The 72,089-nt window shown below is 41.5% G+C and overlaps 5 protein-coding genes and 1 pseudogene across 6 annotated transcripts; all 6 read left to right on the forward strand.

The window, feature by feature from the left end:
* Positions 1-6,897: 6,897 nt before the first annotated feature.
* LOC306968307 (olfactory receptor 6E1-like) lies at positions 6,898-7,821 on the forward strand (the record flags this gene model as incomplete). The annotated part of the gene is made up of 1 exon (XM_079563650.1): positions 6,898-7,821. One exon carries the CDS (start codon positions 6,898-6,900, stop codon positions 7,819-7,821), a length of 924 nt encoding a protein of 307 aa, XP_079419776.1.
* A 6,380-nt stretch (positions 7,822-14,201) lies between these two features.
* On the forward strand, positions 14,202-15,092 carry LOC306968308 (olfactory receptor 6E1-like; the record flags this gene model as incomplete). The annotated part of the gene is made up of 1 exon (XM_079563651.1): positions 14,202-15,092. One exon carries the CDS (start codon positions 14,202-14,204, stop codon positions 15,090-15,092), a length of 891 nt encoding a protein of 296 aa, XP_079419777.1.
* Positions 15,093-40,850: 25,758 nt separating this feature from the next.
* LOC306968309 (olfactory receptor 4P4-like) lies at positions 40,851-41,741 on the forward strand (the record flags this gene model as incomplete). The annotated part of the gene is made up of 1 exon (XM_079563652.1): positions 40,851-41,741. One exon carries the CDS (start codon positions 40,851-40,853, stop codon positions 41,739-41,741), a length of 891 nt encoding a protein of 296 aa, XP_079419778.1.
* Positions 41,742-49,460: 7,719 nt separating this feature from the next.
* LOC306968310 (olfactory receptor 6E1-like) lies at positions 49,461-50,351 on the forward strand (the record flags this gene model as incomplete). The annotated part of the gene is made up of 1 exon (XM_079563653.1): positions 49,461-50,351. One exon carries the CDS (start codon positions 49,461-49,463, stop codon positions 50,349-50,351), a length of 891 nt encoding a protein of 296 aa, XP_079419779.1.
* Positions 50,352-52,703: 2,352 nt separating this feature from the next.
* On the forward strand, positions 52,704-53,594 carry LOC306968311 (olfactory receptor 6E1-like; the record flags this gene model as incomplete). Its single annotated transcript, XM_079563654.1, has 1 exon — positions 52,704-53,594. One exon carries the CDS (start codon positions 52,704-52,706, stop codon positions 53,592-53,594), a length of 891 nt encoding a protein of 296 aa, XP_079419780.1.
* A 2,587-nt stretch (positions 53,595-56,181) lies between these two features.
* Positions 56,182-57,073, forward strand: LOC306968312 (olfactory receptor 6E1-like; annotated as a pseudogene). The gene has a single exon. The product of its transcript is annotated as an olfactory receptor 6E1-like (transcript).
* The last annotated feature ends 15,016 nt before the right edge of the window (positions 57,074-72,089 follow it).

Here is a 72,089-nt window from a genome sequence, read left to right on the forward strand (position 1 = left end):
TGCAATAGAGATCAGTGCAATAAGGATCAGTGCAATAGAGATCAGTGCAATAAGGATCAGTGTAATAGAGATCAGTGCAATAATGATCAGTGCAATAAGGATCAGTGTAATAGAGATCAGTGCAATAAGGATCAGTGCAATAAGGATCAGTGCAATAATAATCAGTGCAATAAGGATCAGTGCAATAAGGATCAGTGCAATAAGGATCAGTGCAATAAGGATCAGTGCAATAAGGATCAGTGCAATAATGATCAGTGCAATAAGGATCAGTGTAATAGGGATCAGTGCAATAAGGATCAGTGCAATAGAGATCAGTGCAATAAGGATCAGTAAAATAAGGATCAGTGCAATAAGGATCAGTGCAATAAGGATCAGTGCAATAGAGATCAGTGCAATAAGGATCAGTGCAATAATAATCAGTGCAATAGAGATCAGTGCAATAAGGATCAGTGTAATAATGATCAGTGCAATAATAATCAGTGCAATAATAATCAGTGCAATAAGGATCAGTGCAATAGAGATCAGTGCAATAAGGATCAGTGCAATAATAATCAGTGCAATAGAGATCAGTGCAATAAGGATCAGTGCAATAAGGATCAGTGCAATAGAGATCAGTGCAATAATGATCAGTACAATAATGATCAGTGCAATAATGATCAATGCAATAATGATCAGTGCAATAATGATCAGTGCAATAATGATCAGTGCAATAAGGATCAGTGTAATAGAGATCCGTGCAATAAGGATCAGTGCAATAAGGATCAGTGCAATAGAGATCAGTGCAATAATAATCAGTGCAATAATAATCAGTGCAATAAGGATCAGTGTAATAATGATCAGTGCAATAATAATCAGTGCAATAAGGATCAGTGCAATAGAGATCCGTGCAATAAGGATCAGTGCAATAAGGATCAGTGCAATAGAGATCAGTGCAATAATAATCAGTGCAATAATAATCAGTGCAATAGAGATCAGTGCAATAATGATCAGTGCAATAGGGATCAGTGCAATAGAGATCAGTGCAATAATGATCAGTGCAATAATGATCAGTGCAATAATGATCAGTGCAATAATGATCAGTGCAATCAATAATGATCAGTGCAATAGGGATCAGTGCAATAGGGATCAGTGCAATAGAGATCAGTGCAATAATGATCAGTGCAATAATGATCAGTGCAATAATGATCAGTGCAATAATGATCAGTGCAATCAATAATGATCAGTGCAATAATGATCAGTGCAATAATAATCAGTGCAATAATAATCAGTGCAATAGAGATCAGTGCAATAATGATCAGTGCAATAGGGATCAGTGCAATAGAGATCAGTGCAATAATGATCAGTGCAATAATGATCAGTGCAATAATGATCAGTGCAATAATGATCAGTGCAATCAATAATGATCAGTGCAATAGAGATCAGTGCAATAATAATCAGTGCAATAGAGATCAGTGCAATAATAATCAGTGCAATAGGGATCAGTGCAATAATTATCAGTGCAATAATGATCAGTGCAATAATGATCAGTGCAATAATGATCAGTGCAATAATGATCAGTGCAATAATGATCAGTGCAATAATAATCAGTGCAATAGGGATCAGTGCAATAATGATCAGTGCAATAATGATCAGTGCAATAATAATCAGTGAAATAATGATCAGTGCGATAATGATCAGTGCAATAGAGATCAGTGCAATAAGGATCAGTGTAATAATGATCAGTGCAATAATGATCAGTGCGATAATGATCAGTGCAATAGAGATCAGTGCAATAAGGATCAGTGCAATAATAATCAGTGCAATAAGGATCAGTGCAATAGAGATCAGTGCAATAAGGATCAGTGCAATAAGGATCAGTGCAATAAGGATCAGTAAAATAATTATCAGTGCAATAGGGATCAGTGCAATAAGGATCAGTGTAATAGGGATCAGTAAAATAATGATCAGTGCAATAGAGATCAGTGCAATAAGGATCAGTGTAATAATGATCAGTGCAATAATAATCAGTGCAATAATAATCAGTGCAATAAGGATCAGTGCAATAGAGATCAGTGCAATAAGGATCAGTAAAATAATGATCAGTGCAATAAGGATCAGTGCAATAAGGATCAGTGCAATAGAGATCAGTGCAATAAGGATCAGTGTAATAGGGATCAGTGCAATAATAATCAGTGCAATAGAGATCAGTGCAATAAGGATCAGTAAAATAATGATCAGTGCAATAAGGATCAGTGCAATAAGGATCAGTGCAATAAGGATCAGTGTAATAGGGATCAGTGCAATAATGATCAGTGCAATAAGGATCAGTAAAATAATGATCAGTGCAATAGAGATCAGTGCAATAAGGATCAGTGTAATAGAGATCAGTGCAATAAGGATCAGTGTAATAGAGATCAGTGCAATAAGGATCAGTGCAATAGAGATCAGTGCAATAATAATCAGTGCAATAAGGATCAGTGCAATAGAGATCAGTGCAATAAGGATCAGTGTAATGGGGATCAGTGCAATAAGGATCAGTGCAATAGAGATCAGTGCAATAATAATCAGTGCAATAAGGATCAGTGCAATAGAGATCAGTGCAATAAGGATCAGTGCAATAAGGATCAGTGTAATAGGGATCAGTGCGATAAGGATCACTGCAATAAGGATCAGTGTAATAGAGATCAGTGCAATAAGGATCAGTGTAATAGAGATCAGTGCAATAAGGATCAGTGCAATAGAGATCAGTGCAATAATAATCAGTGCAATAGAGATCAGTGCAATAAGGATCAGTGCAATAGAGATCAGTGCAATAATAATCAGTGCAATAGAGATCAGTGCAATAAGGATCAGTGCAATAGAGATCAGTGCAATAAGGATCAGTGTAATAGAGATCAGTGCAATAATGATCAGTGCAATAAGGATCAGTGTAATAGAGATCAGTGCAATAAGGATCAGTGCAATAAGGATCAGTGCAATAATAATCAGTGCAATAAGGATCAGTGCAATAAGGATCAGTGCAATAAGGATCAGTGCAATAAGGATCAGTGCAATAAGGATCAGTGCAATAATGATCAGTGCAATAAGGATCAGTGTAATAGGGATCAGTGCAATAAGGATCAGTGCAATAGAGATCAGTGCAATAAGGATCAGTAAAATAAGGATCAGTGCAATAAGGATCAGTGCAATAAGGATCAGTGCAATAGAGATCAGTGCAATAAGGATCAGTGCAATAATAATCAGTGCAATAGAGATCAGTGCAATAAGGATCAGTGTAATAATGATCAGTGCAATAATAATCAGTGCAATAATAATCAGTGCAATAAGGATCAGTGCAATAGAGATCAGTGCAATAAGGATCAGTGCAATAATAATCAGTGCAATAGAGATCAGTGCAATAAGGATCAGTGCAATAAGGATCAGTGCAATAGAGATCAGTGCAATAATGATCAGTACAATAATGATCAGTGCAATAATGATCAATGCAATAATGATCAGTGCAATAATGATCAGTGCAATAATGATCAGTGCAATAAGGATCAGTGCAATAGAGATCCGTGCAATAAGGATCAGTGCAATAAGGATCAGTGCAATAGAGATCAGTGCAATAATAATCAGTGCAATAATAATCAGTGCAATAAGGATCAGTGTAATAATGATCAGTGCAATAATAATCAGTGCAATAAGGATCAGTGCAATAGAGATCCGTGCAATAAGGATCAGTGCAATAAGGATCAGTGCAATAGAGATCAGTGCAATAATAATCAGTGCAATAATAATCAGTGCAATAGAGATCAGTGCAATAATGATCAGTGCAATAGGGATCAGTGCAATAGAGATCAGTGCAATAATGATCAGTGCAATAATGATCAGTGCAATAATGATCAGTGCAATAATGATCAGTGCAATCAATAATGATCAGTGCAATAGGGATCAGTGCAATAGGGATCAGTGCAATAGAGATCAGTGCAATAATGATCAGTGCAATAATGATCAGTGCAATAATGATCAGTGCAATAATGATCAGTGCAATCAATAATGATCAGTGCAATAATGATCAGTGCAATAATAATCAGTGCAATAATAATCAGTGCAATAGAGATCAGTGCAATAATGATCAGTGCAATAGGGATCAGTGCAATAGAGATCAGTGCAATAATGATCAGTGCAATAATGATCAGTGCAATAATGATCAGTGCAATAATGATCAGTGCAATCAATAATGATCAGTGCAATAGAGATCAGTGCAATAATAATCAGTGCAATAGAGATCAGTGCAATAATAATCAGTGCAATAGGGATCAGTGCAATAATTATCAGTGCAATAATGATCAGTGCAATAATGATCAGTGCAATAATGATCAGTGCAATAATGATCAGTGCAATAATGATCAGTGCAATAATAATCAGTGCAATAGGGATCAGTGCAATAATGATCAGTGCAATAATGATCAGTGCAATAATAATCAGTGAAATAATGATCAGTGCGATAATGATCAGTGCAATAGAGATCAGTGCAATAATGATCAGTGCGATAATGATCAGTGCAATAGAGATCAGTGCAATAAGGATCAGTGTAATAATGATCAGTGCAATAATGATCAGTGCGATAATGATCAGTGCAATAGAGATCAGTGCAATAAGGATCAGTGCAATAATAATCAGTGCAATAAGGATCAGTGCAATAGAGATCAGTGCAATAAGGATCAGTGCAATAAGGATCAGTGCAATAAGGATCAGTAAAATAATTATCAGTGCAATAGGGATCAGTGCAATAAGGATCAGTGTAATAGGGATCAGTAAAATAATGATCAGTGCAATAGAGATCAGTGCAATAAGGATCAGTGTAATAATGATCAGTGCAATAATAATCAGTGCAATAATAATCAGTGCAATAAGGATCAGTGCAATAGAGATCAGTGCAATAAGGATCAGTAAAATAATGATCAGTGCAATAAGGATCAGTGCAATAAGGATCAGTGCAATAGAGATCAGTGCAATAAGGATCAGTGTAATAGGGATCAGTGCAATAATAATCAGTGCAATAGAGATCAGTGCAATAAGGATCAGTAAAATAATGATCAGTGCAATAAGGATCAGTGCAATAAGGATCAGTGCAATAATAATCAGTGCGATAATGATCAGTGCGATAATGATTAGTGCAATAAGGATCAGTGTAATAGGGATCAGTGCAATAAAGAACAACGGAGACTAGTCCAACTGGGATTAGTACAAAATGGATCAGTGCTCTCAGATAAAAAGTGAGACTCTGCAATAGGAGGTTGTGCAATACATTGTATCAAGTTCTTTTCCGCTGGTTGTCAAATTCTGTCACATATGTGTATTGTCTGTGTTCAGCTGACTTTGAACATGTCCAGTGTGTACGGTCTTTGTCTATAGTGTCTTTGTAAAGTCTCTTTTTATGTTTTCTGTAAACAACCTGCCAGAGGGTCTGATGGAAATTAGCCCAAAGCTCTAATCTGGCATATTTACTTTTGTTTAATGCATCATTAATATGTACTGTCCCCCCTTTATCTTAAAATAAATAAAGTTAATTATAATGTGAAACTCGCCACATTTACTACATTATCAGCTGTTATTACGTTATCGGTTCCTTCAAACCTTAACTATGATCTTACAATAAGGCCTTAACCAGATTCCTACAGTGAGGCCCTAATCATAAACACTGATCTGTTTTATGTGGCCATACCGCCTTTGCTCTGCCCAATCCCGTCAGACCTTGGAAGCTAAGCAGGGAAGGGCCTGGTCGGTACTTGGATGGGAGACCGTTTGGTAACACCAGGAAGCCTAGCAAATGTAGTGAGTGAGTGAGTGGTTGGTGGTGGTCGGAGGGGCCGATGGCGCAGACTGGTTGCCTCGCTTCCGTCAGTCTACCCCAGGGCAGCTGTGGCTACAATAGTAGCTTACCACCACCGAGTATGGAGTGAACGAATAGTGCAATGTAAAGCGTCTTTGAGTGTCCAGAAAAGCGCTATATAAAACCAATGCATTATGTGGAGATGTTGCAAACTTCATGAACCTTTACAAAGTTTGAAAGTGTATGTGCTCAGGGGCAATTTTAGAGTTTCAACTTTAGGGGTGCTTAGCACCTGAGGGTTCAGGTCCGGGGGTTCTCCCTCAGCATATGTAATTTCCTGTAATTTGATGCATTTTAGATGCACTAATCACATTGCAACATAAAAATACATATACATTAAAAATGAGACATTATTTTTATAACAATTTATAAGATGCTAATCAGATTGTTTCAAAAGCATATGGCAGTTATCACTATTTATTTTGCTTTCCTATTGTGCAGAAGTGTCATGAGTGAGTTAAAGCTGTATGAATTTCTCCTTCTTCTTGTGTTACCGATGAAACAAATGAAATCAACTTTATTTTCATACAAATATAAAATGATCAAATCAATCATTAGGAATAATAGAAATAAAAACCTGTAATATGCACTTAAGGCTGTGTTAGACACATATCCAGTGTAGGTTCTCAGTGGAGGCCCAGCCCCTGGTCCTCTGCTTGAGCACCCCTAAAATAGGCCTCACCCTTGTATGTGCTCTGTTAGGGCTAGGCACTAAAATGTTTGTCTTTTAGAACCATAAAACAGAACAATAATGTTCAGTTATTCCATAAAAAACTATGTATTCTCTACTTGGACCCAACAGGCTTCAAACTTGAGTTTTTTAGAAACCATTAGTACCTAAACTTACTTTTCCAATACCATACTGGTATTGTTTATGGGACCCAACTCTATGCTTCATGGACACCCGCCTCCAAATAATCATGTGGGAATGGGCCATGGACATCCTCATACCAACTACAAGAGTATAAAAGTCCTGCCGGTGCTTGGCGGAGGGAGAGAGGCTCTGAGTCATCTGTCACAGACACAGTATTTCAGAGGCGATGGACAACACCTCATCTATCACTGTCTTTACTATGTCTGGGTTAAGTGGAATTGGAAAGTACGGGATTCCTCTGTTTGTTGCAACTTTATTGTGTTATTGTTTGATCTGGGTGGCAAATGTGACAATTATTGTGACTATTATTATGGATAGGAACCTCCATGAGCCCATGTATATTTTCATCTGTAATCTTTGCATCAATGCACTGTTTGTTACTGCTGGTTTTTACCCAAAGTTTCTCATTGACCTCCTCTCCTCTGCTCATGTTATTTCAAAGGTTGGATGTTTGTTGCAGGGATTTGTGATCCATGGCTTCTTGGGCGCTGATTACTCTATTCTTTTACTCATGGCTTTTGACCGATATGTGGCGATTTGTCGACCTCTGGTGTATCACTCTATAATGACAAGACAGAGAGTTTCTGTATTAATCTTTTTTGCTTGGTTTATTCCTCTAAAGCTAATCGCCATTGGCTCAATAACAACATCCAATGAAAGGCTGTGTGGCTCACATATTCCCAAGATCTACTGCATTAATTATTTAGTGAACAGGATTGCTTGTGCTCCATCTATAGCAGCTTTAGTAGTCCCAGCTGTTAATTACACATTTTTTGTGTGCCAACTTCTTGCTATTGTTTGGTCATATATTCATATCATAAAAACATGTGTACATTCAAAGGAGAATCGTGTAAAATTCATGAAGACATGTTTACCGCACTTAATTTGCCTCATAATCTTTTTTGCTTCAGTGTGCTTTGACTTGATGTACGTCAGATTTGGCTCAGATTCAGTGTCAGACAGTGTGAAGAATTTTATGGCAATTGAATTTCTTATTGTTCCTCCGCTCAGCAATCCTTTCATATATGGCCTAAAAATGACCAAAATTAGGAACAGACTTCTGCAAAGTTTTCGGCTTAATCTAAAATGAATTATTCTCACTGAACCCTTTGTGATTCAGTGATTTGTTGTCTGTAAGCAAGTGTGTTGTATAATGCTAAAGTTTAACAGCTTTGATTTCTCACACAAAGTGGATCATCTGTTTGTAAAAATCTAAGGTTTGTTTTTCTACTCAACTATAATTAAACTATCCATGAATAACGTCTCTTTGAAATTGTTGTGACTGTAGTGAGAATTCTGTGTTGTGCATGTGCGCAAACACGGGAGAAAGATTGCACGTTTGGACATAAGCATGAATTTTCCGGCATTTTAAGCACCACAGCAAGCGGCAGTATGTGTAGTATTGTACTTCATGTAACCACACATCAGGCTAAAATGTTGCTTAAAACTAACAAAGCTATGCCAGGTGGTGAAATAAAATGTTTTATTTCATTATACTATGTTGTCTTTAAATCCTTCACTGAGATCAGAACAAGCTGTCAACTCCATCACCTTACAATGTCAACAGATATCTTCTGAAATCAACAAACAAATGTATGATTTTTGTCTTATGTCTATTTTTTGTCTATGATGCCCTGAAAAGACTACTTAATACTTTCCAATCCTTGCAAAAATATTAACACAATTAGAGGTTTGATGGTCTTATAGCCTCACTAAATGCCTTATTGTAATTTAAACAAAAAATCTGCACATTAAACACCACTAACCATTCACTCGCTCATGCATCACATTCATACAAATGCACCGTGTGTGGCAGCCCCGGATCCAGGATCTGAATCCAAATTCCTACAGTAATAGCTCCTACAGTCAATTCTTATGTTTTTGGCTCTATAAACCACCACAATGGATTTGAAATGAAACAACAGATTTGAAATGAAACAATGGTGTTGGAAGTATAACCGTTTTTAGTTGAGCCTCCCACTTTTCATGGGACCAAAAGTAATGGGACAAAGCAACAATTATAAATCAAACTTTTTCCATTTAAATATTTGGTTGCAAATCCTTTGCAGTCAATTACAACCTGAAGTCTAGAAGGCAAAGACGTCACCAGGTGCTGGGTTTCATCCCTGGTGATGCTCTGCCAGGCCTCCACTGCAAATGCCTTCAGTTCCTGCTTGTTCTTGGGGCATTTTCCCTTCAAGCCTCCATGGGACTTCAGCGGGCTGCGAATATATTTTTCGTAGGTATGTTCTGCCACCAACCAATCACAAGTCATGAATGTGAAATGTCATGCATATATCAACCAATCAGCTGACCCTGCCCTAACCACTAACCTTAAGGATAGTGGGCTGGTGCCTAATCTTCATACATCTCTGATTGGATGAGAAATGTACTCAGTGGCAGAACATACCTATAAAAACAAACTTCACCAGCGCGTGATCATGTGACGATGTGATGTTGACAATTTGCACGAGCTCGGCACATGGATCTTTTATAAAAGTCTCGGTAGTATCGTAGTTAGCTGTGCGCCATCATGGCCAATTGGCTGTTGTGGACCTGCCGTCTCCCCCTGAAGATTCGACAGGAACAGGGAAGGGTTGCTATTAAAGTTGTGTGTGATGTTCATGATACTGTACTGACTTGAGATAAAAGGTAATAAAAGCTTCAGTCTTGCCATATGAGTGCATTGGCATCTTTTACATTACACACAAAGAATAATAAAAGAAAAATCACTTCCCCAACCAGTCTCGAACTCACTTTTTGAAAACGGTGTGATTCTGGACAACTGCGCTGACCCCTACACTACAAAGCCACACCAATTACTGTTCAGATATTCTGTACTCATCACAGTAAGCCATGCCATTCCAACGGCCATGTCAAAATGTGACAGTCACCAATGACATTGGGATGTTATTAATTGCATGACAAGGCTGCGTCCTTTCCTCATCCTGTTTATGCATATATGTTCACCTGACATCGCAGATAACACTGATTGCAGCACTTGGCCGTCAATAGAGATCTTACGATCTAAAAGTCACAAATTAGCATAAACTCCAATCAACACCGTGAGCTATGCACACATTTGACCACAGCGTATCGCTGTTGTACTATAAACTTTTGCCAATGGAATTTATTTGTGCAGATGACCTTTAAACTAGAGACCAATCATCTCTTCATCATTGACATCAAACCTATTTAGAAGATTCCTGATTAGGCGTAAAGTTCACCTTCATTTGTTTCTCCATGAGGTGGAGCCAGGCTGGTGGTCAGGTATTTCTGACCACTGCAATCACTTTTGTCTTCTCCACATTTAGAGAGACATTGTTCTGTGTGCACCACATGGTCAGACTGCTCACCTCACTCCTGTAGTTCGACTTGTCTCTGTTGCTGATGAGACCCATCACTGTTGTGTCGTCTGCAAACTTGATGAAGAGGCTTGAGTCGTACCTTGGAGTGCAGTCATGGGTCAGCACAGTGAACAGGAGGGGGCTCAGCACTAGGGTTGGGCGATGTTCCCTTAATTGGCCGTTGACGATGTTTACAGTGAACCATCGTGATGGACGATGATATCGTCCATTTCTCATTATAAGCATTTTTTTTAAAGACATTTACATAGCCTATATATAAGCTGCATATTACTATGTATGCTAGGAAAATATGAGATTGCAGGATAAATGGATCTAAACTAAACATGATCTGAACAGAGTCATGGAACACGACTTTTGCAAAAGAAATGTGTTGAAGAAGAAGAAGAAGAAGATCTTTATTTATATAGCGCCTTTCACAGACATATAGTCACAAAGCGCTTTACATGAGACAGTTGTACATTCACTCCATACTCGGTGGTGGAAAGCTACGCTTGTAGCTTCAGTTCCCCTGGGGGAGACTGTCAGAAGCGCTTTCGCGACTACACACGTCTGCGCCAAGAATATTTCGATAAGAAATTTCAATTAAATATAGTATATATAGTAAAGTTTCTCAAGCTCTCCCAAGGTTGGCAAAACATGCATCTCAATAATCTCTTTAAGATATGGATGTTTTTTTTTTTTTTTGTTTCTTTGGGGGGAGCAAGAGGGGGTACTTCTCTTTTTCACCCCGTTTCATGCCTGTGTGTGGCCAGTGCAGGGACTGGGAATCTTTTTAAAGTTGAGGGTCACATGGATTCCACTCAATATCAGCAGATTCTGGAGAACAATGTCCAGGAATCAGGGACAAAGTTGAAGTTGAGCCGGGGCTGGATCTTTCAACAAGACAACGACCCTAAACACTGCTCAAAATTTACAGCGTGCCCAAACTTTTGCATACCACTGTATTTGTGTGTTTGGGTTCCAGTGCGTCTGACGCGGGCCTCGGCTCCGCTGCTAATCTCCACAAAGTCCTGCGTCTCTTTCAGAGAACGTGGTGCCAAATTTCCGTGATGAAATGGATCACGGTCATTTGAGGATAAAAAAAATATAAAACATTACAGCTGTGTTTAGCTCGCAGGTTTTTTTTTAAACTAGATTTGACGGACACGCGCTCTGTCCAATGAAAATACGTGTATCAGACAGAGGGCGTTTGGGCAGGTGAGCCTGCGCTCTGACTGGCTGAAGGGTCTGCTACGTCATATCCATTTGTTATTAATTATCATTATTATATTATAAACAATCTGAAATAAACTGCTGTAAAGCATTTCACCTGATGCATGTGATTTATATGGATGCACATGGTGGATCAGCACCTCCAAATCTGAGGCCATGGTTCTCCACCGGAAAAAGGTGGCTTCCCCTCTACAGGTCGGTGGGGAGTCCTTACCTCAAGTGGAGGAGTTCAAGTATCTCGGGGTCTTGTTCACGAGTGAGGGGCGGATGGAGCGTGAGATGGACAGACGGATCGGTGCGGCGTCAGCAGTGATGCGGTCGCTGTATCGGTCTGTCGTGGTGAAGAAGGAGCTGAGTCGGGGCAAAGCTCTCGATTTACCGATCGATCTACGTTCCCACTCTCACCTATGGTCATGTGATTTGGGTCATGACCGAAAGGACAAGATCGCGAATACAAGCGGCCGAAATGAGTTTCCTTCGCAGGGTGTCTGGGCGCACCCTCCGAGATCGGGTGAGGAGCTCAGTTACCCGGGAGGAGCTCGGAGTAGAGTCGCTGCTCCTTCACGTCGAAAGGAGCCAGCTGAGGTGGCTCGGGCATCTGTTCCGGATGCCTCCTGGTCGCGTCCCGCGGGAGGGAGTGTGTCCTAGTGGGACAAGGCCTTGTGGAAGGCCCAGGACACGCTGGTGGGACTATGTCTCCGAGCTGGCCTGGTGTCGCCTCGGGGTCCCCCCAGAACAGCTGGAGGAGGTGTGTGTGGATCGGGAAGTTTGGGCATCTCTGCTGAGACTGCTGCCCCCGCGACCCGGCCCCGGATAAAGCGGAAGAAAATGGATGGATGGATGGTCCCCCCTTTATCTTAAAATAAATAAAGTAAATTATAATGTGAAACTCGCTACATTTATTAGATTATCAGCTGTTTTTACGTTATCGGTTCCTTCAAACCTTAACTATGATCTTACAATAGAGCTTTAACCAGATTCCTACAGTGAGGCCCTAATCATAAACACTGATCTGTTTTATGTGGGGATGTTGAGCATTTGTTGCAAACTTCATGAACCTTTACAAAGTTTGAAAGTGTATGTGCTCAGGGGCGATTTTAGAGTTTCAACTTTAGGGGTGCTGAACACCTGAGGGTTCGGGTCCGGGGGATCTCCCTCAGCATATGTAATTTCCTGTAATTTGATGCATTTTAGATGTACTAATCGCATTGCAACATAAAAATACATATATATTAAAAATGAGACATTATTTTTATAACTATTTATTATTTATTATTGTTTCAAAAGCATATGACAGAATGAATCACTATTTATTTTGCTTTCCTATTGTGCAGAAGTGTCATGAGTGAGTTAGAGCTGCATGAATTTCTCCCTCTTCTTGTGTTACTGATGAAACAAATGAAATCAACTTTATTTTCATACAAATATAAAATGATCAAATCAATCATTAGGAATAATAGAAATAAAAACCTGTAATATGCACTTAAGGCTGTGTTAGACACATATCCAGTGTAGGTTCTCAGTGGAGGCCCAGCCCCTGGTCCTCTGCTTGAGCACCCCTAAAATAGGCCTCGCCCCTGTATGTGCTCTGTTGGGGCTAGGCACTAAAATATTTGTCTTTTAGAACCATAAAACAGAACAATAATGTTCAGTTATTCCATAAAAGACTATTTTTTTCTGGCCTTGGACCCAACAGGCTTCAAACTTGAGTTTTTTAGAAAACAATAGTACCTAAACTTACTTTTCCAATACCATACTGGTATTGTTTATGGGACCCAGCTCTATGCTTCATGGACACCCGCCTCCAAATATTCATGTGGGAATGGGTCATTAGATTAGATTAGATGGTACTTTATTGATCTCACAGATGGAGAAATTGCATTCGATGAGAGAGCATCCGGCAGCAGCACCCATTCAGTGCGCACCACTCTTTTTCCACTCTTTTTTTTTCTTTGGTGAAAGATCGTTGTGTCGCGGCCGCCATCTTCACTGTTTTGGTCACAGGAGGAGCACTGGTTGATGGGAAATCCGTAGACGATGACCGCGGCGGTGGAGCTCTTGCACTTGGCCAAGATGTTCTTGGCCACACAGGTGTAGTTGGCCGTGTCGGACAGACGCGCCTGCTTGATGATCAGGTTGTGGTCCACGGTGATGTAGAAGTTCCTGTCCTCGGCCGGGTCGATGATCTCGTTGTCCTTCAGCCACTCCACCCGCATGACCTTGGAGGATGGAGAAACTGTAGCTGCCCTCTGTCTCCTCTGATCATCTGAAACGGTGCACCGCCTCCTGGGCTTGTCCCGTCTCAGAGCGTAGTGTCCTGCACTGGTCAGCTCCACCTCGTCCTTCCTCTTCCTCCTGCACAGCTCCCTCCACAGTCTATCACCATCTCCTCGTTGGTCCCTTTTGTTGTTTCCTGTAGCTCCTCTTGTGACGCCTCGTCCGTGCTGCAGGTGTGGGGGCTCTTGGTGCCTCTTCACTGTTCAGTGTCTCAGAAGAAGATGTTTGTAGATCTCAAATGGGTTTAGCTGATAAGCTAGCAGTTTGTTTACCTTCAAAAAGCTGCTTTCTTCAGGACCATTTTGGACTCTCAAAGTAAACAAATCCACCAAACCTCCACAAAAACACGACAAAGATGTACAAAAGTATCCAGAAAAGCAACGTGGTTCGCTGAAAAAGGCACACAATTCACTGAAAAAGGCAAACAATTCAGCTGCACCAGGAGAGAGGGAGGTCACTTCCTGTTTTCACGTCGCCATGGACATCCTCATACCAACTACAAGAGTATAAAAGTCCTGCTGGTGCTTGGAGGAGGGAGAGAGGCCTTGAGTCATCTGTCACAGACACAATATTAGATGTGATGGATAATGTCTCATCTATCACTGTCTTTACTATGTCTGGGTTAAGTGGAATTGGAAAGTACAGGATTCCTCTGTTTGTTGCAACTTTATTGTGTTATTGTTTGATCTGGGTGGCAAATGTGACAATTATTGTGACTATTATTATGGATAGGAACCTCCATGAGCCCATGTATATTTTCATCTGTAATCTTTGCATCAATTCACTGTTTGTTACTGCTGGTTTTTACCCTACGTTTCTCATTGACCTCCTCTCCTCTGCTCATGTTATTTCAAAGGCTGGATGTTTGTTGCAGGGATTTGTGATCCATGGCTTCATGTGCACTGATTACTCTATTCTTTTACTCATGGCTTTTGACCGATATGTGGCGATTTGTCGACCTCTGGTTTATCACTCTATAATGACAAGACAAAGAGTTTCTGTATTAATCTTTTTTGCTTGGTTTATTCCTCTAAAGCTAATCGCCATTGGCTCAATAACAACATCCAATGAAAGGCTGTGTGGCTCACATATTCCCAAGATCTACTGTATTAACTATTTAGTGAACAGGATTGCTTGTGCTCAATCTTTAGCAGCTTTAGTAGTCCCAGCTTTTAATTACACAGTTTTTATATGTCATCTTATTGCTATTGTTTGGTCATATATTCATATCATAAAAACATGTGTACATTCAAAAGAGAATCGTGTAAAATTCATGAAGACATGTTTACCGCACTTAATTTGCCTCATAATCTTTTTTGGTTCAGTGGGCTTTGACCTGATGTACGTCAGATTTGGCTCAGATTCAGTATCAGACAGTGTGAAGAATTTTATGGCAATTGAATTTCTTATTGTTCCTCCGCTCAGCAATCCTTTCATATATGGCCTAAAACTGACAAAAATTAGGAACAGACTTCTGCAAAGTTTTCGGCTTAATCTAAAATGAATTATTCTCACTGAACCCTTTGTGATTCAGTGATTTGTTGTCTGTAAGCAAGTGTGTTGTATAATGTTAAAGTTTAACAGCTTTGATTTCTCACACAAAGTGGATCATTTGTTTGTAAAAATCTAAGGTTTGTTTTTCTACTCAACTATAATTAAACTATCCACATTAACGTCTCTTTGAAATTGTTGTGACTATAGTAAGAAATTCTGTGTTGTGCATGTGCGCAAACACGGGAGAAAGATTGCACGTTTGGACATAAGCATGAATTTTCCGGCATTTTAAGCACCACAGCAAGCGGCAGTATGTGTAGTATTGTACTTCATGTAACCACACATCAGGCTAAAATGTTGCTTAAAACTAACAAAGCTATGCCAGGTGGTGAAATAAAATGTTTTATTTCATTATACTATGTTGTTTTTAAATCCTTTACTGAGATCAGAACAAGCTGTCAACTCCATCACCTTACAATGTCAACAGTCAGATATCTTCTGAAATCAACAAACAAATGTATGATTTTTGTCTTATGTTTATTTTTTGTCTATGATGCCCTGAAAAGACTACTTTTTTTTTTTTTTTATTGTTTTTTGTGCTCATGTCAGGAAGAAATATTTATGTTACAAGTCATATGGTCTACACACAACATGTCTTTTTTTGTCCCCTTTTTGGTCGGTTTAAGATTTTATAATTGATTAATTGAGATTGAACCTCACGTGATACTTTGAAACAGTTAAAGATAATTCTTTGCCATTTCTCCAGTTCGATATCTTCTCCTATGTCCTTCTCCCAGGCCGTTTTTAGGCCGTGGAGGTTAGGGGCATTAGCTTTCCTTATTAGGTTATAGAAAGCTGATGGACCACCTTTTATCAGACAAGATGTTTTCAATAGTTTTTGAATATCTGTAACATTTTGGGGACTGGATTTAAAAGCAGAATAGAGACAGTGCCTTAGTTGTAAGTATTTCCAGAAGTCTTGTTTTGGTATTTTATAGTGCTCTTTCAAGTGCTCAAATTCAACCTTGCATCCATCCTTAACCAGATCCCCTATGTGGAGAATTCCTGCCTCAGCCCATTGTAGCCATAGAATTGGTTTCTTGCCTATTTTAATTTTGGAATTCAGCCACACAGAAGAACCCGCTGTTAATGTTGGGTCAGTTTTCACAAGGCTGTGAGCTGTGAGCCAGCTTTGTTTAGTAAAATCTAGAATGGGATTATAAGTGAGTGAGAGCCTACCAGATTGTGATACAAATGTGTCTGTCCGAAAAGGTTTTAATATTTCTTTTTCAATATTAACCCATGATGGTAATTTAGTTACAGGTAAGTTGCACTTAGATAGTTGTTCTTTGGCAGAATATAACTTGACCCGGCCAACTAGAGGTTTTTTTCCTTGCCAAATGAAAGATTCTACACTTTGATTATATTCTTTTAACAGCGTCTTGGGAAAAGAAAGAGGAAGCATATACAGCAAATAGTTTATCTTGGGAATAAAAATCATTTTAATCAAGTTTATTCTGCCAATTACGGAGATAAAAAACTTTTCCCAGTTACTTAGAAGTAGTTTAATATTTTGAATTATAGGCTCTAGGTTAAGATACATCATTTCATCTATGTTTCTTGTAAGTTTTATTCCTAAATACATCATATTGTTGGGAGTCCTTTTAAATGGCCATTGAGTAGTGGACATAACGAAGGCCATGGTTGCCAAGATGAAAGCGTCTGGTTCTCCTGATGATCCGCTTCCCCCTCGCCTTTTTAAGAAGGTTTTTGAGACACTCGCACCTGCAGTTTTGTCCATTTTAAACTGCAGTTTATCAACTGGTGTTGTTCCTGCTTATTTTAAACATGCTGTAGTTCACCCTTTACTCAAAAAACCTGGCCTCGACTCATCTGCGCTGTCTAGTTACAGGCCCATTTCTAAACTTCCCTTTCTCTCCAAAATACTGGAGAAAGTGTTTTTTGTTCAGCTGAAGTCATTTTTAGATGAACACAGCATTTTTGAAACTTTTCAGTCTGGTTTTAAAAATCTTCACAGCACTGAGTCGGCACTTCTTCGTGTTTTTAATGATATTTTTGTCTCAACTGATGCTGGCTCCTCAGTTGTCCTGGTGCTGTTAGATCTGACGGCTGCATTTGATACAGTGGACCACGCGATTCTCCTCTCACGGCTTGAACACTGGGTGGGAATTCGTGGCTCAGCCTTGCAGTGGTTCCAGTCATATTTGACTGACAGATGCCTCCGTGTAAATTTTGGTGCATGCGTTTCCTCTCAGGCCCCTTTGTCATGTGGGGTACCACAAGGATCAATACTTGGCCCTTTATTGTTTTCCTTGTACATGCTCCCACTTGGTTCCATTCTGAGAAAACATGGCATGACTTTTCACTGTTATGCCGATGACAGTCAAATCTACCTGCCTTTAAAGAAAGGTGACCCACATGCTGCTAGGCCCCTTTTCGATTGCATCAGCGATATCAAAGCATGGATGGCCCTTAACTTTTTATGCCTAAATCAGGACAAAACTGAAGTCATGGTTTTTGACCCTAGTGGCCCTAATTGCACCCCTCCTGACCTTGGCTTTTTGTCTGATTTTGTCAAGCCGGTTGTTTTCCAATTTGGGCGTAAGAGTGGATCCCGAACTCAAATTTGAGAAACAAATCAACGCAGTCGTTAAGTCCAGTTTTTTCCACTTGAGAAAACTGGCGAAATTGAAGTCTATTTTATCAAGGCAGCATTTTGAAACTGTAATACATGCCTTTGTAACGACCAGGTTGGATTACTGTAACGGCCTTTATGCTGGTGTGAGCCAGAGGGCGCTCTCTCGACTGCAGCTCGTTCAGAACGCTGCAGCTCGGCTTTTAACAGGGACACGGAATAATGACCATATCTCACCGGTTTTAGCTTCTCTCCATTGGCTCCCAGTCAGATTTAGAGTTGATTTCAAAATTCTTCTCTTTACTTTTAAAAGTCTGAATGGCCTCGCCCCCACCTATCTGTCTGACCTGATTCAGCCTTACTCGTGCTCTCAGGTCAGCGGATCAGCTGCAACTGGTTGTCCCAAAAACCAAGCGCAAACTTCGGGGAGATCGGGCCTTCTCTGTTGCCGGCCCGCGGCTGTGGAACCAGCTGCCATTAGAGATTAGACAGGCCCAGTCCCTTCCTGTTTTTAAATCTCTCCTAAAAACGCACCTTTTTTCTCTGGCGTTTAATGCAAATTGAGATTGCTGCTGTTGTTGTACTTCTTACCTCATATTTTTTTTACTGTAAATATTTGTATCTGTTTCTGTGTGCGGCACTTTGGCCAACTGTACAGTTTTTAAAGTGCTTTATAAATAAAGTTGGTATGGTAAAGTTGGTATGGTATATTTAATGATATTTCTGAAATAGGAATGACCTCTGATTTAGCCCAGTTAATCCTATACCCAGAAATTTTGGAAAAGTTATCGATTAGCGATGTTATAGGAGGAATTGTAGTTGTGGGGTTTTGTGTAACCCGGAGTAGGTCATCCGCGTATAGGAGTGTCTTATGTTCCTCCTGACCAGCCCATATCCCCTGGATTTGGGAGTTGCCCCTGATAGCGATAGCCAGTGGTTCCAAGGCGAGAGCGAAAGTGAGGGGAGAGAGCGGGCAGCCCTGTTTTGTGCCTCTAAAAAGGGAGAAGGAAGGAGATATTATTCTGTTACATGATACAGAAGCTGTGATATTTTGATACAGCAAGGTAATCCATTTTAGGAAGGAGGGTCCGAATCCAAACTTTTTCAGGGTAAACCGTAGATAGGCCCATTCCACCCTGTCGAACGCCTTCTCTGCATCTAGGGAGAAGGCCATGACAGGGTTGGAATTATTTTTGGCGTTATGTATAATGTGCAGTAGCCTTCTTAGGTTGTCTGCAGAGGACCGTCCCTTCACAAAACCCACTTGATCCGTATGTATAATGGAAGGAAGTACCTTCTCCAATCTATTTGAAAGGATTTTTGTTAATATTTTGCCATCAACATTACCAAGTGAAATAGGTCTATAGCTACTACATTGTTGAGGATCTTTCCCTTTTTTTGTGTATTATTGTAATCAAGTTATTATTCATTGATGGTGGTAATGATTCCTTTTGGGTGGCATAGCGATAGACTGTTAGAAGTCTTGGAGCAAGGTTTTCATGAATTCATGAAGACATGTTTACCGCACTTAATTTGCCTCATAATCTTTTTTGGTTCAGTGTGCTTTGACCTGATGTACGATTTGGCTCAGATTCAGTATCAGACAGTGTGAAGAATTTTATGGCAATTGAATTTCTTATTGTTCCTCCGCTCAGCAATCCTCTTATATATGGCCTAAAACTGACAAAAATTAGGAACAGACTTCTGCAAAGTTTTCGGCTTAATCTAAAATGAATTATTCTCACTGAACCCTTTGTGATTTAGTGATTTGTTGTCTGTAAGCAAGTGTGTTGTATAATGCTAAAGTTTAACAGCTTTGATTTCTCACACAAAGTGGATCATTTGTTTGTAAAAATCTAAGGTTTGTTTTTCTACTCAACTATAATTAAACTATCCATGAATAACGTCTCTTTGAAATTGTTGTGACTATAGTGAGAATTCTGTTTTGTGCATGTGCGCAAACACGGGAGAAAGATTGCACGTTTGGTCATAAGCATGAAATTTCCGGCATTTTAAGCACCACAGCAAGCAGCAGTATGTGTAGTATTGTACTTCATGTAACCACACATCAGGCTAAAATGTTGCTTAAAACTAACAAAGCTATGCCAGGTGGTGAAATAAAATGTTTTATTTCATTACACTAAGTTGTCTTTAAATCCTTCACTGAGATCAGAACAAGCTGTCAACTCCATCACCTTACAATGTCAACAGATATCTTCTGAAATCAACAAACAAATGTATGATTTTTGTCTTATGTCTATTTTTTGTCTATGATGCCCTGAAAAGACTACTTAATACTTTCCCATCCTTCAAAATATTAACACAATTAGAGGTTTAGGGGGTTTTGTCCACTCCGTCAGACACTGAACCTACCATGCACTAAGCTTGTTGTTATTTCCTCATATATTTGATGGTCTTATAGCCTCACTAAATGCCTTATTGTAATTTAAACAAAAAATCTGCACATTAAACACCACTAACCACTCACTCGCTCATGCATCACATTCATACAAATTCACCGTGTGTGGCAGCCCCGGATCCAGGATCTGAATCCAAATTCCTACAGTAATAGCTCCTACAGTCAATTCTTATGTTTTTGGCTCTATGAACCACCACAATGGATTTGAAATGAAACAACAGCTTTGAAATGAAACAATGGTGTTGGAAGTATAACCGTTATTAGTTGAGCCTCACACTTTTCATGGGACCAAAAGTAATGGGACAAAGCAACAATTATAAATCAAACTTTTTCCATTTAAATATTTGGTTGCAAATCCTTTGCAGTCAATTACAACCTGAAGTCTAGAAGGCAAAGACGTCACCAGGTGCTGGGTTTCATCCCTGGTGATGCTCTGCCAGGCCTCCACTGCAAATGCCTTCAGTTCCTGCTTGTTCTTGGGGCATTTTCCCTTCAAGCCTCCATGGGACTTCAGCGGGCTGCGAATATATTTTTCGTAGGTATGTTCTGCCACCAACCAATCACAAGTCATGAATGTGAAATGTCATGCATATATCAACCAATCAGCTGACCCTGCCCTAACCACTAACCTTAAAGATAGTGGGCTGGTGCCTAATCTTCATACATCTCTGATTGGATGAGAAATGTACTCAGTGGCAGAACATACCTATAAAAACAAAACACCAGCGTGTGATCATGTGACGATGTGATGTTGACAATTTGCACGAGCTCGGCACATGGATCTTTTATAAAAGTCTCGGTAGTATCGTAGTTAGCTGTGCGCCATCATGGCCAATTGGCTGTTGTGGACCTGCCGTCTCCCCCTGAAGATTCGACAGGAACAGGGAAGGGTTGCTATTAAAGTTGTGTGTGATGTTCATGATACTGTACTGACTTGAGATAAAAGGTAATAAAGGCTTCAGTCTTGCCATATGAGTGCATTGGCATCTTTTACATTACACACAAAGAATAATAAAAGAAAAATCACTTCCCCAACCAGTCTCGAACTCACTTTTTGAAAACGGTGTGATTCAGGACAACTGCGCTAACCCCTACACTACAATTACACTTACAATTACTGTTCATATATTCTGTACTCATCACAGTAAGCCATGCCATTCCAACGGCCATGTCAAAATGTGAATCACCAATGACATTGGGATGTTATTAATTGCATGACAAGGCTGCGTCCTTTCCTCATCCTGTTTATGCATATATGTTCACCTGACATCGCAGATAACACTGATTGCGGCACTTGGCCGTCAATAGAGATCTTACGATCTAAAAGTCACAAATTAGCATAAACTCCAATCAACACCGTGAGCTATGCACACATTTGACCACAGCGTATCGCTGTTGTACTATAAACTTTTGCCAATGGAATTTATTTGTGCAGATGACCTTTAAACTAGAGACCAATCATCTCTTCATCATTGACATCAAACCTATTTAGAAGATTCCTGATTAGACGTAAAGTTCACCTTCATTTGTTTCTCCATGAGGTGGAGCCAGGCTGGTGGTCAGGTATTTCTGACCACTGCAATCACTTTTGTCTTCTCCACATTTAGAGAGACATTGTTCTGTGTGCACCACATGGTCAGACTGCTCACCTCACTCCTGTAGTTCGACTTGTCTCTGTTGCTGATGAGACCCATCACTGTTGTGTCGTCTGCAAACTTGATGAAGAGGCTTGAGTCGTACCTTGGAGTGCAGTCATGGGTCAGCACAGTGAACAGGAGGGGGCTCAGCACTAGGGTTGGGCGATGTTCCCTTAATTGGCCGTTGACGATGTTTACAGTGAACCATCGTGATGGACGATGATATCGTCCATTTCTCATAATAAGCATTTTTTTTAAAGACATTTACATAGTCTATATATAAGCTGCATATTACTATGTATGCTAGGAAAATATGAGATTGCAGGATAAATGGATCTAAACTAAACATGATCTGAACAGAGTCATGGAACACGACTTTTGCAACAGCAATGTGTTAAAACTCGTGCGTAAAATCTGAGAGGAGAACGACTTATTCAGAGCATGAACTCCTCAATACCAGTGCTCTTCTCACACTAACACGAATGTAAATCGGAGCTTATTATTTGCATTTGCTCAGTTTTAACGTAATGTTTAAGAAACAGTGGGTGAACGGGGAAATATTTACAAGTTTGCGTCGTAGCCTACGTTTTTGAAGCCGCTCCACGCGCCGCCCGGTCCGTGTGCTCGTAACCTCATAACTCCTGCACCGCGCCTTTCTCTCTCCTCTCTCTTTCCTCTCTCAGTCCTTCGTGAGAATAATCCGCTATGAGAGCCATATCGTCATTTTAAAACGGTTTAAGATTCCGTACGCAGCAAAGCAAAGCAAAACCACGCGCTGTTAAACTCCAAGCTGCAGAGAGAGAGAGAGAGAGAGATAGAGATAGAGAGCCCAGAAATAGAGCAGCGCTGCGTCTTTACGTTAATAATTACGTCTAACACATCGTGGCTTCTGGCAGGCTACAGAAACTAGCGCGCATATTAGTACATCTGTGATTTAATTTACAGTGCAATCCCTGCAAAGTTTATAGGTTTACAAGGCCTACAGAAGACCAGTGCGTGTTTCTGACAGGAGGGGGCGTGGCATCACAATGGTGGCTCTCCATCGTGATGTTGCTCATCCATTACGATGGACGATGATATCGTCCATCGATGGACGATGATATCGTCCATCGGCACAACCCTACTCAGCACATAGCCTTGGGGAGCCCCCGTGTTCAGTGTGATGGTTCTGGAGGACTAGCCGACCACACGTACGGCCTATGGTCTCCCCGTCAGAAAGTCCAGCAGCCAGGTGCACAGTGATGTGTTAATCCCCAGGTGGAGCAGTTTGTGTATTACCTGCTGTGGGATTATAGTGTTGAATGCTGAGCTGAAAGGAATAGGCCACCGTTTTTACATACTAAAACATGTTCTTACCTTCTGTGGCAGTATGAATGATGTGTGGTTCCCTGCGGGGTATAAATAGGGCAGCATTCCCCTTTGTTCGTCCCACCTGACTTCTCCCCTCCGTGACGTCACCCGCCGACCAGGAGCTAGCATGGCTGTGAGAGCTTCGTAGTGTAACATGTATGAAGATTGTCGCTAAGAACGAGGAAATGTCACTGTCTCAAGGCGTCAAGCCCAGTGTTCGGGGCATGCGGTGTAGCATGTGCTCTCGGTGAGTGGCAACGAGATCATTATTGTTCGTAACTATCAGTTGTGCGCTGAGCTAACACTAGCATTGTTTGTAGCTTAGTAGTTAGACGAATTATACTGCAACCTTCTAGGCTGCTGGTCGGCGGGAGAGCCTCCCTTTCTCTGTCTCGTGTCTGTCACCTGGTCCTTCCTCCATCACACAGCGTTGGACTGGTAACATGGACACTATGCATTGGACAATTGACTGACAACTATGCGAAATGACGTTTATAAATCAATGAACTGTGAACCTGTCAATGTGGACTGTGAGAAAGGAACGTAACCGACGTGTCTAAACCAAAAGACAAACTATATTTTAAAGTCAAAGCAACGAGAACTTGTTAATAAATTAACCAACTGTATTACTGTCTCTGTCCATACTGCGTTCCAAATTATTATGCAAATGACATTTTTCTAAGATTTTCTAAATTGTCAACTCAAATGAGAGTCAGCATAATTTTCAAGTCTTTAACTGGAAGAGGATCATTTAAATGTGGTGGAAAAAATCTCCCAGTGATAACAGTATTTTTTTCAAAAATAAATATAGTAAAAACCTCAAAATCCACTGTTCCAAATTATTATGCAACTTATAGTTTCAATACATTTTAAAGCTTGTAATTAACTGAAAATGGTCATTTGTTGAATTTGTAGCATTAGGAGGTCATATTTACTGAAATCAAAAGCTATTTCAATCAAAAAATATTAACAGGTCAAGTTATATTTTACCAAAGGAGCCCTTGTGTGATAGCAGCTTCAAAATTCTTAAATCCATTAAAATTGTGAGTTTTGGACAGTTTCTACTTGGATTTCTTTGCAGGATGTTAGAATAGCCTCCCAGAGCTGCCGTTTGGATGAAAACTGCCTCCCACCCTCACAGAAGTTTTTTTTGTTGAGGCTCCAAAGGTTCGCAACAGGGTTGAGGTCAGGGGAGGTGGGGGTCCACATCATGAGTTTCTCTCCTTTTTTGCCCATAGCAGCCAGTGATACAGAGGTATTCTTTACAGCAGGACATGGTGCGTTGTCATGCATGAAGAGGATCTTGTTAGGGAAAGCATGGCTCTTCATTTTGTAGCATAGAAGACAGTGGTCAGTCAGAAACTCCACATATTTTTCAAAGGTCATTTTCACACCTTCAGGGAGCCTAAAAAGGCCTAAAGGGGCCGACCAGCACTCTCCCCATGACTCTGGCCCAAAACATGACTCCGCCACCTCCTTACTGACGTCACAGCCTTGTTGGGACATTGTGGCCATTCACCAACTATCCACTACTCCATTGATTTGACCATCCAGGGCTACACGGCGCTCATCAGTGAACAAAACTGTTTGAAAATGAGTCTTCATGTCTTTCTGAGCCACTGCAGCCGTTTCTGTTCATCAGCATTCAATTAGCAGTTTAGGGGAGGCCCGGATAGAAGGTTTATGCACAACTGCAGCCTCTGGAGGGTCCTACACCTTGATGTTCGAGAGACTCCAGAGGCACCAGTAGCTTCAAATACCTGTATGCTGCTTTGTAGCATCTGTTCTAATAATCTGATGTGTTTGTCTGGCAGAAACCGTCCATATTGTGCCATTATCTGCACAAACCCGATTGTGTTCTGAATCAATACCATCCATGAGTTTCATTATTATTATTATTATTTTTACCTTTTTGACACAAAAGTACAATTTGCATAATAATTTGGAACGCAGTGTAGTTAATACGAACCTGTGGTGCCTTAAGCGTGGGGATACTTTCATTTGCCCTGTATAACGCTGGGCTGGCGTTGTTGGTTTAAATGGTAACATATTTTAGTACCAGTCTGGTCTTCACGCGTGCCTTCTATCACGTAAACACAACGCAGACGGTGTTAGCATTTAGCCTCTCCTCCTCTCCACTATAGCTCCAAACGAGGTCAAGATAGAAGCTACCAAGCTCTTCCACGTTTTCCCTTTTTAAATATAGTTACGTGAAGTGTTACACTACAAAGTATAATCACACAAAATTAAACAATGTGGATTTTCAAAGCGGATAAAAGGGGGAAGTATATTATGAGGCGTAATAATACCAGGAGTAGTTCGGCCTCCGCACAGTAAAGTGAAGATACGTGAAGACTTCATAAGAATTGGACTGAGTGCTACTGGGACAAAAGCCTGCTGCAGAGATGTGGAAGGATCACACTAAAGCAGAAGGATATTTTGGAACAAATGTTTATATGTTGTGTCGACTTCAGTAACTCATTTTCAGATGTCTATTGTGTGCAACAAAAAACAATCTGAATGAAGAAAAGGTGTCTTTTTTATCACAATACATTTGTTTGAATGTATCTCTGTTCAATAATATAGAAGGAGGCTACAATCTAGAGGGAGCTTGAAATAATAAAAAAAAAAAATTAAACCAAAAAAAGCTTTTATATATCGGTATGTGGAGTTAAACTATGGAATAAACTGAAATGTGTCTTCTAGAACCATAAAACAGAACAATGATGATGACAATTTATTCCATAAAAGACCATTTGGACTTGGACCCAACAGGCATCAAACTTGATTTTTTTGATACCATTAGTATCTATTACTTTTTTCTTTCCGATACCATACTTGTATTGTTTACGGGACCCAGCTCTATGCTTCATGGACACCCGCCTTCTCCAAATATTCAGGTGGGAATGGGCCATGGAAATCTTCATACCAACAACAAGAATATAAAAGTCCTACTGGTGCTTGGCAGAGGCAGGCTCTGAGTCATCTGTCACAGACACAATATTAGATGTGATGGATAATGCCTCATCTATCACTGTCTTTACTATGTCTGGGTTAAGTGGAATTGGAAAGTACAGGATTCCTCTGTTTGTTGCAACTTTATTGTGTTATTGTTTGATCTGGGTGACAAATGTGACAATTATTGTAACTATTATTATGGATAGGAACCTCCATGAGCCCATGTATATTTTCATCTGTAGTCTTTGCATCAATGCACTGTTTGTCACTGCTGGTTTTTACCCTAAGTTTCTCATTGACCTCCTCTCCTCTGCTCATGTTATTTCAAAGGCTGGATGTTTGTTGCAGGGATTTGTGATCCATGGCTTCTTGGCCTCTGATTACTCTCTTCTTTTACTCATGGCTTTTGACCGATATGTGGCGATTTGTCGCCCTCTGGTGTATCACTCTATAATGACAAGACAAATAGTTTCTGTATTAATCTTTTTTGCTTGGTTTATTCCTCTGAAGCTAATTGCTTTGAGCTCAATAACAACATTAAATCAAAGGCTGTGTGGCTCACATATTCCCAAGATCTACTGTATTAATTATTTAGTGAACAGGATTGCTTGTGCTCAATCTTTAGCAGCTTTAGTAGTCCCAACTTTTAATTCTGTATTTTATATTTGCCATATTTTTGCTATTGTTTGTTCATATATTCATATCATAAAAACATGTGTACATTCAAAAGAGAATCGTGTAAAATTCATGAAGACATGTTTACCGCACTTAATTTGCCTCATCATCTTTTTTGGTTCAGTGGGCATTGACTTGGCGTACACCAGATTGGGCTCAGATTCAGAATCGGACAGTCTGAAGAATTTTATGGCAACTGAATATCTTATTGTTCCTCCGCTTAGCAATCCTTTCATATATGGCCTAAAACTGACCAAAATTAGGAACAGACTTCTGCAAAGTTTTCGGCTTAATCTAAAATGAACTATTCTGAACCCTGATTCAGTGACGTGTTGTCTGTAAGCAAGTGTGTTGTTTTTCTGGGGAATATCTATTTTCAGTGAAAAGTCTCTTTGAAATTGTTGTGACTATGGGGAGAATTCCTCTCTTCCGAAACTCATGTTTGGTCATGCGCAATAGAGTCTACGTAGAGTCCACAATCTATAGGGAACTCAATGTTTAAAATTGAAATAATTTAATAATAATAAAACCGAAAAACGATTTTATGTATTGGTATGTGGAGTTAAACTATGGAATAACCTTAAAGAAGACCTCAAAGAATGTACAAAAATTCATCACTTTAAAATGCTTTACAAAAAGAAACTTTGAAATGAATACACTGCGTTCCAAATTGTTATGCAAATGATATTTCAGTGCCATCAAGGTAAAACATTTTTTTAATTAAACTCATGGATGGTGTTGTGTCTCAGGGCTCTTTGAGTCACTGACATCAATCTGAAACACCTGTGATGACTAGTTGTCAGTTAAAGGGACAATACAGAGTTTAAAAATGTTAAAATTAAGTATTTTCCTCCCCCTACATGTTCCAGTAATGTCCTAATGTGTAGAATGAGCCCAGACCTGTTCACCACAACTGCCTCTAAAATCCTGCACTGTCTCTCAAAAAGCTTTACTTTGGGTCCGAATTGCCGTCATGCATGAGCTTAAAGGGATATTTCAGGATTTTTGACATAGGGCCTCATTTCCTAGTTATCCAGAGTGTTGCTGGTACCTGGAGATATTTTTTTTGTAATTCATGCAGTTCTTATGATTGAAGAGTTTTGTGGCGATAGGCTCTAGATGTCAGCTAGCATGCATTAAAAATCACTTATAATGCCAGACTAACAATATAAATGTCTGGGGACTCTCAGGGGATGTGTTTGTTTTGGCCCCAGCTGACCTGGAAGCACCTCGGGCACATCCTTTTTTTTTCTTTCTCTTTGTTTCTCTCTTGCGACAGAAATAATGAAAAAGCTGTTTTACAAATTAAAATCAGGCCATATGGCATTACATAACAGACGCCGAGCACTTCAGGAGGATTGCTGAGAACTGGGTGTTTTTGATAAGGAAATAGCATAACAACATGGCTAAAAGCTCTAAAAAGTCGATTTTGCATGATATAGGAACTTTAAGGGAAAAACTACTGAAAAAGGACGTTCTACATTATTCCATTTTATAGCAGTACTAGCTGAGACCTCACTAGTCTCCACATTTGATATTCTGAGATTATGAGTTATTACAAAGAAATGTCCATCCTAGCCCCTATAACCCGTCACTCAGTATAGCTGTAGACCCGCACTATGTAGACCAGGGGTTCCCAACCGTTTGACTGGAAGCCCCCCTTGCACATTCCATTCCAAAAACTATGGCGACAACAAATGTTTAAAATAATGAATGATAAAAATAATTTCAAACAAACTGCAATTGGAGTGTTTTATGCACCCGTACTCCTTTCTTATATTTGATGATTTTTACTCATGACCTGACCCTTTGTCCCCACTGTAATGACTGTACAGTATAGTGTAGTGCGAAGTTACCTAAAGGAGTGAGCCCGGTGTCCAGAGCACCAGCAGAATGAGGGACTACATCTACGATATGTTCGCTAAACTCAGGAAATAGAATTCAAGAGACAGTGGAATGTTTATGGATACATATTAGGGGTTCAGCTGTAACGGTTCGGTTCACGGTGCAGGACCCGCTGTCTGGAGCATCATGGTGCAAGTGCTATCTAAAAAATAATAAGTTGGTTTGGTTATAGCGGTGAGGATCGATGACACACATCGCTCCGTTTGGATGCGCGCACACGCACGGCAGTCAGATCTCGTGCACTCGTGTTGTTGTGACGCCGGGTTGTCCTCCATATGGATATGTATATATTTCTATGATATGGACCCGTGGCCAATGCCCGCGAGCGGAGGGACCGTCACGTGGGGGCCGCCCGCGGATTTCTGGGAAATAAACATGGCGGCTTAGCCCCGCCCTACTGGCGATTGCGTTTTATATTATAGATGGGAAAGTGAAAGGATCGCTCCGCTGATGAAAAGCGTGAAATAGTTAAATGCCTTGGTCTAGGTGTGAAAACCGATATTTCATGAAAGATTAAGCGTAATCATCATACTGTTAAGAGATTTGTGGCTGATTCAGAGCACACTCGGGTTTGTGCAGATAAAGGCACAATGAGGACGGTTTCTGCCAGACAAATACATCAGATTAATATGGGTTGTCCAAACTACGGCCTGCGGCCCACTTTTAGTTGGCCCGCGGCCATTTCTAAAAATATAATTGAATTTATTTATGTATTTATTTTTTGCCTTAGTTGAGTCTTTCTGTTCATTTATCATATATATATAATATAATAAATGAATCGGAAGCTGTGATGAAGCCTATTCAATTAAAAAGCATAGTTCACATTTTATTGAATTTGCTAGCTTTAATAAAATAGAGGTGAAATTACATATCTGACCTCTTCTGAGTACTATTGTTTGTATATTTTTCTGTATGTGGCCCTCACTGAATTAAGTTTGGATGGAATTGGATTAAGAGAACAGCTGCTACAAAGCCTCTGGAGTCTCCCGAACATCAAGGTGTAGGACCCTCCAGAGGCTGCAGTTGTGCGTAAACCGTCAATCCGGCCTCCCCTAAACTGTTAATTAAATGCTCAATACATGAAGACTCATTTTCAAACAGTCTTGTTCACTGCTGAGTGCCGTGTAACCCTGGATGGTCAGATGGCTGGAGTAGTGGATGGTTGGTGAATGGCCACCATGGCCAACAAGGCTGTGACGTCAGCATTGAAGTGGTGAACTCATGTTTTGGGGAGGAATCATGGAGAGAGAGCTGGTCAGCCCTTTTAGGCTCCCTGAAGGTGTGAAAATGACCTCTGAAAAATATGTGGAGTTTCTGACTGACCATTCCCCTGGTGTGGTGGTGGATGATGGCAGGGTGTCGACCAGTGGTGTGATGGTTGTGGCTGGTCCTAGGTGTGGTGGGGAGGTGGCGAGGCGGCATGCCGGTGATGTAGTGAGGTTGTTGTGCGGGGGGCTCTGTATCATTAAATTGATATGTTGCCATGTGAAGAAAAACCAAAGGAAAAAGTAAATGATGATACTTACAGGGGTGGGAACTTATAAGTTATATTTCCTCCCACTCCTTTTCGAGTTCATGTACAGTATTATGTATATATGAAAGCAAATTGATATGACATGCTATGGCGCCGGCCCCAACTGGCAGCTAGTTTACGTCGGCTCTGTTACCTCTTTTATAGTTTTTGCTTTTATCTTTTTTTATAGACATGTTTTTTTAAAAATGTCTTCAAGTAGACTAGACATTGTGCATTTGTGCACATGGGAAGCTGCTTTTGTTGCACTTTTCCCTTTTATTTGCGATGTCTTCGGCACTTTTGGCCTTCGCGTCTCCTTCTTGTTGTTCTTGTTGCCAAGGTGACACACGTGGTCCTCTTGTTTATTCACGGGAGCAGCTTCTTGGACTCAAGGACCCAGCTTTCATGCATGTGGAGAGGCCGGTGATCCCGCAGAGATACGCAGAAAACGCAGAGGCTGCAGAGGTGGACGCAAGAGGAGAAGATGGCTACCCTCTGTCATCCTGGGTAATGTGTGCTCCATCTCGAACAAGACCGAGGAGCTGGCCGCACTAACCCGACATCAGAGGGCTTATCGGGAGTGCGGACTGATGTGCTTTACGGAGACGTGGCTGAACGGGAATATACCAGACTCTGTGGTTTCCCTGGACGGATTTAAACTTGCGCGCGCAGACCGGTGTGTGGAGGGGAGCGGGAAGAAGAAAGGCGGGGGAGTAGCTGTGTTTGTGAATAAGAGATGGTGCCACCCCGGCCACGCGCACGTGAAAGAACAGATATGCACCCGGGACCTGGAGATGATCGTCGTCAGCATGAGGCCTAGGTATCTACCGAGGGAGTTTTCACACATGGTCGTGTTGTGCTTGTATATCCCTCCCTCGGCCGACACCGCCGCAGCCTGTGAGCGCATCCACAGTACCGTGACCCAGACCCAGATGCATCATCCCCGCGCCCTGCTGCTCATCACCGGTGACTTTAATCACTCCTCTCTTTCCGTCACTATCCCCACACTCACGCAGTATGTTAAGCGCCACACAAGGAACAATAAGACCCTGGACCTTCTGTATGCTAACGTGAAGGGCGCTTACATCTCTGCCCCCCTCCCCCCGCTTGGACGCTCAGACCACAATCTCGTCCTACTGCGGCCGGATTACACAACCAAGGTGCGAAGGGAGCCAGCACAGAAGAGGTCTGTGAAAGTGTGGAGTGAAGAGGCTGAAGAGAGACTTAGGGACTGTTTCCAGACCACAGACTGGAACATGATCTGCAGCTCTCATGGAGATGACATCGACGGCCTGACCCACTGCATCACAGACTACATCAACTTCTGTGTGGAAAACACTGTACCAACCCGGAAGGTACGGTGTTTCTCCAACAACCACCCCTGGGTGACCCCTGAACTTAAAGCCCTCCTGAACCGAAAGAAAAGGGCTTTCAACTCAGGGGACAGAGAGGAGCAGAGGAGAGTCCAGCATGAACTCCAGTGGAGGATCAGGAAGGCCAAGAAGGACTATGGCGAGAACCTGGAGCAGAAGCTGGCGCAGGGCAATGCACGGGACGCATGGAGGGGACTGAAGAACATCTCCGGTTTTGGACAGAGTGCCAGAGGGACAGCTGATGGAGACCAGCGCGGGGCGGATGAATTCAACGAACATTTCAACCGGTTTGATTCTCCCCCCACTCCCTCCTCTTCACACGTCTCCAGCCCAGTGGACACTGCCCCCCTTCCCCGACCACCTTCACCTGCCTCCAGCCCCCCTGCACCCACGTCTCCAGCCCCCACCATACGGACTTCCTCTAGCACCTGTGCTTGAACATCAGTAAGACGAAGGAGATGGTGATCGACTTCACGAGGAAGCCACTACCGCACACACCGCTGAACATCCAGGGGGAGGACATTGAGGAGGTGGACAGTTTCAAGTACCTGGGTGTTCACCTCAACAATAAACTGGACTGGTCCCACAACACCAACTCCCTGTACAAGAAGGGCCAAAGTCGCCTCCACCTTCTGAGGAGACTGAGGTCCTTCGGAGTGAGCAGACCTCTGCTCAGGACTTTTTATGACTCTGTGGTAGCCTCTGCTCTCCACTACGCTGCCGTGTGCTGGGCCCCGGGCAGCACAGAGCGGGACAAGAACAGACTGAACAAGCTGGTCAGGAGGGCCAGCTCCGTCCTGGGCTGCCCCCTGGACTCTGTGGAGGAGGTGAGGGACAGGAGGGTGTTAGCCAAGCTCACCTCCATCATGGACAACGCCTCCCACCCACTGCACGGGACTGTAGAAGAGCTGTGCAGCTCTCTCAGTGGCAGACTGAGACACCCTCAGTGCAGGACGGAGCGCTACCGCAAAGCCTTCATCCCCACTGCTGTCAGACTGTACAATAAGACTGCGAAGAAACATGTGCAATAATCTCAGCTGCACTTGATTCCCTGTACCAGCATCACTTATTGACATCCTGCACTAGGACTGTAACTTTCCCCCCTAGTTTTAATCCTATTTTTATTGTTGTTGCTCACCTATTGTTGTATTTCTGCTTGCTTGTTGTACATGGGATACCTCGTGTTTATTCTATTTAACTGGTTGCACATTTTCCTGTCTGTTTTTGCACAACTCTGAGTGATCTTCTTGAACGCCGACTGTAACAAGTGAATTTCTCCATTGTGAGATCAATAAAGGATTATCTTATCTTATCTTAAAGCAAAATGATACATGATTCTGTTATTTTTCAAAAAATAGAAAAGTGAAAAGTGGGGCGTGCATAAGTATTCATACAGCATGAATGAATACTTGGTGGAACCCCCTTTTGCTGCAATAACAGCAGAAAGTCTTTTGGGGTTTGACTATACAAGATTTGCACATGTAGAGACTGACATTTTAGCCCATTCCTCTTTACAAAACAACTCAAGCTCTGTCACATTAGAAGGAGAGCGTTTGTGAACAGCAGTTTTCAGATTATTCCACAGATTTTCAATAGGATTTAGGTCAGGACTTTGACTGGGCCATTCTAACACATTAATATGTTTTTATTGAACCATTCCATTGTAGATTTATCTTTTTGTTTCGGGTCATTGTCCTGCTGGAAGGTCAATCTCCGCCCCAGCCTCAGTTCTCTTGCTGACTCCAGCAGGTTTTCCTCCAAAATGTCCCCGTATTTGGCTCCATCCATCTTCCCAACTATTCTTACAATCTTCCCAGTCCCCGCTGAGGAAAAGCAGCCCCACAGTGCTCCGGGATATGTTTAAATCTTGGGAAATCTTTGTATAACTTAACGCTGCTTTAAACTTCTCCACAGCTTTATCCCTGACCTCTCTAGTGCTCCTTGACCTTCATGATGTTGTTTAGTGACCAATACACTCCGACCACAGCTCTGAGGGCCTAAAAGAACAGCTGAAATTATGCTGAGAGTAGATTACACACAGGTGGCCTCTATTTAATGGTTAGGCCAAGGTGTGAACATTCTTGAGTCATTAGGAATGTTATAAAGGCAATTTAATGCACTCAGAAAATGCTGTATGAATACTTATGCACGCCCCACTTTTCACTTTTCTATTTTTTGAAAAATAACAGAATCATGTATCATTCTGCTTTCACTTCACAGTTGTCTGTTACTTGTGTGTGAACGTTCAGTAAAAAAATCAAAATAAAATCTTTATGTTTAGGGTTGTAAACATGTGCAAAAGTCCAAGGTGTATGAATACTTTCGAGAGGCACTGTAACTTGACCTGTTAATATTTTTTGGATTGAAATAGCTTTGGATTTCAGTAAGTATGACCTCCTAATGCTACAAATTCAACAAATGACCATTTTCAGTGAATTACAAGCTTTAAAATGTATTGAAACGATGAGTTGCATAATAATTTGGAACAGTAGATTTTGAGTTTTTTACTATATTTATTTTTGAAAATAATACTGTTAACACTAGGACATTTTTTAAACCACATTTAAATGATCCTCTACCAGTTAAAGACTTAAAAATTATGCTGATTCTCATTGTAGTTGATAGGTTAGGATATCAGAGAAAAATGTCATTTGCATAATAATTTGGAATGCAGTGTACACATTTTTCTCTGTATAATGTATAAATTAAGAGCAGAGTTCTCAGCATTGTCAAAAAACTTTTTTTTTTTTTCTTCTGACAAAAAACCTTGACAGATACCGAGAGGGCACATTAGCGCATTCCAAAAATCCTAAAACTAACAACTTTAAAAACAAACAAACATAAAGGCAGTAGCAATACCGGAAATTTAGATTGAGGGAGACAAAAGGGCACAAAGCACCCCCTTGCTTTGGGCAGGGCGGTCGGCGAGGGCCGATAATCACCACTTGCGGCTGAGCAAAAGTTTACATACCCCTGTTCTTAAACTGTGTATTGCCACCATTAACATCAGTGACAGCTTGGATTTTTAGTGGTAGTTGTGGATGAGGCTCTTTATTTCCTCGGATGGTAAAACTGGCCATTCTTTTTGGCAAAAAGCCTCTAGTTCCTGTAAATTCCTGGGCTGTCTTTTTAAGATCTGACCAGAGTGGCTCAATGACATGGAGGTCAGGAGACTGAGATGATCACTCCAGAACCTTCACTTTATTCTGCTGTAGCCAATGAGAGGTCGATATGGCCTTTGGATCGTTGTCATGTTGGAACCTCCAAGTGCTTCCCATGTGCAGCTTCCAGGCTGAAGAGTGACACTTCCTCCAGTATCTATAATAGAAAACGCAATCTCAATGGCTGCCGCATGGGCGCCGCCATGTTTATTTCCCATACCGACTTTGAGGCTAAGCAGGGAAAGGCCTGGTTAGGACTGGGATGGGAGACCGTTTGGGAACACCAGGAAGCCTGGCGACAGTAGTGAGTGTGTGCGTGGTTGGTGGTGGGGGCTGATGTGCGCAGACTGGTTGCCTCGCTTATCATCACCGAGTATGGGGTGAATGAATCATGCACCAATTTGTTAAGCGACTTTGAGCGTCTGGAAAAGCGCTATATAATAAGACTAATGCATTATTAGTCTTATTATTATTATTATTACATCCGCGGCCGGCCCCCACGTGACGGTCCCACCGGCCGCAGGCATTGACCACGGGTCCATATGGACGGCGGTGCTGCTGTCAACCCGCTGTCACAACAACGTCACAACAACGCGAGTGCACAAGATCTGACTGCCGTGTGTGTGAGCGCATCCAAACAGGGCGATGTGTGCCATCTTCACTCACCCTAAACTGCAGCTGTAGACGCTCCGCACAGGGACAGTTACATCCTCCAAAACACATCTGCGCGTCTTTGTTTAAGTCTCTCCTGCAGTGACCGAGGCTGCGGTTCATTATAGATCCAGTGCTGCGTAATGTCAGAGGCGCAGACACATGCGTATAAGATCCAATCCTGGCCGTATTCCGTCTCCAAAGCTTTGTCTCCGAAAAAAGGACACGCAAAACATTGCCCAAACCCTGCTCAAACACGAGCCTCTAATCACACGCGCTGCTCCGACGGATTTATCCTCCGTGTGAGTAAAAGCAAAAATGAAACTACCGCTTAATGAGCGCATGGCCTGCACTGCGTAGTTTTTTTCTTTTTTTTTACTTTGCTGCTGTACCATTTGTTTTCTATTTTGCTTTCACGTATTGTGAGCCCAGAGGTACATTTCATTCTAAAGCAGCTTTGAACGCATTGCCAACTTTATTGTAAGGTTATAAATATTGTCTAACAACGATCATTAGGTTATTTCATTTCAACACCAACTTATTATTTTTTTGATTGTACACTACCGTGATGCACCAAACCACGGGTCCTGCACCGTGACCCAAACCGTTAGAGCGGAACCCCTAATATTTATCCATACTTATTCCACTGTCTCTTGAATTCTATTCCCTGAGTTTAGCGAACATTTTGTCGTTGTAGTATATAAGAAAGGAGTACATGTAAGGAGGGGTTTGAGTCTATGGCTTAAATGGGGTGATAATGGTCGAGTGGTAGAGGATGATATTGGTGGCGAGAGCGGTTGGTGTGACCAAAAAGAGGCAAACAGTTAAAAAAGTATACACTTTATTAATAGATTTAAATAAAAGTTGACAATAAAAATCTGCAGTACAAAGGTTAAAATGTCGAGTTTTAAAATGAGGCACGAGCACTATTAAAAACTAAGCTAAACGAAAGGGAGAGTCCGGGAGCGTCCTGTCCAGGCCAGATCCGCCTGCGAAGCCTGTGCACACAAGAACACAACACCCAGTACGGAGAGTCTCGGAAGGTGGTTACTTTACTCGGCCGTAGCGGCACTTACGCGCCAGGCAGGGCTTCTCCACCCTGCCGCTGAGTCTTCAGATCGTGCGTTATAGTCGCGCGCCTCTTCTCGACAGGCGCCACACCACTCCGAGACGGACACCTCCCTGGACCACAACACAAAAAAAGGGCCAGCACACAGCAGACAGGCTCGACGCCAACGCCAGAGGCGATCTTGAATTAAAAGGCCGCTGCAGGGTAGGATACTCACACGCCGGGCAGAGTTTCCTCTGCCGCTGCGTGTAGGAGATCGCACGACACTCCCCGGTCCGCCAGCCTGATCCCCCAGATCCAGCCGTTTCCCGTGCGCCTGCACCTGTCGGAACACGCAGAGGACAGCGCGAAGCCCACGCACAAACACCCCCCAAACCCGGGACCGAAGGCCCACAACGAGCACCACTACGGAATATGTATTCTACTCACGGGCAAGGCAGGGTTCCCCCTGCCGTTGCGTGTGATCAGCGTCGTGGTGCTCAACCCGGCTTGGTCACGGGATGTTGCCGTGCTCGCGCTGCTGCTCTTGCTGGTGCTGGTGCTGGTGCTGGTGCTCTCTCCCTCCGATGCTCGCCCCGTCTTTGACTGTCCTTGTGTAGCCCCAACCACTCCTTTTATCCTCCCTGGAGCGCCGTGGCACAGGTGCGTTAATTGCGGGCGCAGCGGATTGGACAACTATTCCACCCGGGGCAAGGTTGCCGTGGCGACAGGCCAGGTGCGCAAAACTAAAAACATGCATTTAAAGGTGCAGCAACAAAAACACAGCAAACGTAAAAACAAACAAGGCCATGTCCCAGGCACCAGGTTACAGGTGCATCAAACACTCCAATTGCAGTTTGTTATTGTGTATTTTTAGCATTCATTATTTTACACATTTGTAGTGGCCATAGTTTTTGGAATAGGTTGGGAACCACTGGTCTACAGCTGAACTGTGTGACGGGTAGGACATTTCTTTGTAATCACTCATAATCTCAGAATATCAAATGTGGAGACTAGCGAGGCCCGGCCGAAGGCCGGGTCTCAGCTAGTTCTTTAATAACATGCTGCATTCAACCTGAAATCAGTTGTTATCAAGTTCCCTGTAGCTCACACATCCCCAAAACATCAGTGATACACCTCGATGTTTCATTGTAGGAATGGTGCATCGTTTATCACAGGCCTTGTTGACTCCTCCAAATGTAACGTTTATGGTTATGGCCAAAAAGTCCCATTTTGGTTTCATAATTCCAATTGACATTGTTTCAGAAATGTTGAGGCTTGTCTCTGTGCTGTTTGGCAAATTGTAAGCAGATACTTTGTGGCATTTGCGAAGTAATGGCTTTCTTCTGGCAACTATACCATCCATCCATTTTCTTCCGCTTTATCCGGGGCCGGGTCGTGGGTGCAGCAGTCTTAGTAGAGATGCCCAAACTTCCCGATCCACGCACACCTCCTCCAGCTGTTCTGGGGGGACCCCGAGGCGACACCAGGCCAGCTCGGAGACATAGTCCCACCAGCGTGTCCTGGGCCTTCCACAAGGCCTTGTCCCACTAGGACATGCCTGGAACACCTCAGCTGGCTCCTTTCGACGTGAAGGAGCAGCGACTCTACTCCAAGCTCCTCCCGGGTAACTGAGCTCCTCATCCTATCTCGAAGGGTGCGCCCATCCACCCTGCGAAGGAAACTCATTTCGGACGCTTGTATTCGCGATCTTGTCCTTTCGGTCATGACCCAAATCTCATGACCATAGGTGAGAGTGGGAACGTAGATCGATCGGTAAATCGAGAGCTTTGCCCCCCGACTCAGCTCCCTCTTCACCACGACAGACCGATACAGCGACCGCATCACTGCTGACGCCGCACCGATCCGTCTGTCGATCTCACGCTCCATCCGTCCCTCACTCGTGAACAAGACCCCGAGATACTTGAACTCCTCCACTTGAGGTAAGGACTCCCCACCGACCTGTAGAGGGGAAACCACCTTTTTCCGGTGGAGAACCATGGCCTCAGATTTGGAGGTGCTGATCCTCATCCCGGCCGCTACACACTCGGCTGCAAACCGCCCCAGAGCGTGCTGAAGGTCCTGGTTTGTTGAAGCCAACAGAACAACATCGTTGCAAACAGCAGAGATGAGATCCTGAGGCTCCCAAACCGGACGCCCTCCGGCCCCTGGCTGCGCCTAGAAATTCTGTCCATAAAAGTGATGAACAGAACCGGTGACAAAGGACAGCCCTGGCGGAGCCCAACATGCACCGGGAACAGGTCTGACTTACTGCCGGCAATGCGAACCAAGCTCCTGCTGCGGTCAAACAGGGAACGGACAGCCCTTAGCAGAGGGCCCCGGACCCCATACTCCCGGAGCACCCCCCACAGGGCACCACGAGGGACGCGGTCGAACGCTTTCTCCAGATCCACAAAACACATGTGGACTGGTTGGGCGAACTCCCATGAACCCTCGAGCACCCGACGGAGGGTATAGAGCTGGTCCAGTGTGCCATGACCAGGACGAAAACCGCATAGTTCCTCCTGAATCCAAGGTTCGACTATCGGCCAGATCCTCCTCTCCAGCACCCTGGAGTAGACCTTACCGGGGAGGCTGAGGAGTGTGATCCCTCTGTAATTAGAGCACACCCTCCTATCCCCCTTTTTAAAGAGAGGGACCACCACCCCGCTCTGCCAATCCAGGGGCGCTGTCCCCGACCGCCACGCGATGTTGCAGAGACGTGTCAGCCACGACAGTCCTACAATATACAGAGACTTAAGGTACTCAGGGCAAATCTCATCCACCCCCGGAGCCTTGCCACGAGGAGCTTTCTCACCACCTCAGTGACTTCAGCCCCGGTGATGGGCGAGCCCACCTCCGAGTCCCCAGCCTCTGCTTCCTCATTGGAAGACATATGGACCGCGGTGCATTGCTGTACTGCTGTCCGAGGACAACCCGGCGTCACAACAACGCGAGTGCACGAGATCTGATCGCCGTGCCTGTGTGCGCGCATCCAAACAGGGCGATGTGTGTCATCGTCACTCACCGCTAAACTGCAGCTGTAGACGCTCCGCACAGGTACAGTGACATCCTTCAACACACATGACATCTGCGTGTTTAACGTTCTCCTGCAGGTGACCGTGGCTGTGGTTCATTATAGATCCAGTGCTGCGTAATGTCAGAGGCGCAGACAAATGCGTAAGATCCAATCCTGGCCATATTCCGTCTCCAAAGCTTTGTCTCCGAACAAAAAGTACACGCAGAAAGTTGTCCAACAACTGGCCAAACACGAGCTTCAAATCAAACTCGTTGCTCCGAGTGCTTTTGCCTCCGTGTTCGGAAAGCGAAAATGAAACTACCACTTAACGAGCGCATGGCTTGCACTGCGTTGCTTTTTTTTTTTTTTTTACTTTGCTGCTGTACCATTTGTTTTCTATTTTGCTTTCACGTATTGTGAGGTACATTTTATTATAAAGCAGCTTTGAAAGCATTGCCAATTTTATTCCAAGGTTGTAGATACTGTCAAATAACGATCATTAGGCTATTTCATTTCAAAACCAACTTATTATTTTTTAGATAGCACCTGCACCGTGAACCGAACCGTGAGAGCTGAACCCCTAATATTTATCCATAAATATTCCACTGTCTCTTGAATTCTATTCCCTGAGTTTAGCGAACATATTGTCGATGTAGTCGCTCATTCTGCTGGTGCTCTGGACAACGGGCTCACTCTTTTATGCACAATGCAGGAGTAGTTAACTTTGCAATACACTACACAGTCATTACAGTGGTTCTGGGATAGCAGAGGCTCAGAGCTTTGTCTGATCAAAGGGCCGAAGGCCGGGTCTCAGCTAGTAAATACAATAAATTACAATGTGAAACTTGACAAATTTATTACGTTATTGGTTCCTACAAACCTTAACTATGATCTTACAATAGAGCTTTAACCAGATTCCTACAGTGAGGCCCTAATCATAAACACTGATCTGTTTTATGTGGAGATGTTGAACATTTGTTTCAATATCTGTTTCAGACTTCATAAACCTTTACAGTTTTTGAAAGTGTATGCGCTCCATTAGGGCTAGGTACTAAAATATTTGTCTTTTAGAACCATAAAATAGAACAATAATGTTAATGTATTCCATAAAAGACTATTTATTCTCATCTAGGCTTCAAACTTAAGTTTTTTTTAGAAACCATTAGTACCTAAACTTACTTTTCCAATACCATACCTATCATTTACGGGACCCAGCCCAATCCTTCATGGACGCCCGCCTTCAAATAATCATGTGGGAATGGGTCATGGACATCCTCATACTAACTACAAGAGTATAAAAGTCCTGCTGGTGCTTGGCGGAGGAAGAGAGGCTCTGAGTCATCTGTCACAGACACAGTATTTCAGATGTGATGGATAACACCTCATCTATCACTGTCTTTACTATGTCTGGGTTAAGTGGAATTATAAAGTACAGGATTCCTCTGTTTGTTGCAACTTTATTGTGTTACTGTTTGATCTGGGTGGCAAATGTGACAATTATTGTGACTATTATTATGGATAGGAACCTCCATGAGCCCATGTATATTTTTGTCTGTAATCTTTGCATCAATGGACTGATTTACACTGCTGGTTTTTACCCTAAGTTTCTCATTGACCTCCTCTCCTCTGCTCATGTTGTTTCAAAGGCTGGATGTTTGTTGCAGGGATTTGTGATCCATGGCTTCTTGGGGGTTGACTGCTCTGTTCTTTTACTCATGGCTTTTGACCGATATGTGGCGATTTGTCGCCCTTTGGTGTATCACTCTATAATGACAAGACAGAGAGTTTCTGCATTCATATTTTTTGCTTGGTTTATTCCTCTAAAGCTAAATGCTATCGGCTCAATAACTACATCAACTGCAAGGCTGTGTGGCTCACATATTCCCAAGATCTACTGTATTAATTATTTAGTGAACAGGATTGCTTGTGCTCCATCTATAGCAGCTTTAGTAGTCCCAGCTTTTAATTACACATTTTTTCTGGGCCATCTTCTTGCTATTGTCTGGTCATATGTTCATATCATAAAAACATGTGTACATTCAAAAGAGAATCGTGTACAATTCATGAAGACATGTTTACCGCACTTAATTTGCCTCATAGTCTTTTTTGGTTCAATGTGCTTTGACTTGCTGTACGTCAGATTTGGCTCAGCTTTAGTGGCAGATAGTGTGAAGAATTTCATGGCTATCGAATTCATTATCGTTCCTCCGCTCAGCAATCCTCTCATATATGGCCTAAAACTGACCAAAATTAAGAACAGACTTCTACAAACTTTTAGGCTGAATCCAAAATGAACAAGGTTGACCCAGCATGCTTTAGTGATTTAATATCTGTAAGCAAGTGTGTTGTTAAAAATGAAACTTGAAAAACCCTGCATAGATTCCACACAAAGTGAATGATATGTTGGCAAATTTGTTTATTTTCCGTCTCTCGAAAACTATGGAATAATGTCTCTAAATGTTGTCTTTCTCTCTTTTTTTTCCATTGCTGCAGATTCATGGCAATGGCTATGAATTAAGTAACTGCTTCTGATGTAACATATCACTTGTTGAATACTGTACTGTGTTGCCATTTTCTGAACAAAATAAAGCAAAATTGTATCTCCAGCTCTCTGTCAGTGCAGTATTTTTTATTCTATATACATGTGAATGGTGCGTGGGTGAGTGGTTGTGGTTGTTGGCGCATGTGTGTTAGCCACTCTTTGGTTGGTCTACCCAAGGGAAAATGAGGCTACAAATGTATCTTACCACTGAATGTTGTGGAATAAATTAATTATAGTATCCCTTGTTAAGCACTTTGGGCGTCATGTGGAAAGCTATACAAATTAGATTCCTCCTACATGCTTTTGAATGGGGCCTATGTTTGAAAGATAGGTCGAATGTAGAGGACAAATTTGTATCAACAAAATCTACTTTGACCTTTGAACATCTTTCTCAAAAGTGTAAATCACAAGCCTCACAAGCCTCTTCAGTGAGCTGCCTTCAGGGTAAAGACTCCCGAGTATACAGGCCAACTCCAGCTGAATGAAGAACAGGCTGTCAGGAAGCTGAACTCTCTCCATTCCCTTCCTCTCTCCCCCTCCCTCAACCTCCACCTGCAGTCACAAACTGTGGTTTACATTTTTCTGTGATTTGTTAAATTATTGATATTATCTGAAAAAAATATTTGCTTCATTATAATTATGCTACTGCATTGCAGTATTCACCAATTAAGCTTTTAAAGTAAAGTAATAACACAATGAAAATACCCAGCCCATCCTGCATAGTTTCACGTAACAAAATGTCATTACATCCCCTGAATAATACTAATAATACTATTTCCATTACAAATACTACTCTTACGCTCTACACAGTGCATTCAATCATTCAATCAATCAATCTTTATTTCAGACTTGAAAAGGGCCATAAAAAACATGTAAAAGAGACAGACAGACAAATGAAACAGAGAATATCACTGTTAGTTGTAGTCCATATAAGCAGAACAATTATTGTTTCATTTTGTGAGCCCATGAGCCTCATCATATCTTTCAAATTTCAAATTTATTCATTTGAGAGGATAACCTCTTGAGATGCATCATCTCGTTTTCGAGAGGGTCCTCAAAAATCACCAAAGAAAGCAAAGCACAGAGACAGATACATGAGTACAGGCATAAAACCAAAACATACAAAACAAAACAAACATACAGGTAAATCTCAACACACACACACACACACACACGCACGCACGCACGCACGCACGCACACACACACACACACACACACACACACACACACACACAGAGCTCTCTACAGTAAACAATCAGTTACAACAGGATACTGTAGACTATAAATTTCAAAAGCAATTACAGGTTATTTGTAAATATTGCAAAAGTGCATTTTTATACATTTGAAAGCAAGTTATTGAGCGGATAGAGGCAGGTAGATTATTCCAGTCGAAAGGTGCTTTGTAATTAAATGAAAATTTTCCTATTTCTTTATGAATACGAGGAACAACAAAAAAGATTTGATTTGCGTGCCTTAAATTATAAGAAGTACCAAATGGTATTAAATATTGTCTTAAATAATCAGGATAACTCAGATTAATGCATTTGAATATAAATAATAACCAATGAAACTGGCGTCTGGAAGATGGAGTGAGCCAAGAGAGTTGCTCATACAACAAGCAATGATGAGTTCTGAAGGGACAACGGAGAATGAACCTACACAGACTATTATAGATTATATTAAGTGGTTGAAGATTATTGCCAGTGGTGTTTTGATAGACTACATCGCAGTAATCGAGAATAGGGAGCAGCAATTGAGTGACTATCCTTTTTCTCACTGAGAAACTAAAGCAATTAATTGACTGGTAAAGGACTTTCAAACGATATGCAATTTTATTAACAACAGAATGTATGTGAGTGTTAAAAGAAAGGTTTGAGTCAAGCCATAAACCCAAATATTTATACTTCTCAACTGGTAGGATTGGCGCTGCATCCAGAAAAACAAGATCAAGTGCACCAGCTTTTATACGTTTAGTTTTGTCCTGGAATACCATTGAGTGTGATTTGGATTTATTAAGAAGTAACTTGTTAGCCTGAAACCAAAGTTGTACTGTATCAAAGTCATGTTGAAGAGAGTGCTGAATATCATTAATATTGGGTTTCGAGCAGTAAATAATAGTATCATCGGCATAAAGTTGAATATTGCAGTCTGTGCAGGTGAGGGGGAGATCATTGATAAAAATTGAGAATAATAGAGGACCAAGTGATGAACCCTGAGGCACACCTCGATCTATAATTTGAAAATCAGAATAATTGCCTTTAAAAAAAACACATTGTTGGCGAAAATGAAGATACGAGTTAAACCAGAGAAGAGAGGACCTGTCAAGACCAATGGAATGTAGTTTGTCTAACAAAAGATAGTGATCAACCATATCAAATGCCTTGGAGAGGTCAAGAAATAGTGCACCAGTGAGCAAATTGTTGTCAAAGCCAGCGAAAATATCATTTGTGAACTTAAGTAGAGCCGAGGTTGTTGAAAAAAATGGTCTAAATCCAGATTGAAAACGAGATAAGAGATTGTAGTCAGGCAAATGATCAGATAATTGATTAAAAATTAGTTTCTCAAAGACTTTGACAATGCAATTAATAATAGATATAGGTCTGTAGTTGTTCATATTGCAGGGGTCGCCCCCTTTGTGAAGGGGAATAACTCTTGCACATTTCCAATCAGAAGGCACTTCACAGGTGGACAAAGATAAGTTAAAAAGATCTGCTAAGGGAAAAGAAAGAACATGAGATGCAAGCTTGATAAATTTGGCTTCAATACCATCTGGACCAGCACTTGAGTTGGAGGAGAGCCCATTGATAGCCTTCTGAACATCAGCTGGACTTATTTGTCTGAAGGAAAACAAACTCCTATGGGTCTGAGAATCAAAAGACATAATAGGTTGAGAAGGAGGCTTCATCTGAGGGAAAAACAGGAAAAATGATGACTGAAAGCATTAGCAATAATTGCAGAATCAGTTGTGTTTTGATTATTAATAGTCATATTGACAGAAGTACAATCAGATTTACCAAGTAAACTATTAAGTTGCTTCCAGAATTGCCTAGGGTTTTTAAAGTTATCAGTTAAACAATTTTTGTAATAATTGGATTTGGCATTTCTGGTTTGTGTTGTACAAAAGTTTCTAAGCTGTTTATAAGCTTTCCAGTCATCAGAATCATGTGTAAGATGATACTTTTTCCATGCCTTATCTCTTTGTTTGAAAAGATGCAGCAACTCACCACTCACCCATGGAAGATGATGCCCTTTGACTTTAATCACTTTAAAGGGAGCATGAGTGTTAATAACATTCTGAATTTCATCGTGGAAAAATTTCCAGGCCTCATTAATAAAAGGTATTAATTCCATTCTATTCCAATTGATATTAAGCAAGTCATCTATAAAGCGATCGCAATTAAATAATTTCGTTTGACGAACTGTAATACATTTTGGAGGCAGGCGAGGCAATTTAATTTTCCAGCGGCAAAATATGATGCAGTGATCGCTGAAACAGTCAGATAGGACACCAGATTCCAAAAATCTTTCAGGGTGAGTTACTAAGATCCAGTCGAGAAGAAATTTTGTCTGAAGACTGATTCTAGTTGGTTTGTTGATAAGTTGAGTAAAATTTGCACTATTGAAGGTATTACGCTCACTAGCTGAAGACGCAGCAAGCCAGTTAATATTGAAGTCACCCATCAGGATAGTCTCCCCAGTTTGGCCCACAGAAGTAACAGTAGATAGAATATTTTTTACAGAATCAGAAGGAGAATTTGGGGGTCTATAAATATTTCCAATTAATAAATGTTTATTTTCATGTAGAATTACTTTGACAAGCAGACATTCAAAATTAACTGGTGTCACCTTTGGAGAGACAGCTTGTGAGTATAGATTTGAAGACACATAAGTGGCCACTCCACCCCCCCTAGAACCTCTATCCGCTCTGTACAAAGTATAATTGTCCAAACCAATATCATTATCAGAGATATGAGTAGAGAGCCATGTTTCAGAAATAGTAATAATGCTAGGTTTATTGTAAACAAGCCAGGCCCTGAGCTGGTCAATTTTAGGTAGCAGACTCCTAATATTCACATGAATAATAAAAAGACCATCAACCATAATCTGAGAGTAAAAAGTAAAGTATACATGTAATACAGTAAACAAGGAAAACTAAGAGAGAGCAAACAAGCACACATACACATATTCCAGCACCCACACACAATCGTTCATACATACCAACACGAACAAACACCATGCAAAACACAAGACAACGCTGAAACATTTAACAACGAAAATAAAAAATATCAAATATCAAAAACAAAATTCAGTCTGCAAGAATAGCAAACAGGAAATCAATTGATAACAGATGTGCCCTGGAACTGTATGTCAGTCAACAAATATGTATTTATAGAAGCAAAACAAAGCACAGGACTCATCGAAGGGAAAATAAATAAATAAATAAAAATAGATAATAATAGTAATAATAATAATTCAAAAAATAATAATAATAATAAAAAATAAAAAATAAAAAAATCATTCTATTCCTTTAAATATATTAAAGCTCAACAAACAATAGGCCTGTAGACTACTGTAAATAAGTCAAGAGGTCAAACTGCGACACTGCGTCATAACGTCATGCAGGTTTACGGCAAACAAAAGTTCAGCAAGTCAGCCATGGGAGAACACGTAAATACAGACCGCAATCAAGAGGACTTCATGGCAACTTTATGGATAAACACCTCAGCTTCGTCTGGCGACCGAAACAAGAGTGTGATATCATCATCAGCTTGGACTCGTAGGGTGGCAGGATAAAGTAAAGCGTACTTTATGTCAAATTCACGAAGCCGCTTTTTAATGGGGTTGAACAGCCGACGCTTCTCCATCACACCCGCGCTGAAGTCAGGGTAGATATGGACTCGAGTTCCCTTGAATAGAAGCTCCTTCTTTTCACGGGCGAGGTGGAGGATCCTTAGCTTGTCCTGGAAATGTAAAAACTTCACCAGGATTGGTCGTGGTCCCAGTCTGGAGTCACCACGTTTGGAAACCGCCGGAGTGCGATGCGCCCTTTCGATCACAGGCGGCGTGGGAAAATGCTCTCGGCCGAAGAATTCGACGAATTCGGCTGCGCAGCTGTGAGTCTGAGGTGGTCATCTGCAGAACCGGGGTCCCTCAGGGCACCGTCCTCTCACCGTTTCTCTTCACCATCTACACATCGGACTTCACATACAACACGGACAGCTGTCATCTCCAGAAGTTCTCCGACGACTCCGCCATCGTGGGCTGTGTGTCTAAGGGGAACGACCTGGAGTACCGGTCAGTCATCATAGACTTTGTGGACTGGTGTGAGCGCAACCACCTGTGCTTGAACATCAGTAAGACGAAGGAGATGGTGATCGACTTCACGAGGAAGCCACTACCGCACACACCGCTGAACATCCAGGGGGAGGACATTGAGGAGGTGGACAGTTTCAAGTACCTGGGTGTTCAACTCAACAATAAACTGGACTGGTCCCACAACACCAACTCCCTGTACAAGAAGGGCCAAAGTCGCCTCCACCTTCTGAGGAGACTGAGGTCGTTCGGAGTGAGCAGACCTCTGCTCAGGACTTTTTATGACTCTGTGGTCGCCTCTGCTCTCCACTACGCTGCCGTGTGCTGGGCCCCGGGCAGCACAGAGCAGGACAAGAACAGACTGAACAAGCTGGTCAGGAGGGCCAGCTCCGTCCTGGGCTGCCCCCTGGACTCTGTGGAGGAGGTGAGGGACAGGAGGGTGTTAGCCAAGCTCACCTCCATCATGGACAACACCTCCCACCCACTGCACGGGACTGTAAAAGAGCTGTGCAGCTCTCTCAGTGGAAAACTGAGACACCCTCAGTGCAGGACGGAGCGCTACCGCAAAGCCTTCATCCCCACTGCTGTCAGACTGTACAATAAGACTGTAAAGTAACATGTGCAATAATCTCTGTATCAGCTGCACTTTAGTAACTCTGAGTGATCTTCTTGAACGCCGACTGTAACAAGTGAATTTCTCCTTTGTGAGATCAATAAAGGATTATCTTATCTTAAGAGCTGATCCATATTCAACACTAGGAAACAGACAACAAACTCCCTCAGTCTCCCTCTTCCAAGTTATTTTTTAATATATTGTTCCTGTGATTTTGTGCTTTTGTGGCTTCACTTTTTATGTTATTAAAAACAAAATACATATATGTATTGTATATATATATTATATACAAAATACATCACAACATGAACGCAGAGGAGCAACGGAGACGTTCGAACGATTTTGCCTTGCGTGAGGAGGAAGATGGCTGAACGGTAGGCGGAGCTGGCCACTCGACTTCAGTTAAACCACTCACTCTCTTTGCTAGTTTGCCATAGTGTTTTTTGAAGGCGCCTGAATCTGACCAATGAGGAGCCTCAGCGTGACTTCAGCGTGGCTTTGCGTGCTTCGGGAGTGATCGCAAACCAGTCCCAATGTGTGTGTATGTGCTGGGACCACGTGACTGCCATCTACTCTACTCTGTTCTTTGTGACTCACCATTAGATTTCCTCTTACTTTTTCAAACTAGAAAAAAGTGGTTACCAAAAATAATGCATCTCGAGTATTTTAGTAAATGGACAGAAATGGATTCTAAAATTATAGAAAAATAAGTCTACATAGTTTTTAGTCTAAATTATATTCTCACTTTTTGAGAGAAGCCACAACAACAACAACAACAAAAAAACGAGTAGGGAACATCTGTGCTAAACATCATGCCTGGACACCAACTGAAGGATATTTGTACTTTTCCTAAACTATAATCTAACAACAGCATCAACAACCTGGCCCCTGTCATAGGTGGGGACACTGAATATCTCTTTCAAACTAGAATTGTGCTGAAACAATTATGCCAGTAACTAGTTACATATAGTAATGGATTACTGTAATCTGATTACTTTTTTCAGTAACTAGTAATCTAATTTAGTTACTTTAAAAAATCAGGGATCAGTACAAAGGAGTAAGTTATCTACTTTTTCAAGTAATGTGTGGCAACACTTGTTGTAAACTTGTTTTTTTTTTAACCTATATTTAGCCCAGAAAGTCTTACTGAGATTGTTAGAGGATAACATTAAATCACTATTTATCATATTTATCATTCTCTAACAGAGATTAGGAATCTAATTTCCAGGGTAGTCCTGGCTCCAGTGGTGAACCTATTGAACACATTTTTTGTGGGAGGGGGAAACCAGAGTACCTGGAGGAAACCTACGCAGACACAGGGAGAACATGCTTTACATTTGAGCAATGTGCTCCATGGACACCCGCCTTCTCCAAATAATCATGTGGGAATGGGTGATGGGCAACTCTATGCCAACCTAGAGTTTAAAAGTCCGACTGGTAGTTGGTGCTCGGCAGAGGCAGGCTCTGAGGTCAAATGCGACATGCGATATTGGTGATATTGATGTAATATGATGGATAACACCACATCTATCACTGTCTTTACTATGTCAGGGTTAAGTGGAATTGGAAAGTACAGGATTCCTCTGTTTGTTGCAACTTTATTGTGTTATTGTTTGATCTGGGTGGCAAATGTGACAATTATTGTGACTATTATTATGGATAGGAACCTCCATGAGCCCATGTATATTTTCATCTGTAATCTTTGCATCAATGCACTGTTTGTTACTGCTGGTTTTTACCCAAAGTTTCTCATTGACCTCCTCTCCTCTGCTCATGTTATTTCAAAGGTTGGATGTTTGTTGCAGGGATATGTGATCCATGCCTTCTTGGGCGCTGAGTACTCTATTCTTTTACTCATGGCTTTTGACCGATATGTGGCGATTTGTCGACCTCTGGTGTATCACTCTATAATGACAAGACAGAGAGTTTCTGTATTAATCTTTTTTGCTTGGTTCCTATCACTAAAACTAACTGCTATCGGCTCAATAACTACATCAAATGAAAGGCTGTGTGGCTCACATATTCCCAAGATCTACTGTATTAATTATTTAGTGAACAGGATTGCTTGTGCTCCATCTATTGCATTTGTAGTAGTCCCAGCTTTTAATTACACAGTTTTTATATGCCATCTTCTTGCTATTGTTTGGTCATATATTCATATCATAAAAACATGTGTACATTCAAAAGAGAATCGTGTAAAATTCATGACAACATGTTTGCCGCATTTAATTTGTCTCATAATCTTTTTTGGTTCAATGTGCTTTGACTTGTTGTACGTCAGATTTGGCTCAGATTTAGTGTCGGACAATATGAAAAATTTCATGGCAACTGAATTTCTTATTGTTCCTCCGCTCTGCAATCCTCTCATATATGGCCTAAAACTGACCAAAATTAGGAACAGACTTCTGCAAACTTTGAGACTGAGTCCAAAGTGAACAATTTCAACTGAACTAATCCACCTTAACCAACAAGATTGGAGCTGTTGAATTCTGCATGTGTAGCCAGTTTATCGGCAATAATGAAGCAAACATTTATCTTATGCTCCCTGTCAAGATATTAAAGCCAACACAGTAACATTATTCTATTCTGTACTGTATGTGTGAGTAGAGTGCGTGACTTCAGAGTGGCTTTACGTGCTTTGGGACTGATCGCCAGAGGTGGGAGACTCGAGTCACATGACTTGACTCAAGTCAGACTGGAGTAGAAATTTTCTAGCCTGGCCTTAGCCATCCCTAAACTCCGGTCAATTATAATTTCCCTACATGTACGTCTGGGTCTGATCTCAGTGGCCGCGTTACATCGGTTGAATTTCAACCTACCATTCAGCGAGCGGGGGAGGCGGGTGTTGTAGGTGACGTCAAGCATTAGTGCCGCATTTGTTGGTTGTAGTTTGGCAATGGCGGTAAATACGAAAGTAATGGAAGCTCTTCAATCTGTTCTGGCTCGGGTCCTAAGTATCCAGAAATTAAAATTGAAAACTTTGAATCCGCAAGGAATGTTCCCAAGAGTTATGATAGCTGCTTCACTCACTCGGGCACATTACACACGTCACAGCCAAACGCTAGTGAAAATCAGATCCAATCATTTCAAAGGAGTTCACCCCTCCCACCAGATAATGGAGCTCAATTGTGAAGGTCCAGATCCTTGCATGAAACGCTATGAGTATGAGGGTCTGGTAAAACCAGGCTCTTGAAACTTACTTGACCAAAGCTCCAAAAAGACTTGACTTGGGACTTGTTGTTTGTGACTTGACACTTAACTTGGACTTGAGGCCATTGGCTCTCAATGACTTGCTGTGACTTAATAGTTATTGTATGAGTGAAACTGTTGAAAGATCAGGATTCATCGTGTAAAATCGGCGCATCTCGGTTACATATGGTAACTAGCCACATGCTTTTTCGGCTTCACGACGGAGCGTCTAATCAATACAGAGCGAAAAGGCAGGAGGAAATAGGCTATGACATGTTACTTTGGATGCACTCCGAGCTCCCCCCGGGTAACTGAGCTCCTCACCCGATCTCAAAGGGTGTGCCCAGCCACCCTGTGAAGGAAACTCATTTTGGCCGCTTGTCCATAAAGGTAATGAACAGAACCGGTGACAAAGGGCAGCCTTGGTGGAGACCAACACGCACTGGGAATAGGTCTGACTTACTGCCAGCAATGCGAACCAAGCTGCTGCTGCGGTCAAGGCCGAGGAATGGCCAGCCTATTTTTTCAAACAAGAAAAAAGCCGATGACAAAAAACTGTAATGTCAAGTCTTTTAGTAAATGAACAGAAATTAAAAGATTCAAAATGATAGAAAATTAAGTTTACATGTTTTATGCTAAATTATATTCTTCTCAAATTTTTGAAAGAAGACAGTAACAACAACAACAACAACAACAAAATAACATGTACTAAATTTCATGCCTGTACACCAACTGAAGAATATTTGTACTTATTTCCTAAACTTCAACTATAATCTTGCAACTAGGCCCTAACAACCTGGCCCCTACACGGAGGAACTGAATATCTCTTTCAATCTAGAATGGGCCGGGAAAAAAACGAAATTCTCCCATTATTACAGCATGTAGTAAACCTTTTTTGGTAACACTTTATTTTACACTGCCCCTGATACATTGTATCTGACTAAATTTAGTACAATGTAATGTGCACTGTAACAATGTGTAATAGCTTGTACCTGTGGGTTAGATACACAATGGAATAATATGTATTAGTAGTTTGTAGATACTTAATGTAATAGGACATAACCCTAACCTTAAGCCCTAACCCTAAGGGTCTCGTGTCCTATTACATTATCTACCTACAAAGTACTAATACAAGTTATTCCATTGTGTATGTAACCCACAGGTACAAGCTATTACACATTGTTACAGAGCGCATTACATTGTACTAAATTTAGTTAGGTACAATGTATCAAGGTAGTGTAAAATAAAGTGATGCCCCTTTTTTCACCTTTATTTAGGAAAGAGTCCCACTGAGATTAGTGAGATTAGGAATCTAATTTCCAGGAGAGTCTTGGCTCCAGCGGGGAACCTATTGAATATATTTTTTGTGGGAGGGGGAAACCCGAATACATTTGAGCAATGTGCTCCATGGACACCCGCCTTCTCCAAATAATCATGTGGGAATGGGCGATGGGCAACTCTACGCCAACCAAGAGTTTAAAAGTCCGACTGGTAGTTGGTGCTCGGCAGAGGCAGGCTCTGAGGTCAAATGCGACATGCAATATTGGTGATATTGATGTAATATGATGGATAACACCTCATCTATCACTGTCTTTACTATGTCTGGGTTGAGTGGAATTGGAAAGTACAGGATTCCTCTGTTTGCTGCAACTTTATTGTGTTACTGTTTGATCTGGGTGGCAAATGTGACAATTATTGTGACTATTATTATGGATAGGAACCTCCATGAGCCCATGTATATTTTCATCTGTAATCTTTGCATTAATGCACTGCTCGTCACTGCTGGTTTTTACCCAAAGTTTCTCATTGACCTCCTCTCCTCTGCTCATGTTATTTCAAAGGTTGGATGTTTGTTGCAGGGATTTGTGATCCATGCCTTCTTGGGCGCAGAGTACTCTATTCTTTTACTCATGGCTTTTGACCGATATGTGGCGATTTGTCGACCTCTGGTGTATCACTCTATAATGACAAGACAGAGAGTTTCTGTATTAATCTTTTTTGCTTGGTTTATTCCTCTAAAGCTAATCGCTATTGGCTCAATAACAACATCAAATGAAAGGCTGTGTGGCTCACATATTCCCAAGATCTACTGTATTAACTATTTAGTGAACATGATTGCTTGTGCTCCATCTATAGCATTTGTAGTAGTCCCAGCTTTCAATTACACAGTTTTTCTGGGCCATCTTCTTGCTATTTTTTGGTCATATATTCATATCATAAAAACATGTGTACATTCAAAAGAGAATCGTGTAAAATTCATGACAACATGTTTGCCGCATTTAATTTGTCTCATAATCTTTTTTGGTTCAGTGTGCTTTGACTTGTCGTACGTCAGATTTGGCTCAGATTTAGTGTCAGACAGTGTGAAGAATTTCATGGCAACTGAATTTCTTGTTGTTCCTCCGCTCAGCAATCCTCTCATATATGGGTTAAAACTCACCAAAATTAGGAACAGACTTCTGCAAACTTTTACACTGAGTCCAAAGTGAACATTTTCACCTGAACAAACACACCATGCTTTATTTAAGTGTGTAGTTTAAAGTGAAACGTGTATAACATGGCATGGATTCCACACAAAGTGAATGATTTGTGTGTAAATCTAAGGTTTGATATTCTTCACTCTAATTGGAATCAAGTGACTGATTCATGTTTGATGTGTGAAATCCTCTTCTCTCCCACTGATGACTACAAAATGTCACCTTGGAAGATGCATAATCTGCCAACATGACATGTGGAGACGGGTCTGCTGGTGTTGCACTGCGGATGCCCAGTGCTACTTACAGGTTTCCTCAGTGGCATCAAACAGTTGATCAAACACAGAGGGCACATTTGATGGTACAGTTGTATAATGACAACAACAAATAAAATATTAAAAACTGGTCTGTTTTCTGTTCTTTGTGACAATAGTCGTGATTAGATTAGATTAGATTAGATTAGATTAGATTAGATATTCTGCAGATTGTATTTTATGTGGAGGGGATTGGAACATGTCCCCAATTGAGTGGCTTGATAGATGGCCTGCAATTGTTGGAAAACCCCAATATAATACTCAAATGAATAACTTTATGGCTGATAATAATCATATTGACATTTGGAGAGAAATATACCCAGGAAGTAAATATTTTTCATGGTTTGGATCAAATGGAGGTTGTGTAGGATTGATTTTTGGTTACTGACAATGAATCACGCTACAAAGACAACAATGTGAAATTTCTTTATCAGAGTTTCCCAGAACTATAGAACCGATTGACAAAAACAAAAAAAAACATAGAGAGAAGGCTTTTGTAAGAATGTTGCAGTAAAATCAGAGACGTATTTAGGCCAAAATGGACAACACAATTATTCGTCATATTAAATGAGAATTTATCAAATCCAGAATTAGAGAAGTCAGCGTTGAAAGGTACTAGCACGGAAAAAAGGGAAAATTATTACAAGAAATACATGTAACAATGCTGTAGCCATACCGCCTATGCTCGGCCCAATCCCGTCAGACCTTGGAAGCTAAGCAGGGAAGGGCCTGGTCGGTACTTGGATGGGAGACCGTTTGGGAACACCAGGAAGCCTAGCGAATGTAATGCGTGAGTGAGTGAGTGGTGATGGTCGGAGGGGCTGATGGCGCAGACTGGTTGTCTCGCTTCCGTCAGTCTACCCCAGGGCAGCTGTGGCTACAATAGTAGCTTACCACCACCGAGTATGGAGTGAATGAATAGTGCAATGTAAAGCGTCTTTGAGTGTCCAGAAAAGCGCTATATAAAACCAATGCATTATTATTATTATTATTGTAGCAACGGCAATTTAAATTCTGAATGCATGGTGAATTGAATCAGGTGATACAGGGAACTGCATTTTTTTCAAATGAGAAAAAAGCCGACAACAAAAAAATGTAATCTCTAGTCTTTTAGTAAATGGACAGAAATCGATCCATCCATTCATTTTCTTCCGCTTTACCCGGGGCCGGGTTGCGGAGGCAGAAGTCTCAGCAGAGACTTCCCAATCCACGCACATCTCCGGCAGTTCTGGGGGGACCCCGAGGCGACACCAGGCCAGCTCGGAGACAGTCCCACCAGCGTGTCCTGGGTCTTCCACAAGGCCTCCTACCAATAGGACATGCTTGGAACACCTCCCGAGGGAGGCGACCAGGAGACATCTGGAACAGATGTCCGAGCCACCTCAGCTGGATCCTTTCGACGTGAAGGAGCAGCGACTCTACTCCGAGCTCCTCCCGGGTAACTGAGCTCCTCACCCGATCTCAAAAGGTGCACCCAGCCACCCTGCGAAGGAAACTCAGTTCGGCTGCTTGTATTCGCAGTTTCGTCCTTTCAGTCATTACCCAAATCTTTTGACCATAGGTGAGGGTGGGAACGTAGATCGATCGGTAAATCAAGAGCTTTACCCCCGACTCAGCTCCCTCTTCACCACGACAGACCGATACAGCGACCGCATCACTGCTGACGCCGCACCGATCCGTCTGTCGATCTCACGCTCCATCCGTCCCTCACTCGTGAACAGTCTAGTCTTTTAGTAAATGGACAGAAATGGAAAGATTCAAAATGATAGAAATTTAAGCTTACATGTTTTATTCTAAATTACATTTTTTGAAAGAAGACAGTAACCAACAGCAAAAACAACAACAAAAAAATAACATGTAGAGAACATGCCTGTACAACAACTGAAGAATATTGGTACTTATTTATCTTACAACTAGGCCTTAACAACTTGGCCCCTACACGGAGGAACTGAATATCTCTTTCAAACTAGAATTGTGCCGGAAAAAAAATAAATCTCCCATTATTACAATATGTAGTGTTTTTTTTACAGTATGTGTTTTTTTCACCTTTATTTAGGAAAGAGTCCCACTGAGACTAGTGAGCTTAGGATGTGCTCCATGGACACCCGCCTTCTCCAAACAATCATGTGGGAATGGGCGATGGGCAACTCTACGCCAACCAAGAGTTTAAAAGTCTTACTGGTAGTTGGTGCTCGGCAGAGGCAGGCTCTGAGGTCAAATCCGACATGCAATATTGGTGATATTGATGTAATATGATGGATAACACCTCATCTATCACTGTCTTTACTATGTCAGGGTTAAGTGGAATAGGAAAGTACAGGATTCCTCTGTTTGTTGCAACTTTATTGTGTTATTGTTTGATCTGGGTGGCAAATGTGACAATTATTGTGACTATTATTATGGATAGGAACCTCCATGAGCCCATGTATATTTTTCTATGTAACCTGTGCACCAATGCACTGTTTGTCACTGCTGGTTTTTACCCAAAGTTTCTCATTGACCTCCTCTCCTCTGCTCATGTTATTTCAAAGGTTGGATGTTTGTTGCAGGGATATGTGATCCATGGCTTCTTGGGCGCCGAGTACTCTATTCTTTTACTCATGGCTTTTGACCGATATGTGGCGATTTGTCGACCTCTGGTGTATCACTCTATAATGACAAGACAAAGAGTTTCTGTATTAATCTTTTTGGCTTGGTTCCTATCACTAAAACTAACTTTTATCGGCTCAATAACAACATCAAATGAAAGGCTGTGTGGCTCACATATTCCAAAGATCTACTGTATTAATTATTTAGTGAACAGGATTGCTTGTGCTCCATCTATAGCAGCTTTAGTAGTACCAGCAGTTAATTACACAGTTTTTATCTGCCATGTTCTTGCTATTGTCTGGTCATATGTTCATATCATAAAAACATGTGTACATTCAAAAGAGAATCGTGTAAAATTCATGAAGACATGTTTACCGCACTTAATTTGCCTCATCATCTTTTTTGGTTCAATGGGTTTTCGACTTGATGTATGTCCGATTTGGCTCAGATTTAGTGTCGGACAATGTGAAGAATTTTATGGCAACTGAATATCTTATTGTTCCTCCGCTCAGCAATCCTTTCATATATGGCCTAAAACTGACAAAAATTAGAAACAGACTTCTGCAAACTTTTAGACTGAGTCCAAAGTGAACAATTTCAACTGAACTAACCAACCATGCTTTATTTATGCATCATTTATTGTCTTTAAGCAAGTGGGTGGTTTAAAGTGAAACGTGTATAACATGGCATGGATTCCACACAAAGTGAATGATTTGTGTGTAAATCTAAGGTTTGTTTTTCTTCTAGATCTGTAGATTGGGATCAAGTGACTGATTCATGTTTGATGTGTGAATGGAGTGACTTGCAATACAAATAAGATTCCCTTCTATAATAATCTTTCCACATGTTTATGAATGAGGCCTGGACTACAAAACATCCTTATCCATCTTCATTTGTGATTCATTCTCACGAGTCTTTATTGATAGCAATACATTTGCCTGACCATCTGCTAATGGTGAGAACCACCTGGCCAGAGTATTAATCTATTGTACCTGTCTTTAGTGGTAGGCGAAACCGGAGTACTCGGAGTAAATGTACACAGACTTGGGGAGAACATGCAAACTCTACACAGAAAGCCCCGTCCCTGGTGGGAATCACACCCGGATCTTCTAGCTGTGAAACACGAGCGCTAACCGCAGCGCTACCATGCCACCCACGTAATAGGAATCATTTGGAAAACCTCTTAAAAATGGATGTTCCATTACAATTTCAAGTGGCCAGCACATTTTCCTTCAAAAGTTAAAAAATATATAGAGAATATCTGTATTAAATATTTAGACTGTATTAACGACTGAAGAATATGTTTTATTTATGTACATAAACCAGGATTTGTCATGGCTGATTGAAGCAGCAAGTAGATATAGATGGAGAATGAGAGGATTAAGTTTAGCAAGACATCAGCAGGTTTTGGAGCAGAGTTTGAGTCCTGGACATTGGTTTCTTAGTCAATGCTCTATACCACTGTCTCATTGAGCATATGAAGAGCAGCACCACAGGGAGCTCTGTGACTCCAAATCCAAATTCCATATTTGGATTTTGTGCAATAATACATTGGTTCCACTGGTGCTGTTGATGATTGAAGAGACAAAACAGTTTTAAAGCTTGGTCAAATGATGTCACTTACTGGTCATATCCGGCTGACTGGGCAACACCATACACTGCGTTCCAAATTATTATGCAAATGGCATTTTTCTAAGATTGTCTAAATTGTCAACTCAAGTGAAAGTCAGCATCATTTTCAAGTCTTTAACTGGTAGAGAATCAATTAAATGTGGTTGAAAAAAACAGTATTTTTTTTCGAAAATAAATGTAGTAAAAACCTCACAATCTACTGTTCCAAATTATAATGCAACTCATCGTTTCGATATATTTAAAGCTTGTAATTAACTGAAAATGGTAATTTGTTGTAGCAATAGGAGGTCATATTTACTGAAATCAAAAGCTATTTCAATAAAAAAAATCTTAACAGGTCAAGTTATTTTTTACCATAGGAGCCCTTTTGTGATAGCAGCTTCAAAATTCTTAAATCTCCTTGGATTTCTTTGCAGGATGTTAGAATAGCCTTCCAGAGCTGCCGTTTGGATGAAAACTGCCTCCCACCCTCATAGAAGATAGAAATCTAATATATTAGAAATATTTTACAAACATAATGGGAATGCAAATAATTAACTTAGCCGCACTTGTCTATAAGCTGCAGGTGTCTGTCCATGTTGTAGCGTGAGAGTTCACACACACTGCACCAGGGCCGAGAGACATTATGTGCACGGTGTACAAGCAGCATCACAGGCAAGTGTCCCTAGTCTTTGCCCACCTGTGTCAAGGTCAAGGCCCGCGCGAAATTATTTAATGTGGCCCTTTGAGGAGCACGGATTCCTGAGCATGTCAAAAAAAGCAAGTCTCTAGCCCATTCCTGTGCGGAGTTATGCATTTTAAAAGAAATAACCTGTTCGCTCACTCCAGCCCCACTAGGGGGCAACTTATATTAAATAAAGGAAAGAATTCCACATGTTTCCAGCAGAGGGCACTGACATAATAAGAGATCAGGATATAACCAACATATTATAGCCATGTGGTAAATGGTCAGTCTGCCCAAGGGCGGCTGTGGGTACAATAGTTATGTACTGCCAACGAATGCGGACTGAATTAATAATGACTTCATGTAAGCACTTTGAGAAACGTGTGACACAGGCTGATGAAGCGCAGGAAGTGTAAGCCGTTATTTATGAGGCCACAGTCCATATACGCACCGCGACCCGCCGTGGGGGCTGAATTTCGGCCCACGACCCAAACGACTTCAACACCCCTGTCTTAACCGTTTCAATCTCATCTCCTCCTCACTTGTTTTCCCAAACATCGGACTACATTTTCCATACTTTTACACACTAAATGGACACCAAACTGCTTATTTTGCCCACTGAGAGATAAAAAAAAACTGTTTTGAGATGAAGAGCATATTGTACGTTTGGACCAATGAGACGAGACTTCCTGTGCACAGGAAACAGGGCGGGCCTTTCAAGTCCAAACAGGGGGGCTTGATCGTTTCTCTCTCTCTTTCTCTCTCTCTTCTCATTTTGCAATTTTACAGACAATCACTTTAACTAATGAGAGTCAGACAAGAATCCCTAAAAAAATATATTTCTTTGGTTTGTATTAAACCATTTTGTCCTGTTTTGGACCTGGTTTAGCGCTGTCAAGGTTACTTCAAGATACAAACATTTTCTTCGTGGCACTTGGTGGAAACATGTGAGAAACACTGTGTTCCGGCATTTTAACACATACAGCGGTCTGCATCACACTCCCTTGCTGTTTGCCTGTGTCCTGGTCTTCTTCTTCTTGATCCAGCAGAAACCCAGCAGGGCGCCGGCCGCAGCCCCAGCCGCAGAGCTCACGTTCAGCCTGATGCCTCCCTCCGCTCTGGAGCAGCCGACCGCAGCCCCCACAGCAGCGCCTCCAGCCATCAGCCACGGCCACATTGAAGAAGAGCTCCCAGGCAACTGCATCAGGCGAGAGGAACCAGAAACAAAAGATTACATAAAAACACTATATATCTCAGTGAAGCTGTAAGTCTTTTTTTTATTTATTTTTTACTTAACACGAATATCCTATACTGAATATGATCAATGTGAATGTGTTTTTACCCACTGCACTCCCAATCTCAATTTCCCCCCTTTTGGCTTCGTGGCTTCGTTATGATATACATTTTAAGACCAAGGTGCCACAGCAAGACTCATGAAGACTCAGATTACTCTAGCATACATGAGCAGCTCTTAACACATATGACCCATAATAATTCCAAGTGTAAAGATAATTTGCTTAAAATAAATGCAATAAGTAATACCTTACCTTCGGGTTGACTTCACAAGGCTGAAGAGCGTCTTGTTCTATCATTGAACAAAAAGAAAAAATACAAGGTAGCTTTTTTTGTGTAACAATGCACTATTGATTTGTAAAACATTGGTAAATACTTAACTATCGTTTTCTAGGCATTTATTAAGCTTTCCTTATCATTTGTTATTATATATTTAAGCACCTGCTAAACGTTGCCATACACTGCATTACACTGAACAACATCCCCGTGTCAGGATAAGGCAAGTCAGGATGTTTAATGTCAAAATATCTACTTGGAATGACCTCAGATTATAAAAAGGTGAAACTGATTCAGGAGGAACAGTGCGGATTTCGTCCTGGTCGCAGCACACGGGACCAGCTCTATACCCTCCATCGAGTGCTCAAGGGTTCGTCGGAGTTCGCCCAACCAGTCCACATGTGCTTTGTGGATCTGGAGTGTGTCCCTTGTGGTGCTTGTGTGGGGGGGTGCTCTGGGAGGATGGGGTCCGGGGCCCTCTGCTAAGGGCTGTCCGCTCCCTGTATGACCGCAGCAGCAGCTTGGTAAGAATTGGCTTGTTGCATGGTATGGCTATGCTAGTTCCTCTGACCTGAAGTTGTGCTGGAACAATAATCATATTTTCTAAAGATTATGTTGTGGGCAGTGAGTTCTTCTTGGTAGATGATCATTTACTGTGTGTTCAAATCTTGATGTAGGATGTAGCAAGTTCAGAGGAGACACCTGTGATCATAAAGGATTGATAGTTTGTCTTGAAGCTAAAGGCTAACATGCTATAAAAATAATTAAAATACCGATGATAAAAATTAAAGTAGGACAAGATGGTTTATATGCAGATTAGTTTATATTTGAGGCACTATTTCAAATTTTATAATGCATGAAATTAATGTTAGCCTTTAACTTCAAGACAAACTCACTGATCCTTATATAGATGTCTCCTCTACGGAAATATTTACACTGTACAGCAACTCGTTTACCTGCAGTATGTGATCATCTACCGGGAACTCACTGTCCACCACAGAATCTTTAGGAAATACGATGATTTGAACAGGTCTAAGCTAATCTTAAAGGGAGGGGTGTTATGCAAAATCGACTTTTTCAAGCTTTACATCATGTTATTATGTCATTCCCTCATTAAAAACATGCCTGAAGTGTTGCCTTGACACATTCACGTATTTTTGAGTAATCTGTAAAAACTCTGATGGCGGCCATTTTAGGGATAGGTTTGCCTGAGTCCTCCTAGGAACGCCCCCACCTCCTGGAGACGCCTCCGAGCTTTCGTCACCAGCCGAGTAACCAACCAATGCTCCTCAGCAGAACCCCCTCCCCACTGATGCCACAGACAGCGTGTGGAGGGGGCGGGTCGGAAAGGGTCAGAGGTTCTTAAAGAGACGGAGGCCTATTTCAAGACATTCACTACAGCCATTTTGAGAGAGCAATTTTATACAAGGCAGTTATTTTAATTTACTGCATTTACAGACCAACAGAAGGTTTGGTCATCATTGTAGTGTGATATAGACTGGTGCTATGTGATTGAAAAAAGCAGAACACCCCCTCTTTAATGGAAATTAATACGAACAGGAAGTACTAGCGCCCACAACTTCAGCTCAGAGGAACTAGCGTAGCCACATTGTGCAACAAGCCAATTGCCAGCAGTGAGTCAGCCCTGTTCCGAGGGCTTGAATAGTGTGTTAATTGATACTCACTCTGTTTGCTGGTGCTTCTTTCTAACGCAGTCGTCTCCTCTTCATTCTCCAGCCTGAACAGCATCTCTAAAGTATTCACGTCCGCCGCCATTTTCCTTTGGAGTTTGTACTTTTTCATAAAATGCCTCTGGACCTCCATCACCACTGACTTCAACATCATCTTGCTGCATTCATTTTCCGTCTGGAGCTGTTTATTTTCCTCTTGCAGCTTCATCACCTCCACTTCCATCAGATCTTTTCTCTCTTTTAGCTTTTTGTGAATTCTCTCTCTCTCCTCTTTAAAGCTTTGCTGGGTTTTTTCCTTCTCACCCAACAATACTGCTATTACGCTGTCTTTTACTTCTAGACGCTTTTTTACTTGTTTGTTTTCCTTTTCTGCATTTTCCAGCCTGAAAGTTGCATGTTTTATTCTCACATTAGCATCTTCCACTTTATTCTTGAGCGCACATATCTCATCGTCTTTCTGCAAAACTGTTTCCATCAAGTTATCAGTGATGCCGTCTTTCTCTTCAAGCATTCCCCTCAGTTTTTCATTCTCGGCTATTCCCTTCTTTATCTCAATCTCCAATTCATTGCCACTTGCTTCCAAATTTCCGCAGAGTTCTTGACTTTTCATATAACACTGTAGCAAAAGGCGTTTATCATTAAACACTTGCAGTTCTTCAATCTTCTCAAGCAGGTCCCTCACTTGAATTTCATCGTTTTTGTCAGAATTATTTAAAACGTGATACCTAGCTCCGCACTTGTTCACCAGCCATTGTAAAGCAGGCCACCTCTCGACGTGCTCCTCGATGGATGTGCCTCCTAGTTTGTCCTTATGAGTAAATAACACAATAGTTTTGGACCACACCCAATCGCCCAACAGACTCATGTGCTCTTCCGCTTTTAGTCGATCGGTTTCGGTAAAAGTCTCACCGCAGCGGAAAACCAGAAGCACCGCGTTTGGTTTGGCCGCGTTATTCGAACCTCGGATCATTTCTTGCAGTACTTCAAACGGAGTGTCGTGACTGTAGTATCTGCCGTGCCAGCCGGGAGTGTCCACCACCGTTACTTCCTTTTCGCCCACCTCGGCTCGTCCCGTGCTTCTCTGGGACGTGCTGCGCGATGTTTGAAACGTGTCGTGGCGCAGGATGGTGTTGCCCGTCGAACTCTTGCCGGTGCCTTTTGGTCCCACGATCAGAAGGCTCTGCTCCGAGGCTGGTTCACGCATTTCTGAATTCAACACACACAAGTCAGAATAAAAGATTACACAAAGGAAGACAAGATTTTTCACACAAGTTATGAGACTTCAAAAATACTATTCCATTGGTAATGTGTATCTCATCATTTGTTAAGCGTTTACTAAAGCAATACTAAGTAACGTGGTCACCTTAATAAATCCTTTTCGTTGTCCCTGTGGGGGTAATGCAAGTGTTTATGGGATGATTGGAGGGTCTTTCATCTCCCCCTGGTGTCTCTGGCCAGAAAACCATGTTTGCAACTTGACTGCCACCGGACCGGAGCAAGCAATACAGACTAATGGAATCACGAAGAAGAAGCTAACAGGCTAACGGGCAAAGCTAACTGCGGGCTAACGTCACTTTAAACAGTATTTACAGCCAAGTTTGAGTGAAAAAAAATATTTCCATTTTATAATTGGATGTACAATATCCCTCTCTCTTTTCTGTCAGCGTAGTATTTACTCTCCAAGACAATTAATAAGTTAAAAAAAATCGTAACTTGCTACAACACCTGCAGTTGCGCTTATGGCCTCTAGGGGCAAGAGTTACTTAGTACTGCTTTGAAGGAATAGGCCACCGTTTTTACATACTGAGATATGTTCTTACCTCACTTTAGTCGAGTTAATATATCCCAGTCTGGTCTTTGTCCGTGCGCTCTTGCGCTCTCTAAAGGTTATTGACGGAAGTGACCGGGGGAAGTCTTTAGGAGTTACTGCGCGGACGTTTTGCTCCTCGTATCATTACGCCTCACAATATAGTCCCCCTTTTTATCTGCTTATAAAATCGACATGCTACATTTCTGTGTAAATATACTTCGCATGAAAACAGTTCACGTAACTTTATTTAAATAGGGAACACGTGGAAGAGCTTGGTAGCTTCTATCGTGAGCTTTTTTGGAGCTATATGACATGTGGGAGAGGCTGCGTATGTGCTCCGTTTGCGTGACAGAGCGCACGGACAAAGACCAGACGGGGATATATTAACTTGACTAAAGTGAGGTAAGAGCATATCTCAGTATGTAAAAACGGTGGCCTATTCCTTTAAGCTTTTCTAATAATTTGTTGTATATTTAACCTCTCAACCCCCACTTTAACGGAGTGCATTTTCTTCGCTTCGGCTTTACCCAAATCTGTACATAGGCTCTGGCTGTACATGTGGTAGAATCGACAATAAAGATCATCTTAAACTTTTGAACTATTGGTCACTTATTGCTTATCTATTAGTCAAACATAAAACAAAAGACAAAATTGTGTGTTAGTGTTGGATGATCATGCTACTACCATTAGTAGTAATGCTGCTATTTAGAAGTATACAACCGTTCAAATGAGCACAAAATTGCTAACTAATAACTATTACTACTACCGTTTCCACTGACCAACATGTCTAGCAGGAGAGCAGCATAAAGGCAAGTTGTGGGCTGCCTATTAATTGCTCTCAAGAGACAAATGATTAGAAACGTTGCCATAGCAATTAAAGCTGTGCCTGATTTCTCACAGATGGTGGTTGAAGTCAAACTGTTGCTCTCACAAACCCTCCTGCACGTCACGATTGCTCATTATATTACTTTATATGCTTGTATTGGCCAACAACTTTGAAACAGGATGACACAAATAACTCCATTTAAAATACACTTGACAAAATGGCGTCTGGGAAAACGTATTGTGACTGAAGCATAAAGGCAGAAGCGATCTTGCACGAAATACATACCAGTGACCGATCTCAGCGCCCTCCTGGATGCCTCTGCGTCCCTCAGCCTTCGTTTGGCCTCCTCCTCCAGGGCTTTCTGGTCAGCTGAAAATATCCCCATATCACCACAGATCCCGACTTCTTGTGCCTTTACTTTGTCGTCTATCATTGCACGGATTTTCTCCAAAAGCTCTTCCACTTGACTCTCTGGTCCATAAAAGCTTGTGTCTAAAAGATGGTACCTGTGTCCACATTTCTCCAGCAAAGGTGCGAGAAATTTTACTTTCCTGGCATAATCTTCTATCGATGTCCCTTTCAGCTTTTCAGGTTTGGTGAAAATAAGCATTGTGTTTTTCCAGACTTTATCATTTAGCAGCTCCAGAGGTCCCTCCACTGTCCACTCCTTGCCTTTGTTTGGACCCAGAGGCACCACCATGAGAAACACATGGGGTCCTGGTTGACACATAGAGAAGCATTCAGCCACATTGTCACGAATTACACCCGGGCTTTGTACGTTGTACTGGACCCATCTATCCGGAGTGTTAACCACAATTATCCGTCGCCCTTTTTGGTCTGAACTTTGCCTCCTAACGCACATCTTCACGTCTCGTCTGGTGTCGAACAGTTCTCGCTGGAGTATGGTGTTTCCAGCTAGGCTCTTCTCCAGCCATCCGTGACCGAAGAGGATGAGACGCAGCTCCTGGGCAGAGTTTTTGCTTCCTGTGCACAGACAAATGGAGAAATCAAAAATGTTGCCGACACACCAAGCAGACAAAGTGACCTGCCAACCCCCCCAAGATCCTGGCGAATGTGTGTCGAAATCAAAGCTAAAGGCTCAATAGTAGAGTGTGTGGCTTTTTGTTTGTTTTGTTGGGAACCTATTTTTGGCCACGGGTTATTTGTCAGCACAGAACAAATAACCACCAATCGTTCTTAGCACTACTCTGGACTGGAGTTACCTTCCGACAAACTAACATAACTAGTTTAGAGGCAATACTTAAAGGCATTGTACCTGATTTTTTTTTCTAGTAATGGAACGAATTTGGTTTTGTCCTCCAGTAGTATATTGTAAACTCACTGTCCATAAGCATTTGTATCAACTTTATGGACACTCTAGGCTAGTTTTCTTGCATTTCTGCGACAATGACCCTGAAAAGTGATTTCAATGAAGGTTCTTGAGTCATCTTCTGTACGTCTTGACCCTGCAAGTTGTGAAATTTACCTATGAGCTTAGGCTATTACAAATATGTCAGAAAAATTAGGAATGAGTTTGGACCACAACAGACATTTTGTGGCTTCCTCTTTCATTGTTTGTTATAAAAATTAAAAAAAAACAGAGATTGGGCTTTTGAAAACTGATCCAGTAACTACTAACACACACAGCTTTTATATCTTCTCAACTTATACAGTCAGACTTGTTCATAAATAGTGCAACAATTGGGAACAAGAATAAAATCCTACAGTTCACATTGAGAGAGCACAAGTCCAGACGTTTTACACACCTTTACGTCTCTGTTCCCTCCGGGCGTCCAAAGCCTTATTCTCCTCCATGTTTGTACCGTTAAAATGGCCCTGTTCTAAACGGTGGTCTGTTCACGTTGTTGGGCGTCAGCCTTTGATTCGCTGACTCAAGTTCAAAGTTCATAGAAAAAACAGCCTGTTGTGTACCTTGACTGCGAACATATCAGTTTTTATCAAATACACTGTGAACAAGGCAGGTGATCGGATTAGCTGACACAGAGGTCGCAGACAACACTTGAGATAGTGCTTCTTCAAAGTTATCACTCAAGAAAAGAGAGTGAAAACAATATTTAGAAACAATGTGAAATCGCAGTTTATAGATTAATAAGGCAATGGAGAACAGGCCAGAAAGCTATGGTAGAATTAATATTCAAACTGACCTGGTTTATGGCTCATCTCTTTTATCCAAGTGGGACAAAGACCAGCACAAGGTTTTCTTCTTTGTCGTCTCTATCAGCAGAAATGAACTCACGAAAGGTTTAGTAGTCATTGTTCTGTCACACAGACTCAATAGTTTTCCATTGAAGGGACTTTAAGCTACAAGACTAACTACATTTGTGGATCCATTCCCAAAAAGATGACAAGGTTCAATGCACTACACATGGATCTTGTGAGTTCTCAACTGATATTATGGCAACAAAACTTCACCCCAAATTGAAAATTATGACTGTATTTGACTGTTGCTTTTGAACACTCTATTTGTGACCAGAGTGATAGGCACATTGTAAAAATACACCCCAGATCCAGGTGACAACTTTATGGCCAGGCAGTGGACACAAAATTGGCATGGGTTATGTTATGAGGCAGGAGCAGGGGCGGATCTAGAAAAGAAATCACAGGGTGGCAAGCAGGGTCAGGGATAATTTATGGGGTGGCAACACATTTTACAATGTTCAATGTTCATAGCGGGGCATGCAAGTTTTGCTTGATCACAAGGCAATTTGTCCATTTAGATGCAGGCAGAGCCCCCCACAATTACAGACAAAAGTAGCATTATGCATGATATAAGTAGGGGGTTTCTAACTCAGGTAAAATTTAAACTTTTGTAAAAAATAAAATAAAAAAAAAAGGAAATAAATAAACAGGAATTGGCACCTTGCTCCTCATTTACCTAAAAAGTTGGTATAATTCTTTGTCCTGTGAAAAAAGTACTAACTGAGAGCACCCAAGTAACTTCTAGAGCAGATGACCACATGACAATGGGGTGGCAGCTGGGGTGGCAAGACCTTTACTCACCCCTCTAGATCCGCCCCTGGATTCCATTTTCTTCCGCTTTATCCGTGGCCGGGTCACGGGGACACCAGGCCAGCTCGGACACATAGTCCCACCAGCGTGTCCTGGGTGTCCACGAGGCCTTGTCCCACTAGGACAGGGGTGGCCAACCAGTCAGAGACCAAGAGCCGAAATTTTCAACCTTGATCCTGTGAAGAGCCACAAAGGCACCGACCATTAGCGAGATTCCAGGGCGGTAGTTTATTGTAATTAAATAGAATGTGACCGTTTTATTTAATCACAGTAAACTATAACTTTATGCCTTTTTCTTTCTTTTTTTAATAATTGTGTTAGATTGAATGGTTTTACTCCTCAACAAGATTGAAATACATGTATATTAAATGACATTTTGTGTTTCCTGTTCTGACTGAGACAGAATTAGATTATTATATTATTTAATTTTTTTTAATGCTGGGGTGTGTTTGTATGTGGGGCCCTGCCCACTGAGCCCTCTTCTCTGATTCGCCCCTGGCCTGTGCGCTCTGTGCCTGCAGCTTCGTCCTGACTAGACTGTGCAGAGAACGCACTCTAGGCTGCACAAAGTTCATAAACTTTAACCAGGAGCCTCTGGAGGATCTGAGATTGTGTTTTAAGTTGCATCTGTTACAGCTACTGTCACATGTGAAAGAAAAGTCATGACTTTGCGTATTTCCGCGTTACGATGTCGCGCTTCGCATCATACGCTTCAAAAGAGCTCCGCTTTTTTCCATTTCCTAATTTTGATCTTTTTCTGTGAATATGTGGCCAAATTGCATCAAATAAAGAGTAGCTGATCAGAAATCAGAAGCTAATCCTAGTGCCACGATCTGCCTGCCTGTTGTTTAACCTACATCCCGCTTTGACTGAGGCTGCCGCACGGGCACCTTTTACACGCTGCCTCGAAAAGGAGAGAGATTCAGACTCTCATTCATGTGTAGAGATGGAAACAGGGTCTGTAGGACGATGGTTGGATTTTTGGTCAAAGACTGTTACAGTTTATAGGAAATATTTACCAATTATTTTGCAAAGAGCCGCATTGTATTAAACATCTCCAATCATGCAAAGAGCCGCACTCTGATTGGCCAAGAGCCGCATGCGGCTCGAGAGCCGCGGGTTGGCCACCCCTGCACTAGGACATGCCTGGAACACCTCCCGCGGGAGGCGACCAGGAGGCATCCGGAACAGATGCCCTAGCCACCTCAGCTGGCTCCTGTCGACGTGAAGGAGCAGCGACTCTACTCCGAGCTCCTCCCGGGTAACTGAGCTCCTCACCAAAGAGAAATTCCAAACGTTGTAAGTACTTTTGCTTCCCCCTGTACAATAATTTAAGGTACAAATACGTTGAATTGACTGACTTGAAATGTAAAAAATGTATATATCATCTTACGATCCCAACTTCAGTGTCCTGGACCCCTGACCCCACTCTAGGGACCACTGGTGTACTCTATAGTGAAATGTATACAAGGCAAAAAAAGACACAATCACTCAGTTTCCTCTTCAACATAAAGTTTTTTATTGGGATCCAAATTGGTTTTAATGCCACAGCTGTTTTGTTTTTTTTTCATCCGGAGACGTGTCCCTGAGTGAGATGGAACTCGATTCAGTGACTGTGCCCTTACGCACATCATGCAAAAGGTTTCAGTCTACAGTAAGAAAACAATCAATACAAACTGCTTCAGAAATGCATGGAAAGCTTGTGGTGTGTGCGAAATTGTGGCTTTTCAAATGACAAGTTAGGCATTGCTGATGGAATGGATTACAAAACCTTTTTTTTTTTCACTTGGCAGGCCTTTTACAAGAGCACATCATTAAACTTGTCGATCGTGAAAGTGAGTTCCAAGTTGTATAGCATTCTCAAATCAGTTTAGAACATTAGTTTCATTCCAAATAAACATAAAAATGCACGTGTTTAACGTAAATACAATGGGCAAGTTTTCCTAAATTGAATTATTCTCCACAAAATGATTTATTGATGTGCTCCTGTTACACCGTGTTACGTTTGGCTGCAGCCTGAATGCTTGAAAGCAAATTGCAAAAGTCTATCTCTGTCATTTCTAAACATTAATAGAATTTTATTTACATTATGTACATACTTCATATAATTTCAGCATAATACACAAACTGTGCAGCTTTAATCATTCACGAAAAGGTCCGAGTGACTGAAATGCGATGCACTGTTGAAGGAAAAGGTCAGCCTTCTGCACAGACAATGTCAATGAAAATTAATATTCTGGGGGAACACGTAGTTCTAGGCAAGATAATCATACGTCATAAACGTTGGGTTCCCAAACTGGGGAGGGGTCTTTTAGAGCTTTAGTCAGAGGGCAAGGTCATCAAATATATTATCTGAGAAACTGAGCTGTAAAAAAAAAAAAGCCCACACATGAATGGAAAATTGTTTTAAGAATAAATGCTTAAGATTTTAAAAGTGTTTTCCGATGCATTTGTGGGCTCCATTGATTTTGGACAAGGGAAAACCCCATACAGTTGAGAAATACTGAATAATCCCACAGCCATTGCCTGTCAACAAGCCTCCCGAATCGTAGGTTCATTTGGCAAACTCATAAGTAACCAAGCGCAGATTGTCACTACACGCCTTTGAGGACACTTGTCTACTCAAGGAATACTTTTTTTGTGTGCTAAATTCTTTTTTGGTGTGGATACAGTCCTCACATACTGTACGCATTACTGTGAAATGCAAATGTTTATGTTGAACGTGGGGTAGGCGCTCATAACTTCTTGCTGCAGCCTATTCCTTTTGTGCATCTATGACTGCACACACTTGCAGCTTTCCCTGCTCCAACCCGGAGGCGCAATACACACTAATGGAATCACGAAGAAGAAGCTAACAGGCTAACAGGCAAAGCTAACTGTGGGCTAACGCCACTTAAACAGTATTTACAGCCAAGTTTGAGTGAAAATAATTATCTCCATTGTGTAGTAGGATGTACAATATCCCTCTCTCCCTTTGTCTTTTCTGTCAGTGTAGTGTTTACTCCCACGGACAATTAATGAGTAAAAAAACGCAACTTGCTATGACACCTGCAGTTGCACGTATGGCCTCTAGGGGCATGAGTTACTTAGTGCTGCTTTGATGTGTATTTTTATATGTAAGCTGCGCAAATAATGTTATTTATCAACGCTCTTGTAGACCAGCTGCAGACAACTCTGGACCCCCTTAAGTAAAATGTAATTAGCTTTTATAAAAATGTAATAATTTCATGATGTTAGTTTGGAGACATTTTGATATTTGGCTTAATTCCACTAATATCCATACAAAACCGTCCCACGACCCCCACTTTGGGAACCACTGCTATAGACATCTGCTACTGTTTAGGGACAGCTTGTTTTGGCAATGTGTTCACAAATCAAAATGGGATGGGCAAAATAAACATGATAAAATAAAAATACAAATAAGTCAACACTAGTGGTTTCTTTGTCATTGAATCCTTTAATATCAAGTGTCAACTGCAGAAAACATAAAAATAGCCTCAGAAAATAAAAACTGTTGCAACATTTCAATCACCAACACTTGGGAAATGAGCTCCAACCACTTTGTCTTTTACTCAATTATAGTCATTGATCAATAATTCCAACTTATATTTCTTCATTTCACAGCATTCGTTCTGCTTTGGAGCACTGAAGAGTTGGACACAGTTGGCGGGGACACAAGAAAACCAACTTCATGATGAAATTAAGGATTTTCAAGAACAAATCAATTCATTTTTGTTGTTTAGTTCAAAGCCAGTGCAAGATACGACAGACGATAGTCCTCCATAAAACTACAAAAACACTTCTTCCAGTCCAGGACTACAACCGGGCTCAGATCGCTTCTACCATTTTCTTCACACAGAAATCAAAGCAGCACTGTCTATTAAGGCTCGTAAGAAATCAGTCTCTAGGTCAAGTGGCTCTAAGTGGCAATCTCAGTTGTAAAAAATAACATTTATCCATCGTTACAAGATACTGACCTCCGCAGAGGGGGAGTAACCCAGAAGAGCTGCATCTTTGTGATTTTGTGGTAAATTTACACAGCAATGGTTGTTGTTAATTGATAATACTAAGTTTAGCATAGAGGGGAACAGATAAAGAATCAAGTTTTCAATTCAAGTTACTGAAATGGTTTGGATTCCCACCTCCTCACATTGCGTACTTAATCAAAACAAAACCAAAAGCGATTATAACTATTTTGCATAAAACTGTTCGAACAACAAGAGATAAGTGTACATTGTAAACAAAATAAACTGCTTAAACTACAGTAAAATAAGAATGGATAGTGATTTAAAGGGATGTTGAAAACATAGTCCCCTGCCTGAGCAAGCTTGAGTTAAGGCAAAGTTTAACAAAGTACTACTGCGGCCTAAATGTGGACAGCAAAG

Source organism: Gobius niger (genome assembly GCF_951799975.1).
Source record: "Gobius niger genome assembly, chromosome: 9".
Classification (NCBI taxonomy): domain Eukaryota; kingdom Metazoa; phylum Chordata; class Actinopteri; order Gobiiformes; family Gobiidae; genus Gobius; species Gobius niger.